At 40.6% G+C, this 68,432-nt stretch overlaps 1 protein-coding gene and 3 long non-coding RNA genes across 4 annotated transcripts in view; 3 read left to right on the forward strand and 1 right to left on the reverse strand.

Moving 5' to 3' along the window:
* LOC139748541 (uncharacterized) overlaps nt 1-19,103 on the forward strand; it is a 40,110-nt gene extending 21,007 nt beyond the window's left edge. Inside the window, exons 12-27 of the long non-coding RNA XR_011712723.1 lie at nt 1,167-1,313; nt 1,531-1,665; nt 2,233-2,392; nt 4,850-4,996; nt 5,214-5,348; nt 5,916-6,075; nt 8,560-8,706; nt 8,924-9,058; nt 9,626-9,785; nt 12,292-12,438; nt 12,656-12,790; nt 13,354-13,513; nt 15,969-16,115; nt 16,301-16,435; nt 17,000-17,159; nt 17,797-19,103. This is a non-coding gene — a long non-coding RNA (uncharacterized lncRNA). The remainder of the gene's footprint in view (nt 1-1,166; nt 1,314-1,530; nt 1,666-2,232; nt 2,393-4,849; nt 4,997-5,213; nt 5,349-5,915; nt 6,076-8,559; nt 8,707-8,923; nt 9,059-9,625; nt 9,786-12,291; nt 12,439-12,655; nt 12,791-13,353; nt 13,514-15,968; nt 16,116-16,300; nt 16,436-16,999; nt 17,160-17,796) is intronic.
* An 11,258-nt stretch (nt 19,104-30,361) lies between these two features.
* On the forward strand, nt 30,362-42,525 carry LOC139748540 (uncharacterized). The gene is made up of 9 exons (XM_071661596.1): nt 30,362-30,367; nt 31,536-31,682; nt 31,868-32,002; nt 32,567-32,726; nt 36,483-36,615; nt 37,907-38,017; nt 39,442-39,600; nt 40,564-41,955; nt 42,206-42,525. The coding sequence occupies exons 1-6, from the start codon at nt 30,362-30,364 to the stop codon at nt 37,977-37,979; spliced, it is 654 nt and encodes a 217-aa protein (XP_071517697.1). The 3' UTR covers nt 37,980-38,017; nt 39,442-39,600; nt 40,564-41,955; nt 42,206-42,525.
* Nucleotides 42,526-44,526: 2,001 nt separating this feature from the next.
* LOC139748542 (uncharacterized) lies at nt 44,527-55,651 on the reverse strand. The gene is made up of 5 exons (XR_011712724.1): nt 55,512-55,651; nt 52,936-54,009; nt 48,630-48,783; nt 45,204-45,549; nt 44,527-44,791 (listed from the first exon to the last, which is right to left on the reverse strand). It is a non-coding gene; the product is annotated as an uncharacterized lncRNA (long non-coding RNA).
* On the forward strand, nt 48,676-55,674 carry LOC139748543 (uncharacterized). Its single transcript, XR_011712725.1, has 3 exons — nt 48,676-48,804; nt 54,597-54,732; nt 55,531-55,674. It is a non-coding gene; the product is annotated as an uncharacterized lncRNA (long non-coding RNA).
* Nucleotides 55,675-68,432: the final 12,758 nt, after the last annotated feature.

The following is a 68,432-nucleotide window of genomic DNA, read 5'->3' on the forward strand; positions in this document are numbered from 1 at the left end:
CTATCCTCAGCAAAAGGGGGTAGAACACTTCTCTTAAACCTGTGCTCTAGTGCGTCTTGATTCTTCCATGCTTTCACATCACTACAATTGTTTCCATAAACTAATTTTTTTTCATTAGACATTTTACCTAATGGGATTGCAAAAGAGCATTGCAAGTCTTTTTCCCAGTACCTTCTGTGGTTGTAAACAACCTTGCCCTTGGATATAATGTCTTGTCCATCCTCTGCATTTTCATTCTTCAAAAAGTCATTTAGACTTGGATAACATATCCTCCCAACTTTCTTTTTTCACTGGCCTGTTATTCATTTAGACTTGGATAACATATCCTCCCAACTTTCTTTTTTCACTGGCCTGTTATTCATTTAGACTTGGATAACATATCCTCCCAACTTTCTTTTTTCACTGGCCTGTTATTCAGTAAAAGTGGAGCTTTGTAAGGCTCTTTCCCATTAGTTCTCATGCTTGTCAGTGACCTCACCTCTATGTGTCTGGGCCATAATCTGCACTTGTCTTGGAGTTGAATTACAATAAACAGCGATTGTCAACACTTGGCAATCTCTTCATATCAGTGTCCTACACTGTTGCATGTTTGAGAGGTAACCACCTAGAGTTGGACCAAACCCTTTCAAGACCTCATTTGATTAAGGCTACACCCAATTGAACAAGGACTCGTGTGTTGTGACTGATGCCATTAGGGCACATAAAAACTTTCATTCTTGTACTACCAGCAATTTAGAGAGTCCTTTAATTCCAACACACCACCACAATATCATTGCTCTCTTCTCTTTCAGTGCCCTCTGCTCCATCATAACATTTCATTTTCTTGCACAACTGACCTCTAGTCTTCACTCTACTTCTTCCATTGTTACCCTCCCTGCCACTCTCGGTACTTGTCCATCACCTGCGATATCAAGACTCCAGTTACTTTGAGTTCTTTTTCACAGTCATCATCCCAGGTCTTATCCCAAGACAACTTCATGCCTCTAGCATATAACTATTTAAACACACTTACAGCCTGCACATCACTGCTGGATCTACAAGTGTCACTTATTCTGTTGCTTGGCTATTACCAAAATGTGTAAATGAGGTTGATTTTTAATGATGCTGACTTGGTAAGGTAGGAGAGGCAGTTGGATATGAAAAAAGTGTGAACTGTCCTTTGAAAGGTATGAAGTGGGCCGGTCATCTTCCCAGAACTAAGAGTGAGTGGAACGACTACCATTGATCAGACTGTTAACATCAGGAACCCCTTAGAAGGGAGCTCAGCCACTCAATCCTTGGAGGAATATGTTGCAGCTGTAAGCGAGCTTCAGGTATTTAAAATGAATGTTCTCTTGGTTATTTCCACAAAAAATGGGATGAGGGAGTGGCAAGTCTGATAATGCTCATAATCAAATAATGGTTATACTTCAAAAAAGTCAAAACCTTACTGATCGTACATGAGGATTCCCTTTTATGACAGGATACTGGTTTTACATTTGCTGTACCATCTAGTAACTTGGTTGATTAACCACTTGGTGATACTTGCAGACAGAGGTACAGCTTCTGAAGGATGCCCTTCCTACAGTGTTGTACCACTCCGGCCAGCAAGCTATCACTGGATTTATAAGTGCTGCATCCCTCACTGTTGATAATGCCCATTTTGATGAACTGACTTTACATAAGGTGAGTGAGTTGCATCATACCACTTGAGATATAAAACACTTCAAAGTTCTGATTCTGGAAAGGGATGTTAAAAAGATTATTAAACCAATGGAAATTTTTTTGAGAATTTGAGGGGATATCACTTTGTAAATGTGGATTCAAGTAGGCATACTTCTTGCATTGCAAACCAGTATGAAACTGGTGTCCTTTATATGGCTAATACTGCTTTATACTGGCTACTAAACATGTTGTGTTATATACATAGGATGTCTATATTCGGTTTCCTGTTTATCGAATGGATCAAGTGCACAGTTGGCTAACTCGTATATTCCTGCACTTTAAGTCGATGTATGTGAGCAAACCAAGGCTGTATGCTCATGATTTAATACATATAACTGGGAACCACAAACTGTCGTGTTGGCCTTCATAATTTTAGACAAAGTAGCAGGCATATCTGTAGATTAGTGGTGTTCAGTGGTAATAATTGTAATAGTAGAGGAAATGGAGTTTAGTGGCTCTGACATATTGGGGTAAAGGAATATAATCAATAGTACGTGGTTGCTTTTGGTTAAGCATTTCACTTTTCAGGGGAATGGTCATTCGCTAGACAGCATAACCCGGGAGTTCCTACTAGATGGTGTAGATCAGAATGTACAGGAAAGTTGGCGTGCAAACTACATGGAAGTGGATGTCTTCACCACCCTTGGCAGTCCCATAACAGGAACGATCTCTGGAGTGCTAACTAGTGGTAGGTTTTCTGCTACATAATGGTCTTGTTTTGATCTAGTTGGGCATAGGAATGGGAAAAGGAACCTAAACTGACCTGACCTGACCTGACCTAACCTAACCTAACCTAACCTAACCTAACCAAACCAAACCAAACCAAACCAAACCTAACCTAACCTAACCTAACCTAACCTAACCTAACCTAACCTAACCTCACCTCACCTCACCTCCAGCCTGATGCTCCTGCCTGCTGTCTGTTGCTCCTACCATTTTGTTCCTGAAAGGGTGGGCTGCAGCATAGCTCTCACCATAGGAAAATCTAGGGTTTGATGAATGAGTAGCATGAGTAAAGTTTTGTGTGTAACAAGGAGAGATTGTATGCTTGTAGACAGAATACCAGCAGTCTACATATGGCTAAGACAGAAAGAAAGACAGCTGTCTGGATCGGAGGAGTGCAGCTTGAAGTGCTGGCTCAGTATGCAGTTATCACTAATCCTCATGATACCTAGGTGGGTAGGATCAGGAGTATCACTTCTTTATCCCATCTTTCACATGGCATACACATCATTTGTCTATGTAAGTATTTAAACATTTCAGTGCCCTGGTTTTATTTAGCTTATGTGTGTGCCATTTTTTAATTTCTCTAGGTATTGCAGCACAACAAGCCACTTTTCTAAACCCTCTTCCTCTTGCTACTTTATTTTAGACTGTTTTTTTTTCATTTGTTCATTACAGACTTTCACACATTACTTCACCAAAAAATGGCATTCCACCTGCCACTCCCTTTAACATACTTGCATATAAGAACCTTTTCTGTGCAAGCCAGTGAATTGCAACAGGCCAATTATGCGTGTTAATGCTCAGTCCCTCACATGTATACTCTTGCCCACGTGCAGCTTATTGAATCCAGTATTCCCAATTACCACTCCTCTTTCAGCAACTGTCAAAGCACTCGCTTGGCCTTTTAAATGTAAAGTGGAACTCCCTTAAATGGGTGTCCATGGCAGTAGTCTCTCCATATCTAGGGAACTCCAGTGCCACTTCATAGCCTCTATTGCTTCATCCTTAACAGGCCACGTAGAGGGCTTCTACCTAATGTTCCTTATTATTACTATTACCTAATGCTCCAGCCTAAATGTTCCTACATACTGCTACCATCTGTTGCTTCTGCCAATTTTCCAAAAGTCAAGGCTATTGAATGGTGCTCCGCAGGAAAATCGGTTACGAATAATGATCTATGCGAGTCAAGTGTTGTATATGACAAGGAGAGATGCATGTTTCTGGACAGAATGCCAGTAGTCTACTTGTAGTTGAGGTTTTTAAAAGCTATTTTTTATATAATGGAGTTTATACTATCCTCAGCAAAAGGGGGTAGAACACTTCTCTTAAACCTGTGCTCTAGTGCGTCTTGATTCTTCCATGCTTTCACATCACTACAATTGTTTCCATAAACTAATTTTTTTTCATTAGACATTTTACCTAATGGGATTGCAAAAGAGCATTGCAAGTCTTTTTCCCAGTACCTTCTGTGGTTGTAAACAACCTTGCCCTTGGATGTAATGTCTTGTCCATCCTCTGCATTTTCATTCTTCAAAAAGTCATTTAGACTTGGATAACATATCCTAGACTTGGATAACATATCCTCCCAACTTTCTTTTTTCACTGGCCTGTTATTCATTTAGACTTGGATAACATATCCTCCCAACTTTCTTTTTTCACTGGCCTGTTATTCAGTAAAAGTGGAGCTTTGTAAGGCTCTTTCCCATTAGTTCCCATGCTTGTCAGTGACCTCACCTCTATGTGTCTGGGCCATAATCTGCACTTGTCTTGGAGTTGAAATTCAATAAACAGCGATTGTCAGCACTTGGCAATCTCTTCATATCAGTGTCCTACACTGTTGCATGTTTGAGAGGTAACCACCTAGAGTTGGACCAAACCCTTTCAAGACCTCATTTGATTAAGGCTACACCCAATTGAACAAGGACTCGTGTGTTGTGACTGATGCCATTAGGGCACATAAAAACTTTCATTCTTGTACTACCAGCAATTTAGAGAGTCCTTTAATTCCAACACACCACCACAATATTGCTCTCTTCTCTTTCAGTGCCCTCTGCTCCATCATAACATTTCATTTTCTTACACAACTGACCTCTAGTCTTCACTCTACTTCTTCCATTGTTACCCTCCCTGCCACTCTCGGTACTTGTCCATCACCTGCGATATCAAGACTCCAGTTACTTTGAGTTCTTTTTCACAGTCATCATCCCAGGTCTTATCCCAAGACAACTTCATGCCTCTAGCATATAACTATTTAAACACACTTACAGCCTGCACATCACTGCTGGATCTACAAGTGTCACTTATTCTGTTGCTTGGCTATTACCAAAATGTGTAAATGAGGTTGATTTTTAATGATGCTGACTTGGTAAGGTAGGAGAGGCAGTTGGATATGAAAAAAGTGTGAACTGTCCTTTGAAAGGTATGAAGTGGGCCGGTCATCTTCCCAGAACTAAGAGTGAGTGGAACGACTACCATTGATCAGACTGTTAACATCAGGAACCCCTTAGAAGGGAGCTCAGCCACTCAATCCTTGGAGGAATATGTTGCAGCTGTAAGCGAGCTTCAGGTATTTAAAATGAATGTTCTCTTGGTTATTTCCACAAAAAATGGGATGAGGGAGTGGCAAGTCTGATAATGCTCATAATCAAATAATGGTTATACTTCAAAAAAGTCAAAACCTTACTGATCGTACATGAGGATTCCCTTTTATGACAGGATACTGGTTTTACATTTGCTGTACCATCTAGTAACTTGGTTGATTAACCACTTGGTGATACTTGCAGACAGAGGTACAGCTTCTGAAGGATGCCCTTCCTACAGTGTTGTACCACTCCGGCCAGCAAGCTATCACTGGATTTATAGGTGCTGCATCCCTCACTGTTGATAATGCCCATTTTGATGAACTGACTTTACATAAGGTGAGTGAGTTGCTTCATACCACTTGAGATATAAAACACTTCAAAGTTCTGATTCTGGAAAGGGATGTTAAAATGATTATTAAACCAATGGAAATTTTTTTGAGAATTTGAGGGGATATCACTTTGTAAATGTGGATTCAAGTAGGCATACTTCTTGAATTGCAAACCAGTATGAAACTGGTGTCCTTTATATGGCTAATACTGCTTTATACTGGCTACTAAACATGTTGTGTTATATACATAGGATGTCTATATTCGATTTCCTGTTTATCGAATGGATCAAGTGCACAGTTGGCTAACTTGTATATTCCTGCACTTTAAGTCGAAGTATGTGAGCAAACCAAGGCTGTATGCTCATGATTTAATACATATAACTGGGAACCACAAACTGTCGTGTTGGCCTTCATAATTTTAGACAAAGTAGCAGGCATATCTGTAGATTAGTGGTGTTCAGTGGTAATAATTGTAATAGTAGAGGAAATGGAGTTTAGTGGCTCTGACATATTGGGGTAAAGGAATATAATCAATAGTACGTGGTTGCTTTTGGTTAAGCATTTCACTTTTCAGGGGAATGGTCATTCGCTAGACAGCATAACCCGGGAGTTCCTACTAGATGGTGTAGATCAGAATGTACAGGAAAGTTGGCGTGCAAACTACATGGAAGTGGATGTCTTCACCACCCTTGGCAGTCCCATAACAGGAACGATCTCTGGAGTGCTAACTAGTGGTAGGTTTTCTGCTACATAATGGTCTTGTTTTGATCTAGTTGGGCATAGGAATGGGAAAAGGAACCTGAAGTGACCTGACCTGACCTAACCTAACCTAACCTAACCTAACCTAACCAAACCAAACCAAACCAAACCTAACCTAACCTAACCTAACCTAACCTAACCTAACCTAACCTAACCTAACCTCACCTCACCTCCAGCCTGATGCTCCTGCCTGCTGTCTGTTGCTCCTACCATTTTGTTCCTGAAAGGGTGGGCTGCAGCATAGCTCTCACCATAGGAAAATCTAGGGTTTGATGAATGAGTAGCATGAGTAAAGTTTTGTGTGTAACAAGGAGAGATTGTATGCTTGTAGACAGAATACCAGCAGTCTACATATGGCTAAGACAGAAAGAAAGACAGCTGTCTGGATCGGAGGAGTGCAGCTTGAAGTGCTGGCTCAGTATGCAGTTATCACTAATCCTCATGATACCTAGGTGTGTAGGATCAGGAGTATCACTTCTTTATCCCATCTTTCACATGGCATACACATCATTTGTCTATGTAAGTATTTAAACATTTCAGTGCCCTGGTTTTATTTAGCTTATGTGTGTGCCATTTTTTAATTTCTCTAGGTATTGCAGCACAACAAGCCACTTTTCTAAACCCTCTTCCTCTTGCTACTTTATTTTAGACTTTTTTTTTCATTTGTTCATTACAGACTTTCACACATTACTTCACCAAAAAATGGCATTCCACCTGCCACTCCCTTTAACATACTTGCATATAAGAACCTTTTCTGTGCAAGCCAGTGAATTGCAACAGGCCAATTATGCGTGTTGATGCTCAGTCCCTCACATGTATACTCTTGCCCACGTGCAGCTTATTGAATCCAGTATTCCCAATTACCACTCCTCTTTCAGCAACTGTCAAAGCACTCGCTTGGCCTTTTAAATGTAAAGTGGAACTCCCTTAAATGGGTGTCCATGGCAGTAGTCTCTCCATATCTAGGGAACTCCAGTGCCACTTCATAGCCTCTATTGCTTCATCCTTAACAGGCCACGTAGAGGGCTTCTACCTAATGTTCCTTATTATTACTATTACCTAATGCTCCAGCCTAAATGTTCCTACATACTGCTACCATCTGTTGCTTCTGCCAATTTTCCAAAAGTCAAGGCTATTGAATGGTGCTCCGCAGGAAAATCGGTTACGAATAATGATCTATGCGAGTCAAGTGTTGTATATGACAAGGAGAGATGCATGTTTCTGGACAGAATGCCAGTAGTCTACTTGTAGTTGAGGTTTTTAAAAGCTATTTTTTATATAATGGAGTTTATACTATCCTCAGCAAAAGGGGGTAGAACACTTCTCTTAAACCTGTGCTCTAGTGCGTCTTGATTCTTCCATGCTTTCACATCACTACAATTGTTTCCATAAACTAATTTTTTTTCATTAGACATTTTACCTAATGGGATTGCAAAAGAGCATTGCAAGTCTTTTTCCCAGTACCTTCTGTGGTTGTAAACAACCTTGCCCTTGGATATAATGTCTTGTCCATCCTCTGCATTTTCATTCTTCAAAAAGTCATTTAGACTTGGATAACATATCCTCCCAACTTTCTTTTTCCACTGGCCTGTTATTCATTTAGACTTGGATAACATATCCTCCCAACTTTCTTTTTTCACTGGCCTGTTATTCATTTAGACTTGGATAACATATCCTCCCAACTTTCTTTTTTCACTGGCCTGTTATTCAGTAAAAGTGGAGCTTTGTAAGGCTCTTTCCCATTAGTTCCCATGCTTGTCAGTGACCTCACCTCTATGTGTCTGGGCCATAATCTGCACTTGTCTTGGAGTTGAATTACAATAAACAGCGATTGTCAGCACTTGGCAATCTCTTCATATCAGTGTCCTACACTGTTGCATGTTTGAGAGGTAACCACCTAGAGTTGGACCAAACCCTTTCAAGACCTCATTTGATTAAGGCTACACCCAATTGATCAAGGACTCGTGTGTTGTGACTGATGCCATTAGGGCACATAAAAACTTTCATTCTTGTACTACCAGCAATTTAGAGAGTCCTTTAATTCCAACACACCACCACAATATCATTGCTCTCTTCTCTTTCAGTGCCCTCTGCTCCATCATAACATTTCATTTTCTTGCACAACTGACCTCTAGTCTTCACTCTACTTCTTCCATTGTTACCCTCCCTGCCACTCTCGGTACTTGTCCATCACCTGCGATATCAAGACTCCAGTTACTTTGAGTTCTTTTTCACAGTCATCATCCCAGGTCTTATCCCAAGGCAACTTCATGCCTCTAGCATATAACTATTTAAACACACTTACAGCCTGCACATCACTGCTGGATCTACAAGTGTCACTTATTCTGTTGCTTGGCTATTACCAAAATGTGTAAATGAGGTTGATTTTTAATGATGCTGACTTGGTAAGGTAGGAGAGGCAGTTGGATATGAAAAAAGTGTGAACTGTCCTTTGAAAGGTATGAAGTGGGCCGGTCATCTTCCCAGAACTAAGGGTGAGTGGAACGACTACCATTGATCAGACTGTTAACATCAGGAACCCCTTAGAAGGGAGCTCAGCCTCTCAATCCTTGGAGGAATATGTTGCACCTGTAAGCGAGCTTCAGGTATTTGAAATGAATGTTCTCTTGGTTATTTCCACAAAAAATGAGATGAGGGAGTGGCAAGTCTGATAATGCTCATAATCAAATAATGGTTATACTTCAAAAAAGTCAAAACCTTACTGATCGTACATGAGGATTCCCTTTTATGACAGGATACTGGTTTTACATTTGCTGTACCATCTAGTAACTTGGTTGATTAACCACTTGGTGATACTTGCAGACAGAGGTACAGCTTCTGAAGGATGCCCTTCCTACAGTGTTGTACCACTCCGGCCAGCAAGCTATCACTGGATTTATAAGTGCTGCATCCCTCACTGTTGATAATGCCCATTTTGATGAACTGACTTTACATAAGGTGAGTGAGTTGCATCATACCACTTGAGATATAAAACACTTCAAAGTTCTGATTCTGGAAAGGGATGTTAAAAAGATTATTAAACCAATGGAAATTTTTTTGAGAATTTGAGGGGATATCACTTTGTAAATGTGGATTCAAGTAGGCATACTTCTTGCATTGCAAACCAGTATGAAACTGGTGTCCTTTATATGGCTAATACTGCTTTATACTGGCTACTAAACATGTTGTGTTATATACATAGGATGTCTATATTCGGTTTCCTGTTTATCGAATGGATCAAGTGCACAGTTGGCTAACTCGTATATTCCTGCACTTTAAGTCGATGTATGTGAGCAAACCAAGGCTGTATGCTCATGATTTAATACATATAACTGGGAACCACAAACTGTCGTGTTGGCCTTCATAATTTTAGACAAAGTAGCAGGCATATCTGTAGATTAGTGGTGTTCAGTGGTAATAATTGTAATAGTAGAGGAAATGGAGTTTAGTGGCTCTGACATATTGGGGTAAAGGAATATAATCAATAGTACGTGGTTGCTTTTGGTTAAGCATTTCACTTTTCAGGGGAATGGCCATTCGCTAGACAGCATAACCCGGGAGTTCCTACTAGATGGTGTAGATCAGAATGTACAGGAAAGTTGGCGTGCAAACTACATGGAAGTGGATGTCTTCACCACCCTTGGCAGTCCCATAACAGGAACGATCTCTGGAGTGCTAACTAGTGGTAGGTTTTCTGCTACATAATGGTCTTGTTTTGATCTAGTTGGGCATAGGAATGGGAAAAGGAACCTAAACTGACCTGACCTGACCTGACCTGACCTAACCTAACCTAACCTAACCTAACCTAACCTAACCTAACCAAACCAAACCAAACCAAACCTAACCTAACCTAACCTAACCTAACCTAACCTAACCTAACCTAACCTCACCTCACCTCACCTCCAGCCTGATGCTCCTGCCTGCTGTCTGTTGCTCCTACCATTTTGTTCCCGAAAGGGTGGGCTACAGCATAGCTCTCACCATAGGAAAATCTAGGGTTTGATGAATGAGTAGCATGAGTAAAGTTTTGTGTGTAACAAGGAGAGATTGTATGCTTGTAGACAGAATACCAGCAGTCTACATATGGCTGAGACAGAAAGAAAGACAGCTGTCTGGATCGGAGGAGTGCAGCTTGAAGTGCTGGCTCAGTATGCAGTTATCACTAATCCTCATGATACCTAGGTGGGTAGGATCAGGAGTATCACTTCTTTATCCCATCTTTCACATGCCATACACATCATTTGTCTATGTAAGTATTTAAACATTTCAGTGCCCTGGTTTTATTTAGCTTATGTGTGTGCCATTTTTTAATTTCTCTAGGTATTGCAGCACAACAAGCCACTTTTCTAAACCCTCTTCCTCTTGCTACTTTATTTTAGACTGTTTTTTTTCATTTGTTCATTACAGACTTTCACACATTACTTCACCAAAAAATGGCATTCCACCTGCCACTCCCTTTAACATACTTGCATATAAGAACCTTTTCTGTGCAAGCCAGTGAATTGCAACAGGCCAATTATGCATGTTAATGCTCAGTCCCTCACATGTATACTCTTGCCCATGTGCAGCTTATTGAATCCAGTATTCCCAATTACCACTCCTCTTTCAGCAACTGTCAAAGCACTCGCTTGGCCTTTTAAATGTAAAGTGGAACTCCCTTAAATGGGTGTCCATGGCAGTAGTCTCTCCATATCTAGGGAACTCCAGTGCCACTTCATAGCCTCTATTGCTTCACCCTTAACAGGCCACGTAGAGGGCTTCTACCTAATGTTCCTTATTATTACTATTACCTAATGCTCCAGCCTAAATGTTCCTACATACTGCTACCATCTGTTGCTTCTGCCAATTTTCCAAAAGTCAAGGCTATTGAATGGTGCTCCGCAGGAAAATCGGTTACGAATAATGATCTATGCGAGTCAAGTGTTGTATATGACAAGGAGAGATGCATGTTTCTGGACAGAATGCCAGTAGTCTACTTGTAGTTGAGGTTTTTAAAAGCTATTTTTTATATAATGGAGTTTATACTATCCTCAGCAAAAGGGGGTAGAACACTTCTCTTAAACCTGTGCTCTAGTGCGTCTTGATTCTTCCATGCTTTCACATCACTACAATTGTTTCCATAAACTAATTTTTTTTCATTAGACATTTTACCTAATGGGATTGCAAAAGAGCATTGCAAGTCTTTTTCCCAGTACCTTCTGTGGTTGTAAACAACCTTGCCCTTGGATATAATGTCTTGTCCATCCTCTGCATTTTCATTCTTCAAAAAGTCATTTAGACTTGGATAACATATCCTCCCAACTTTCTTTTTTCACTGGCCTGTTATTCATTTAGACTTGGATAACATATCCTCCCAACTTTCTTTTTTCACTGGCCTGTTATTCATTTAGACTTGGATAACATATCCTCCCAACTTTCTTTTTTCACTGGCCTGTTATTCAGTAAAAGTGGAGCTTTGTAAGGCTCTTTCCCATTAGTTCTCATGCTTGTCAGTGACCTCACCTCTATGTGTCTGGGCCATAATCTGCACTTGTCTTGGAGTTGAATTACAATAAACAGCGATTGTCAGCACTTGGCAATCTCTTCATATCAGTGTCCTACACTCTTGCATGTTTGAGAGGTAACCACCTAGAGTTGGACCAAACCCTTTCAAGACCTCATTTGATTAAGGCTACACCCAATTGAACAAGGACTCGTGTGTTGTGACTGATGCCATTAGGGCACATAAAAACTTTCATTCTTGTACTACCAGCAATTTAGAGAGTCCTTTAATTCCAACACACCACCACAATATCATTGCTCTCTTCTCTTTCAGTGCCCTCTGCTCCATCATAACATTTCATTTTCTTGCACAACTGACCTCTAGTCTTCACTCTACTTCTTCCATTGTTACCCTCCCTGCCACTCTCGGTACTTGTCCATCACCTGCGATATCAAGACTCCAGTTACTTTGAGTTCTTTTTCACAGTCATCATCCCAGGTCTTATCCCAAGACAACTTCATGCCTCTAGCATATAACTATTTAAACACACTTACAGCCTGCACATCACTGCTGGATCTACAAGTGTTACTTATTCTGTTGCTTGGCTATTACCAAAATGTGTAAATGAGATTGATTTTTAATGATGCTGACTTGGTAAGGTAGGAGAGGCAGTTGGATATGAAAAAAGTGTGAACTGGTCTTTTGAAAGGTATGAATTGGGCCGGTCATCTTCCCAGAACTAAGAGTGAGTGGAACGACTACCATTGATCAGACTGTTAACATCAGGAACCCCTTAGAAGGGAGCTCAGCCACTCAATCCTTGGAGGAATATGTTGCAGCTGTAAGCGAGCTTCAGGTATTTAAAATGAATGTTCTCTTGGTTATTTCCACAAAAAATGGGATGAGGGAGTGGCAAGTCTGATAATGCTCATAATCAAATAATGGTTATACTTCAAAAAAGTCAAAACCTTACTGATCGTACATGAGGATTCCCTTTTATGACAGGATACTGGTTTTACATTTGCTGTACCATCTAGTAACTTGGTTGATTAACCACTTGGTGATACTTGCAGACAGAGGTACAGCTTCTGAAGGATGCCCTTCCTACAGTGTTGTACCACTCCGGCCAGCAAGCTATCACTGGATTTATAAGTGCTGCATCCCTCACTGTTGATAATGCCCATTTTGATGAACTGACTTTACATAAGGTGAGTGAGTTGCATCATACCACTTGAGATATAAAACACTTCAAAGTTCTGATTCTGGAAAGGGATGTTAAAAAGATTATTAAACCAATGGAAATTTTTTTGAGAATTTGAGGGGATATCACTTTGTAAATGTGGATTCAAGTAGGCATACTTCTTGCATTGCAAACCAGTATGAAACTGGTGTCCTTTATATGGCTAATACTGCTTTATACTGGCTACTAAACATGTGTTATATACCTAGGATGTCTATATTCGGTTTCCTGTTTATCGAATGGATCAAGTGCACAGTTGGCTAACTCGTATATTCCTGCACTTTAAGTCGATGTATGTGAGCAAACCAAGGCTGTATGCTCATGATTTAATACATATAACTGGGAACCAAAAACTGTCGTGTTGGCCTTCATAATTTTAGACAAAGTAGCAGGCATATCTGTAGATTAGTGGTGTTCAGTGGTAATAATTGTAATAGTAGAGGAAATGGAGTTTAGTGGCTCTGACATATTGGGATAAAGGAATATAATCAATAGTCGTGGTTGCTTTTGGTTAAGCATTTCACTTTGCAGGTGAATGGTCATTCGCTAGACAGCATAACCCGGGAGTTCCTACTAGATGGTGTAGATCAGAATGTACAGGAAAGTTGGCGTGCAAACTACATGGAAGTGGATGTCTTCACCACCCTTGGCAGTCCCATAACAGGAACGATCTCTGGAGTGCTAACTATTGGTAGGTTTTCTGCTACATAATGGTCTTGTTTTGATCTAGTTGGGCATAGGAATGGGAAAAGGAACCTAAACTGACCTGACCTGACCTGACCTAACCTAACCTAACCTAACCTAACCTAACCTAACCTAACCTAACCTAACCTAACCAAACCAAACCAAACCTAACCTAACCTAACCTAACCTAACCTAACCTAACCTAACCTAACCTCACCTCACCTCACCTCCAGCCTGATGCTCCTGCCTGCTGTCTGTTGCTCCTACCATTTTGTTCCAGAAAGGGTGGGCTACAGCATAGCTCTCACCGTAGGAAAGTCTAGGGTTTGATGAATGAGTAGCATGAGTAAAGTTTTGTGTGTAACAAGGAGAGATTGTATGCTTGTAGATAGAATACCAGCAGTCTACATATGTCTGAGACAGAAAGAAAGACAGCTGTCTGGATCGGAGGAGTGCAGCTTGAAGTGCTGGCTCAGTATGCAGTTATCACTAATCCTCATGATACCTAGGTGGGTAGGATCAGGAGCATCACTTCTTTATCCCATCTTTCACATGCCATACACATCATTTGTCTATGTAAGTATTTAAACATTTCAATGCCCTGGTTTTATTTAGCTTATGTGTGTGCCATTTTTTAATTTCTCTAGGTATTGCAGCACAACAAGCCACTTTTCTAAACCCTCTTCCTCTTGCTACTTTATTTTAGACTGTTTTTTCTTCATTTGTTCATTACAGACTTTCACACATTACTTCACCAAAAAATGGCATTCCACCTGCCACTCCCTTTAACATACTTGCATATAACAACCTTTTCTGTGCAAGCCAGTGAATTGCAACAGGCCAATTATGCATGTTAATGCTCAGTCCCTCACATGTATACTCTTGCCCATGTGCAGCTTATTGAATCCAGTATTCCCAGTTACCACTCCTCTTTCAGCAACTGTCAAAGCACTCGCTTGGCCTTTTAAATGTAAAGTGGAACTCCCTTAAATGGGTGTCCATGGCAGTAGTCTCTCCATATCTAGGGAACTCCAGTGCCTCTTCATAGCCTCTATTGCTTCACCCTTAACAGGCCACGTAGAATGCTTCTACCTAATGTTCCTTATTATTACTATTACTTAATGCTCCAGCCTAAATGTTCCTACATACTGCTACCATCTGTTGCTTCTGCCAGTTTGCCAAAAGTCAAGGTTATTGAATGGTGCTCCGCAGGAAAATCGATTACGAATAATGATCTATGCGAGTCAAGTGTTGTATATGACAAGGAGAGATGCATGTTTCTGGACAGAATGCCAGTAGTTTACTTGTGATTGAGGTTTATAAAAGCTATTTTTTATATAATGGAGTTTATACTATCCTCAGCAAAAGGGGGTAGAACACTTCTCTTAAACCTGTGCTCTAGTGCATCTTGATTCTTCCATGCTTTCACATCACTACAATTGTTTCCATAAACTAATTTTTTTTCATTAGACATTTTACCTAATGGGATTGCAAAAGAGCATTGGAAGTCTTTTTCCCAGTACCTTCTGTGGTTGTAAACAACCTTGCCCTTGGATATAATGTCTTGTCTGTCCTCTGCATTTTCATTCTTCAAAAAGTTATTTAGACTTGGATAACATATCCTCCCAACTTTCTTTTTTCACTGGCCTGTTATTCATTTAGACTTGGATAACATATCCTCCCAACTTTCTTTTTTAACTGGCCTGTTATTCAGTAAAAGTGGAGCTTTGTAAGGCTCTTTCCCATTAGTTCCCATGCTTGTCAGTGACCTCACCTCTATGTGTCTGGGCCATAATCTGCACTTGTCTTGGAGCTGAATTACAATAAACAGCGATTGTCAGCACTTGGCAATCTCTTCATATCAGTGTCCTACACTCTTGCATGTTTGAGAGGTAACCACCTAGAGTTGGACCAAACCCTCTCAAGACCTCATTTGATTAAGGCTACACCCAATTGAACAAGGACTCGTGTGTTCTGACTGATGCCATTAGGGCACATAAAAACTTTCATTCTTGTACTACCAGCAATTTAGAGAGTCCTTTAATTCCAACACCACCACAATATCATTGCTCTCTTCTCTTTCAAGTGCCCTCTGCTCCATCATAACATTTCATTTTCTTGCACAACTGACCTCTAGTCTTCACTCTACTTCTTCCATTGTTACCCTCCCTGCCACTCTCGGTACTTGTCCATCACCTGCGATATCAAGACTCCAGTTACTTTGAGTTCTTTTTCACAGTCATCATCCCAGGTCTTATCCCAAGACAACTTCATGCCTCTAGCATATAAGTATTTAAACACACTTACAGCCTGCACATCACTGCTGGATCTACAAGTGTCACTTATTCTGTTGCTTGGCTATTACCAAAATGTGTAAATGAGGTTGATTTTTAATGATGCTGACTTGGTAAGGTAGGAGAGGCAGTTGGATATGAAAAAAGCGTGAACTGGTCTTTTGAAAGGTATGGAGTGGGCCAGTCATCTTCCCAGAACTAAGAGGGAGTGGAACAACTACCATTGATCAGACTGTTAACATCAGGAACCCCTTAGAAGGGAGCTCAGCCAATCAATCCTTGGAGGAATATGTTGCAGCTGTAAGCGAGCTTCAGGTATTTAAAATGAATGTTCTCTTGGTTATTTCCACAAAAAATGGGATGAGGGAGTGGCAAGTCTGATAATGGTCATAATCAAATAATGGTTATACTTCAAAAAAGTCAAAACCTTACTGATCGTACATGAGAATTCTCTTTTATGACAGGATACTGGTTGATTAACCACTTGGTGATACTTGCAGACAGAGGTACAGCTTCTGAAGGATGCCCTTCCTACAGTGTTGTACCACTCCGGCCAGCAAGCTATCACTGGATTTATAAATGCTGCATCCCTCACTGTTGATAATGCCCATTTTGATGAACTGACTTTACATAAGGTGAGTGAGTTGCATCATACCACTTGAGATATAAAACACTTCAAAGTTCTGATTCTGGAAAGGGATGTTAAAAAGATTATTAAACCAATGGAAATTTTTTTGAGAATTTGAGGGGATATCACTTTGTAAATGTGGATTCAAGTAGGCATACTTCTTGCATTGCAAACCAGTATGAAACTGGTGTCCTTTATATGGCTAATACTGCTTTATACTGGCTACTAAACATGTGTTATATACATAGGATGTCTATATTTGGTTTCCTGTTTATCGAATGGTTCAGGTGCACAGTTGACTAACTCGTATATTCCTGCACTTTAAGTCGATGTATGTGAGCAAACCAAGGCTGTATGCTGATGATTTAATACATATAACTGGGAACGAAAAACTGTCATGTTGGCCTTCATAATTTTAGACAAAGTAGCAGGCATATCTGTAGATTAGTGGTGGTCAGTGGTAATAATTGTAATAGTAGAGGAAATGGAGTTTAGTGGTTCTGACATATTGGGGTAAAGGAATATAATCAATAGTACGTGGTTGCTTTTGGTTAAGCATTTCACTTTGCAGGTGAATGGCCACTCACTAGACAGCATAACCCGGGAGTTCCTACTAGATGCTGTAGATCAGAATGTACAGGAAAGTTGGCGTGCAAACTACATGGAAGTGGATGTCTTCACCACGCGTGGCAGTCCCATAGCAGGAACGATCTCTGGAGTGCTAACTAGTGGTAGGTTTTCTGCTACATAATGGTCTTGTTTTGATCTAGTTGGGCATAGGAATGGGAAAAGGAACCTAAACTGACCTGACCTGACCTAACCTGACCTAACCTGACCTAACCTAACCTAACCTAGCCTAGCCTAGCCTAGCCTAACCTAACCTAACCTAACCTAACCTAACCTAACCTAACCTAACCTAACCTAACCTAACCTAACCTAACCTAACCTAACCTAACCTAACCTAACCTAACCTAACCCAACCTAACCTAACCCAACCTAACCTAACCCAACCTAACCTAACCTAACCTAACCTAACCTAACCTAACCTAACCCAACCCAACCCAACCCAACCCAACCCAACCTAACCTAACCTAACCTAACCTAACCTAACCTAACCTAACCCAACCTAACCTAACCTAACCCAACCTAACCTAACCCAACCTAACCTAACCCAACCTAACCTAACCTAACCTAACCTAACCTAACCTAACCTAACCTAACCTAACCTACTGCCTGATGCTCCTACCATTTTGCCGAAAGGGTGGGCTACAGCATAGCTCTCACCATAGGAAAATCTCGGGTTTGATGATTGAGTAGCATGAGTAAAGTTTTGTGTGTAACAAGGAGAGATTGTATGCTTGTGGACAGAATACCAGCAGTCTACATATGGCTGAGACAGAAAGAAAGACGGCTGTCTGGATCGGAGGAGTGCAGCTTGACAACCACTGAAGTGCTGGCTCAGTATGCAGTTATCACTAATCCTCATGATACCTAGGTGGGTAGGATCAGGAGTATCACTTCTTTATCCCATCTTTCACATGCCATACACATCGTTTGTCTATGTAAGTATTTAAACCTTTCAATGCCCTGGTTTTATTTAGCTTATGTGTGTGCCATTTTTTAATTTCTCTAGGTATTGCAGCACAACAAGCCACTTTTCTAAACCCTTGCTACTTTATTTTAGACTGTTTTTTCTTCATTTGTTCATTACAGACTTTCACACATTACTTCACCAAAAAATGCCACTCCCTTTAACATACTTGCATATAACAACCTTTTCTGTGCAAGCCAGTGAATTGCAACAGGCCAATTATGCATGTTAATGCTCAGTCCCTCACATGTATACTCTTGCCCATGTGCAGCTTATTGAATCCAGTATTCCCAGTTACCACTCCTCTTTCAGCAACTGTCAAAGCACTCCCTCGGCCTTTTAAATGTAAAGTGGAACTCCCTTAAATGGGTGTCCATGGCAGTAGTCTCTCCATATCTAGGGAACTCCAGTGCCTCTTCATAGCCTCTATTGCTTCACCCTTAACAGGCCACGTAGAATGCTTCTACCTAATGTTCCTTATTATTACTATTACTTAATGCTCCAGCCTAAATGTTCCTACATACTGCTACCATCTGTTGCTTCTGCCAGTTTGCCAAAAGTCAAGGTTATTGAATGGTGCTCCGCAGGAAAATCGATTACGAATAATGATCTATGCGAGTCAAGTGTTGTATATGACAAGGAGAGATGCATGTTTCTGGACAGAATGCCAGTAGTTTACTTGTGATTGAGGTTTATAAAAGCTATTTTTTATATAATGGAGTTTATACTATCCTCAGCAAAAGGGGGTAGAACACTTCTCTTAAACCTGTGCTCTAGTGCATCTTGATTCTTCCATGCTTTCACATCACTACAATTGTTTCCATAAACTAATTTTTTTTCATTAGACATTTTACCTAATGGGATTGCAAAAGAGCATTGGAAGTCTTTTTCCCAGTACCTTCTGTGGTTGTAAACAACCTTGCCCTTGGATATAATGTCTTGTCTGTCCTCTGCATTTTCATTCTTCAAAAAGTTATTTAGACTTGGATAACATATCCTCCCAACTTTCTTTTTTCACTGGCCTGTTATTCATTTAGACTTGGATAACATATCCTCCCAACTTTCTTTTTTAACTGGCCTGTTATTCAGTAAAAGTGGAGCTTTGTAAGGCTCTTTCCCATTAGTTCCCATGCTTGTCAGTGACCTCACCTCTATGTGTCTGGGCCATAATCTGCACTTGTCTTGGAGCTGAATTACAATAAACAGCGATTGTCAGCACTTGGCAATCTCTTCATATCAGTGTCCTACACTCTTGCATGTTTGAGAGGTAACCACCTTAGAGTTGGACCAAACCCTCTCAAGACCTCATTTGATTAAGGCTACACCCAATTGAACAAGGACTCGTGTGTTCTGACTGATGCCATTAGGGCACATAAAAACTTTCATTCTTGTACTACCAGCAATTTAGAGAGTCCTTTAATTCCAACACCACCACAATATCATTGCTCTCTTCTCTTTCAAGTGCCCTCTGCTCCATCATAACATTTCATTTTCTTGCACAACTGACCTCTAGTCTTCACTCTACTTCTTCCATTGTTACCCTCCCTGCCACTCTCGGTACTTGTCCATCACCTGCGATATCAAGACTCCAGTTACTTTGAGTTCTTTTTCACAGTCATCATCCCAGGTCTTATCCCAAGACAACTTCATGCCTGTAGCATATAACTATTTAAACACACTTACAGCCTGCACATCACTGCTGGATCTATAAGTGTCACTTATTCTGTTGCTTGGCTATTACCAAAATGTGTAAATGAGGTTGATTTTTAATGATGCTGACTTGGTAAGGTAGGAGAGGCAGTTGGATATGAAAAAAGCGTGAACTGGTCTTTTGAAAGGTATGGAGTGGGCCAGTCATCTTCCCAGAACTAAGAGGGAGTGGAACAACTACCATTGATCAGACTGTTAACATCAGGAACCCCTTAGAAGGGAGCTCAGCCAATCAATCCTTGGAGGAATATGTTGCAGCTGTAAGCGAGCTTCAGGTATTTAAAATGAATGTTCTCTTGGTTATTTCCACAAAAAATGGGATGAGGGAGTGGCAAGTCTGATAATGGTCATAATCAAATAATGGTTATACTTCAAAAAAGTCAAAACCTTACTGATCGTACATGAGAATTCTCTTTTATGACAGGATACTGGTTGATTAACCACTTGGTGATACTTGCAGACAGAGGTACAGCTTCTGAAGGATGCCCTTCCTACAGTGTTGTACCACTCCGGCCAGCAAGCTACTGGATTTATAAGTGCTGCATCCCTCACTGTTGATAATGCCCATTTTGATGAACTGACTTTACATAAGGTGAGTGAGTTGCATCATACCACTTGAGATATAAAACACTTCAAAGTTCTGATTCTGGAAAGGGATGTTAAAAAGATTATTAAACCAATGGAAATTTTTTTGAGAATTTGAGGGGATATCACTTTGTAAATGTGGATTCAAGTAGGCATACTTCTTGCATTGCAAACCAGTATGAAACTGGTGTCCTTTATATGGCTAATACTGCTTTATACTGGCTACTAAACATGTGTTATATACATAGGATGTCTATATTTGGTTTCCTGTTTATCGAATGGTTCAGGTGCACAGTTGACTAACTCGTATATTCCTGCACTTTAAGTCGATGTATGTGAGCAAACCAAGGCTGTATGCTGATGATTTAATACATATAACTGGGAACGAAAAACTGTCATGTTGGCCTTCATAATTTTAGACAAAGTAGCAGGCATATCTGTAGATTAGTGGTGGTCAGTGGTAATAATTGTAATAGTAGAGGAAATGGAGTTTAGTGGTTCTGACATATTGGGGTAAAGGAATATAATCAATAGTACGTGGTTGCTTTTGGTTAAGCATTTCACTTTGCAGGTGAATGGCCACTCACTAGACAGCATAACCCGGGAGTTCCTACTAGATGCTGTAGATCAGAATGTACAGGAAAGTTGGCGTGCAAACTACATGGAAGTGGATGTCTTCACCACGCGTGGCAGTCCCATAGCAGGAACGATCTCTGGAGTGCTAACTAGTGGTAGGTTTTCTGCTACATAATGGTCTTGTTTTGATCTAGTTGGGCATAGGAATGGGAAAAGGAACCTAAACTGACCTGACCTGACCTAACCTGACCTAACCTGACCTAACCTAACCTAACCTAGCCTAGCCTAGCCTAGCCTAACCTAACCTAACCTAACCTAACCTAACCTAACCTAACCTAACCTAACCTAACCTAACCTAACCTAACCTAACCTAACCTAACCTAACCTAACCTAACCTAACCCAACCTAACCTAACCCAACCTAACCTAACCCAACCTAACCTAACCCAACCTAACCTAACCTAACCTAACCTAACCTAACCTAACCTAACCCAACCAACCAACCCAACCCAACCCAACCCAACCCAACCTAACCAACCTAACCTAACCTAACCTAACCTAACCTAACCTAACCCAACCTAACCTAACCTAACCCAACCTAACCTAACCCAACCTAACCTAACCTAACCTAACCTAACCTAACCTAACCTAACCTAACCTACTGCCTGATGCTCCTACCATTTTGCCGAAAGGGTGGGCTACAGCATAGCTCTCACCATAGGAAAATCTCGGGTTTGATGATTGAGTAGCATGAGTAAAGTTTTGTGTGTAACAAGGAGAGATTGTATGCTTGTGGACAGAATACCAGCAGTCTACATATGGCTGAGACAGAAAGAAAGACGGCTGTCTGGATCGGAGGAGTGCAGCTTGACAACCACTGAAGTGCTGGCTCAGTATGCAGTTATCACTAATCCTCATGATACCTAGGTGGGTAGGATCAGGAGTATCACTTCTTTATCCCATCTTTCACATGCCATACACATCGTTTGTCTATGTAAGTATTTAAACCTTTCAATGCCCTGGTTTTATTTAGCTTATGTGTGTGCCATTTTTTAATTTCTCTAGGTATTGCAGCACAACAAGCCACTTTTCTAAACCCTTGCTACTTTATTTTAGACTGTTTTTTCTTCATTTGTTCATTACAGACTTTCACACATTACTTCACCAAAAAATGCCACTCCCTTTAACATACTTGCATATAACAACCTTTTCTGTGCAAGCCAGTGAATTGCAACAGGCCAATTATGCATGTTAATGCTCAGTCCCTCACATGTATACTCTTGCCCATGTGCAGCTTATTGAATCCAGTATTCCCAGTTACCACTCCTCTTTCAGCAACTGTCAAAGCACTCCCTCGGCCTTTTAAATGTAAAGTGGAACTCCCTTAAATGGGTGTCCATGGCAGTAGTCTCTCCATATCTAGGGAACTCCAGTGCCTCTTCATAGCCTCTATTGCTTCACCCTTAACAGGCCACGTAGAATGCTTCTACCTAATGTTCCTTATTATTACTATTACTTAATGCTCCAGCCTAAATGTTCCTACATACTGCTACCATCTGTTGCTTCTGCCAGTTTGCCAAAAGTCAAGGTTATTGAATGGTGCTCCGCAGGAAAATCGATTACGAATAATGATCTATGCGAGTCAAGTGTTGTATATGACAAGGAGAGATGCATGTTTCTGGACAGAATGCCAGTAGTTTACTTGTGATTGAGGTTTATAAAAGCTATTTTTTATATAATGGAGTTTATACTATCCTCAGCAAAAGGGGGTAGAACACTTCTCTTAAACCTGTGCTCTAGTGCATCTTGATTCTTCCATGCTTTCACATCACTACAATTGTTTCCATAAACTAATTTTTTTTCATTAGACATTTTACCTAATGGGATTGCAAAAGAGCATTGGAAGTCTTTTTCCCAGTACCTTCTGTGGTTGTAAACAACCTTGCCCTTGGATATAATGTCTTGTCTGTCCTCTGCATTTTCATTCTTCAAAAAGTTATTTAGACTTGGATAACATATCCTCCCAACTTTCTTTTTTCACTGGCCTGTTATTCATTTAGACTTGGATAACATATCCTCCCAACTTTCTTTTTTAACTGGCCTGTTATTCAGTAAAAGTGGAGCTTTGTAAGGCTCTTTCCCATTAGTTCCCATGCTTGTCAGTGACCTCACCTCTATGTGTCTGGGCCATAATCTGCACTTGTCTTGGAGCTGAATTACAATAAACAGCGATTGTCAGCACTTGGCAATCTCTTCATATCAGTGTCCTACACTCTTGCATGTTTGAGAGGTAACCACCTTAGAGTTGGACCAAACCCTCTCAAGACCTCATTTGATTAAGGCTACACCCAATTGAACAAGGACTCGTGTGTTCTGACTGATGCCATTAGGGCACATAAAAACTTTCATTCTTGTACTACCAGCAATTTAGAGAGTCCTTTAATTCCAACACCACCACAATATCATTGCTCTCTTCTCTTTCAAGTGCCCTCTGCTCCATCATAACATTTCATTTTCTTGCACAACTGACCTCTAGTCTTCACTCTACTTCTTCCATTGTTACCCTCCCTGCCACTCTCGGTACTTGTCCATCACCTGCGATATCAAGACTCCAGTTACTTTGAGTTCTTTTTCACAGTCATCATCCCAGGTCTTATCCCAAGACAACTTCATGCCTGTAGCATATAACTATTTAAACACACTTACAGCCTGCACATCACTGCTGGATCTATAAGTGTCACTTATTCTGTTGCTTGGCTATTACCAAAATGTGTAAATGAGGTTGATTTTTAATGATGCTGACTTGGTAAGGTAGGAGAGGCAGTTGGATATGAAAAAAGCGTGAACTGGTCTTTTGAAAGGTATGGAGTGGGCCAGTCATCTTCCCAGAACTAAGAGGGAGTGGAACAACTACCATTGATCAGACTGTTAACATCAGGAACCCCTTAGAAGGGAGCTCAGCCAATCAATCCTTGGAGGAATATGTTGCAGCTGTAAGCGAGCTTCAGGTATTTAAAATGAATGTTCTCTTGGTTATTTCCACAAAAAATGGGATGAGGGAGTGGCAAGTCTGATAATGGTCATAATCAAATAATGGTTATACTTCAAAAAAGTCAAAACCTTACTGATCGTACATGAGAATTCTCTTTTATGACAGGATACTGGTTGATTAACCACTTGGTGATACTTGCAGACAGAGGTACAGCTTCTGAAGGATGCCCTTCCTACAGTGTTGTACCACTCCGGCCAGCAAGCTACTGGATTTATAAATGCTGCATCCCTCACTGTTGATAATGCCCATTTTGATGAACTGACTTTACATAAGGTGAGTGAGTTGCATCATACCACTTGAGATATAAAACACTTCAAAGTTCTGATTCTGGAAAGGGATGTTAAAAAGATTATTAAACCAATGGAAATTTTTTTGAGAATTTGAGGGGATATCACTTTGTAAATGTGGATTCAAGTAGGCATACTTCTTGCATTGCAAACCAGTATGAAACTGGTGTCCTTTATATGGCTAATACTGCTTTATACTGGCTACTAAACATGTGTTATATACATAGGATGTCTATATTTGGTTTCCTGTTTATCGAATGGTTCAGGTGCACAGTTGACTAACTCGTATATTCCTGCACTTTAAGTCGATGTATGTGAGCAAACCAAGGCTGTATGCTGATGATTTAATACATATAACTGGGAACGAAAAACTGTCATGTTGGCCTTCATAATTTTAGACAAAGTAGCAGGCATATCTGTAGATTAGTGGTGGTCAGTGGTAATAATTGTAATAGTAGAGGAAATGGAGTTTAGTGGTTCTGACATATTGGGGTAAAGGAATATAATCAATAGTACGTGGTTGCTTTTGGTTAAGCATTTCACTTTGCAGGTGAATGGCCACTCACTAGACAGCATAACCCGGGAGTTCCTACTAGATGCTGTAGATCAGAATGTACAGGAAAGTTGGCGTGCAAACTACATGGAAGTGGATGTCTTCACCACGCGTGGCAGTCCCATAGCAGGAACGATCTCTGGAGTGCTAACTAGTGGTAGGTTTTCTGCTACATAATGGTCTTGTTTTGATCTAGTTGGGCATAGGAATGGGAAAAGGAACCTAAACTGACCTGACCTGACCTAACCTGACCTAACCTGACCTAACCTAACCTAACCTAGCCTAGCCTAGCCTAGCCTAACCTAACCTAACCTAACCTAACCTAACCTAACCTAACCTAACCCAACCTAACCTAACCTAACCCAACCTAACCTAACCTAACCTAACCTAACCTAACCTAACCTAACCCAACCTAACCTAACCCAACCTAACCTAACCCAACCTAACCTAACCCAACCTAACCTAACCTAACCTAACCTAACCTAACCTAACCCAACCCAACCCAACCCAACCCAACCCAACCCAACCTAACCTAACCTAACCTAACCTAACCTAACCTAACCCAACCTAACCTAACCTAACCCAACCTAACCTAACCCAACCTAACCTAACCCAACCTAACCTAACCTAACCTAACCTAACCTAACCTAACCTAACCTAACCTAACCTACTGCCTGATGCTCCTACCATTTTGCCGAAAGGGTGGGCTACAGCATAGCTCTCACCATAGGAAAATCTCGGGTTTGATGATTGAGTAGCATGAGTAAAGTTTTGTGTGTAACAAGGAGAGATTGTATGCTTGTGGACAGAATACCAGCAGTCTACATATGGCTGAGACAGAAAGAAAGACGGCTGTCTGGATCGGAGGAGTGCAGCTTGACAACCACTGAAGTGCTGGCTCAGTATGCAGTTATCACTAATCCTCATGATACCTAGGTGGGTAGGATCAGGAGTATCACTTCTTTATCCCATCTTTCACATGCCATACACATCGTTTGTCTATGTAAGTATTTAAACCTTTCAATGCCCTGGTTTTATTTAGCTTATGTGTGTGCCATTTTTTAATTTCTCTAGGTATTGCAGCACAACAAGCCACTTTTCTAAACCCTTGCTACTTTATTTTAGACTGTTTTTTCTTCATTTGTTCATTACAGACTTTCACACATTACTTCACCAAAAAATGCCACTCCCTTTAACATACTTGCATATAACAACCTTTTCTGTGCAAGCCAGTGAATTGCAACAGGCCAATTATGCATGTTAATGCTCAGTCCCTCACATGTATACTCTTGCCCATGTGCAGCTTATTGAATCCAGTATTCCCAGTTACCACTCCTCTTTCAGCAACTGTCAAAGCACTCCCTCGGCCTTTTAAATGTAAAGTGGAACTCCCTTAAATGGGTGTCCATGGCAGTAGTCTCTCCATATCTAGGGAACTCCAGTGCCTCTTCATAGCCTCTATTGCTTCACCCTTAACAGGCCACGTAGAATGCTTCTACCTAATGTTCCTTATTATTACTATTACTTAATGCTCCAGCCTAAATGTTCCTACATACTGCTACCATCTGTTGCTTCTGCCAGTTTGCCAAAAGTCAAGGTTATTGAATGGTGCTCCGCAGGAAAATCGATTACGAATAATGATCTATGCGAGTCAAGTGTTGTATATGACAAGGAGAGATGCATGTTTCTGGACAGAATGCCAGTAGTTTACTTGTGATTGAGGTTTATAAAAGCTATTTTTTATATAATGGAGTTTATACTATCCTCAGCAAAAGGGGGTAGAACACTTCTCTTAAACCTGTGCTCTAGTGCATCTTGATTCTTCCATGCTTTCACATCACTACAATTGTTTCCATAAACTAATTTTTTTTCATTAGACATTTTACCTAATGGGATTGCAAAAGAGCATTGGAAGTCTTTTTCCCAGTACCTTCTGTGGTTGTAAACAACCTTGCCCTTGGATATAATGTCTTGTCTGTCCTCTGCATTTTCATTCTTCAAAAAGTTATTTAGACTTGGATAACATATCCTCCCAACTTTCTTTTTTCACTGGCCTGTTATTCATTTAGACTTGGATAACATATCCTCCCAACTTTCTTTTTTAACTGGCCTGTTATTCAGTAAAAGTGGAGCTTTGTAAGGCTCTTTCCCATTAGTTCCCATGCTTGTCAGTGACCTCACCTCTATGTGTCTGGGCCATAATCTGCACTTGTCTTGGAGCTGAATTACAATAAACAGCGATTGTCAGCACTTGGCAATCTCTTCATATCAGTGTCCTACACTCTTGCATGTTTGAGAGGTAACCACCTTAGAGTTGGACCAAACCCTCTCAAGACCTCATTTGATTAAGGCTACACCCAATTGAACAAGGACTCGTGTGTTCTGACTGATGCCATTAGGGCACATAAAAACTTTCATTCTTGTACTACCAGCAATTTAGAGAGTCCTTTAATTCCAACACCACCACAATATCATTGCTCTCTTCTCTTTCAAGTGCCCTCTGCTCCATCATAACATTTCATTTTCTTGCACAACTGACCTCTAGTCTTCACTCTACTTCTTCCATTGTTACCCTCCCTGCCACTCTCGGTACTTGTCCATCACCTGCGATATCAAGACTCCAGTTACTTTGAGTTCTTTTTCACAGTCATCATCCCAGGTCTTATCCCAAGACAACTTCATGCCTGTAGCATATAACTATTTAAACACACTTACAGCCTGCACATCACTGCTGGATCTATAAGTGTCACTTATTCTGTTGCTTGGCTATTACCAAAATGTGTAAATGAGGTTGATTTTTAATGATGCTGACTTGGTAAGGTAGGAGAGGCAGTTGGATATGAAAAAAGCGTGAACTGGTCTTTTGAAAGGTATGGAGTGGGCCAGTCATCTTCCCAGAACTAAGAGGGAGTGGAACAACTACCATTGATCAGACTGTTAACATCAGGAACCCCTTAGAAGGGAGCTCAGCCAATCAATCCTTGGAGGAATATGTTGCAGCTGTAAGCGAGCTTCAGGTATTTAAAATGAATGTTCTCTTGGTTATTTCCACAAAAAATGGGATGAGGGAGTGGCAAGTCTGATAATGGTCATAATCAAATAATGGTTATACTTCAAAAAAGTCAAAACCTTACTGATCGTACATGAGAATTCTCTTTTATGACAGGATACTGGTTGATTAACCACTTGGTGATACTTGCAGACAGAGGTACAGCTTCTGAAGGATGCCCTTCCTACAGTGTTGTACCACTCCGGTCAGCAAGCTATCACTGGATTTATAAGTGCTGCATCCCTCACTGTTGATAATGCCCATTTTGATGAACTGACTTTACATAAGGTGAGTGAGTTGCATCATACCACTTGAGATATAAAACACTTCAAAGTTCTGATTCTGGAAAGGGATGTTAAAAAGATTATTAAACCAATGGAAATTTTTTTGAGAATTTGAGGGGATATCACTTTGTAAATGTGGATTCAAGTAGGCATACTTCTTGCATTGCAAACCAGTATGAAACTGGTGTCCTTTATATGGCTAATACTGCTTTATACTGGCTACTAAACATGTGTTATATACATAGGATGTCTATATTTGGTTTCCTGTTTATCGAATGGTTCAGGTGCACAGTTGACTAACTCGTATATTCCTGCACTTTAAGTCGATGTATGTGAGCAAACCAAGGCTGTATGCTGATGATTTAATACATATAACTGGGAACGAAAAACTGTCATGTTGGCCTTCATAATTTTAGACAAAGTAGCAGGCATATCTGTAGATTAGTGGTGGTCAGTGGTAATAATTGTAATAGTAGAGGAAATGGAGTTTAGTGGTTCTGACATATTGGGGTAAAGGAATATAATCAATAGTACGTGGTTGCTTTTGGTTAAGCATTTCACTTTGCAGGTGAATGGCCACTCACTAGACAGCATAACCCGGGAGTTCCTACTAGATGCTGTAGATCAGAATGTACAGGAAAGTTGGCGTGCAAACTACATGGAAGTGGATGTCTTCACCACGCGTGGCAGTCCCATAGCAGGAACGATCTCTGGAGTGCTAACTAGTGGTAGGTTTTCTGCTACATAATGGTCTTGTTTTGATCTAGTTGGGCATAGGAATGGGAAAAGGAACCTAAACTGACCTGACCTGACCTAACCTGACCTAACCTGACCTAACCTAACCTAACCTAGCCTAGCCTAGCCTAGCCTAACCTAACCTAACCTAACCTAACCTAACCTAACCTAACCTAACCTAACCTAACCTAACCTAACCTAACCTAACCTAACCTAACCTAACCTAACCTAACCTAACCCAACCTAACCTAACCCAACCTAACCTAACCCAACCTAACCTAACCTAACCTAACCTAACCTAACCTAACCTAACCTAACCCAACCCAACCCAACCCAACCCAACCCAACCTAACCTAACCTAACCTAACCTAACCTAACCTAACCTAACCTAACCTAACCCAACCTAACCTAACCCAACCTAACCTAACCCAACCTAACCTAACCTAACCTAACCTAACCTAACCTAACCTAACCTAACCTAACCTACTGCCTGATGCTCCTACCATTTTGCCGAAAGGGTGGGCTACAGCATAGCTCTCACCATAGGAAAATCTCGGGTTTGATGATTGAGTAGCATGAGTAAAGTTTTGTGTGTAACAAGGAGAGATTGTATGCTTGTGGACAGAATACCAGCAGTCTACATATGGCTGAGACAGAAAGAAAGACGGCTGTCTGGATCGGAGGAGTGCAGCTTGACAACCACTGAAGTGCTGGCTCAGTATGCAGTTATCACTAATCCTCATGATACCTAGGTGGGTAGGATCAGGAGTATCACTTCTTTATCCCATCTTTCACATGCCATACACATCGTTTGTCTATGTAAGTATTTAAACCTTTCAATGCCCTGGTTTTATTTAGCTTATGTGTGTGCCATTTTTTAATTTCTCTAGGTATTGCAGCACAACAAGCCACTTTTCTAAACCCTTGCTACTTTATTTTAGACTGTTTTTTCTTCATTTGTTCATTACAGACTTTCACACATTACTTCACCAAAAAATGCCACTCCCTTTAACATACTTGCATATAACAACCTTTTCTGTGCAAGCCAGTGAATTGCAACAGGCCAATTATGCATGTTAATGCTCAGTCCCTCACATGTATACTCTTGCCCATGTGCAGCTTATTGAATCCAGTATTCCCAGTTACCACTCCTCTTTCAGCAACTGTCAAAGCACTCCCTCGGCCTTTTAAATGTAAAGTGGAACTCCCTTAAATGGGTGTCCATGGCAGTAGTCTCTCCATATCTAGGGAACTCCAGTGCCTCTTCATAGCCTCTATTGCTTCACCCTTAACAGGCCACGTAGAATGCTTCTACCTAATGTTCCTTATTATTACTATTACTTAATGCTCCAGCCTAAATGTTCCTACATACTGCTACCATCTGTTGCTTCTGCCAGTTTGCCAAAAGTCAAGGTTATTGAATGGTGCTCCGCAGGAAAATCGATTACGAATAATGATCTATGCGAGTCAAGTGTTGTATATGACAAGGAGAGATGCATGTTTCTGGACAGAATGCCAGTAGTTTACTTGTGATTGAGGTTTATAAAAGCTATTTTTTATATAATGGAGTTTATACTATCCTCAGCAAAAGGGGGTAGAACACTTCTCTTAAACCTGTGCTCTAGTGCATCTTGATTCTTCCATGCTTTCACATCACTACAATTGTTTCCATAAACTAATTTTTTTTCATTAGACATTTTACCTAATGGGATTGCAAAAGAGCATTGGAAGTCTTTTTCCCAGTACCTTCTGTGGTTGTAAACAACCTTGCCCTTGGATATAATGTCTTGTCTGTCCTCTGCATTTTCATTCTTCAAAAAGTTATTTAGACTTGGATAACATATCCTCCCAACTTTCTTTTTTCACTGGCCTGTTATTCATTTAGACTTGGATAACATATCCTCCCAACTTTCTTTTTTAACTGGCCTGTTATTCAGTAAAAGTGGAGCTTTGTAAGGCTCTTTCCCATTAGTTCCCATGCTTGTCAGTGACCTCACCTCTATGTGTCTGGGCCATAATCTGCACTTGTCTTGGAGCTGAATTACAATAAACAGCGATTGTCAGCACTTGGCAATCTCTTCATATCAGTGTCCTACACTCTTGCATGTTTGAGAGGTAACCACCTTAGAGTTGGACCAAACCCTCTCAAGACCTCATTTGATTAAGGCTACACCCAATTGAACAAGGACTCGTGTGTTCTGACTGATGCCATTAGGGCACATAAAAACTTTCATTCTTGTACTACCAGCAATTTAGAGAGTCCTTTAATTCCAACACCACCACAATATCATTGCTCTCTTCTCTTTCAAGTGCCCTCTGCTCCATCATAACATTTCATTTTCTTGCACAACTGACCTCTAGTCTTCACTCTACTTCTTCCATTGTTACCCTCCCTGCCACTCTCGGTACTTGTCCATCACCTGCGATATCAAGACTCCAGTTACTTTGAGTTCTTTTTCACAGTCATCATCCCAGGTCTTATCCCAAGACAACTTCATGCCTGTAGCATATAACTATTTAAACACACTTACAGCCTGCACATCACTGCTGGATCTATAAGTGTCACTTATTCTGTTGCTTGGCTATTACCAAAATGTGTAAATGAGGTTGATTTTTAATGATGCTGACTTGGTAAGGTAGGAGAGGCAGTTGGATATGAAAAAAGCGTGAACTGGTCTTTTGAAAGGTATGGAGTGGGCCAGTCATCTTCCCAGAACTAAGAGGGAGTGGAACAACTACCATTGATCAGACTGTTAACATCAGGAACCCCTTAGAAGGGAGCTCAGCCAATCAATCCTTGGAGGAATATGTTGCAGCTGTAAGCGAGCTTCAGGTATTTAAAATGAATGTTCTCTTGGTTATTTCCACAAAAAATGGGATGAGGGAGTGGCAAGTCTGATAATGGTCATAATCAAATAATGGTTATACTTCAAAAAAGTCAAAACCTTACTGATCGTACATGAGAATTCTCTTTTATGACAGGATACTGGTTGATTAACCACTTGGTGATACTTGCAGACAGAGGTACAGCTTCTGAAGGATGCCCTTCCTACAGTGTTGTACCACTCCGGTCAGCAAGCTATCACTGGATTTATAAGTGCTGCATCCCTCACTGTTGATAATGCCCATTTTGATGAACTGACTTTACATAAGGTGAGTGAGTTGCATCATACCACTTGAGATATAAAACACTTCAAAGTTCTGATTCTGGAAAGGGATGTTAAAAAGATTATTAAACCAATGGAAATTTTTTTGAGAATTTGAGGGGATATCACTTTGTAAATGTGGATTCAAGTAGGCATACTTCTTGCATTGCAAACCAGTATGAAACTGGTGTCCTTTATATGGCTAATACTGCTTTATACTGGCTACTAAACATGTGTTATATACATAGGATGTCTATATTTGGTTTCCTGTTTATCGAATGGTTCAGGTGCACAGTTGACTAACTCGTATATTCCTGCACTTTAAGTCGATGTATGTGAGCAAACCAAGGCTGTATGCTGATGATTTAATACATATAACTGGGAACGAAAAACTGTCATGTTGGCCTTCATAATTTTAGACAAAGTAGCAGGCATATCTGTAGATTAGTGGTGGTCAGTGGTAATAATTGTAATAGTAGAGGAAATGGAGTTTAGTGGTTCTGACATATTGGGGTAAAGGAATATAATCAATAGTACGTGGTTGCTTTTGGTTAAGCATTTCACTTTGCAGGTGAATGGCCACTCACTAGACAGCATAACCCGGGAGTTCCTACTAGATGCTGTAGATCAGAATGTACAGGAAAGTTGGCGTGCAAACTACATGGAAGTGGATGTCTTCACCACGCGTGGCAGTCCCATAGCAGGAACGATCTCTGGAGTGCTAACTAGTGGTAGGTTTTCTGCTACATAATGGTCTTGTTTTGATCTAGTTGGGCATAGGAATGGGAAAAGGAACCTAAACTGACCTGACCTGACCTAACCTGACCTAACCTGACCTAACCTAACCTAACCTAGCCTAGCCTAGCCTAGCCTAACCTAACCTAACCTAACCTAACCTAACCTAACCTAACCTAACCTAACCAACCTAACCTAACCTAACCTAACCTAACCTAACCTAACCTAACCTAACCTAACCTAACCAACCTAACCTAACCCAACCTAACCTAACCCAACCTAACCTAACCAACCTAACCTAACCCAACCTAACCTAACCTAACCTAACCTAACCTAACCTAACCCAACCCAACCCAACCCAACCCAACCCAACCCAACCCAACCTAACCTAACCTAACCTAACCTAACCTAACCTAACCTAACCTAACCCAACCTAACCTAACCTAACCCAACCTAACCTAACCCAACCTAACCTAACCCAACCTAACCTAACCTAACCTAACCTAACCTAACCTAACCTACTGCCTGATGCTCCTACCATTTTGCCGAAAGGGTGGGCTACAGCATAGCTCTCACCATAGGAAAATCTCGGGTTTGATGATTGAGTAGCATGAGTAAAGTTTTGTGTGTAACAAGGAGAGATTGTATGCTTGTGGACAGAATACCAGCAGTCTACATATGGCTGAGACAGAAAGAAAGACGGCTGTCTGGATCGGAGGAGTGCAGCTTGACAACCACTGAAGTGCTGGCTCAGTATGCAGTTATCACTAATCCTCATGATACCTAGGTGGGTAGGATCAGGAGTATCACTTCTTTATCCCATCTTTCACATGCCATACACATCGTTTGTCTATGTAAGTATTTAAACCTTTCAATGCCCTGGTTTTATTTAGCTTATGTGTGTGCCATTTTTTAATTTCTCTAGGTATTGCAGCACAACAAGCCACTTTTCTAAACCCTTGCTACTTTATTTTAGACTGTTTTTTCTTCATTTGTTCATTACAGACTTTCACACATTACTTCACCAAAAAATGCCACTCCCTTTAACATACTTGCATATAACAACCTTTTCTGTGCAAGCCAGTGAATTGCAACAGGCCAATTATGCATGTTAATGCTCAGTCCCTCACATGTATACTCTTGCCCATGTGCAGCTTATTGAATCCAGTATTCCCAGTTACCACTCCTCTTTCAGCAACTGTCAAAGCACTCCCTCGGCCTTTTAAATGTAAAGTGGAACTCCCTTAAATGGGTGTCCATGGCAGTAGTCTCTCCATATCTAGGGAACTCCAGTGCCTCTTCATAGCCTCTATTGCTTCACCCTTAACAGGCCACGTAGAATGCTTCTACCTAATGTTCCTTATTATTACTATTACTTAATGCTCCAGCCTAAATGTTCCTACATACTGCTACCATCTGTTGCTTCTGCCAGTTTGCCAAAAGTCAAGGTTATTGAATGGTGCTCCGCAGGAAAATCGATTACGAATAATGATCTATGCGAGTCAAGTGTTGTATATGACAAGGAGAGATGCATGTTTCTGGACAGAATGCCAGTAGTTTACTTGTGATTGAGGTTTATAAAAGCTATTTTTTATATAATGGAGTTTATACTATCCTCAGCAAAAGGGGGTAGAACACTTCTCTTAAACCTGTGCTCTAGTGCATCTTGATTCTTCCATGCTTTCACATCACTACAATTGTTTCCATAAACTAATTTTTTTTCATTAGACATTTTACCTAATGGGATTGCAAAAGAGCATTGGAAGTCTTTTTCCCAGTACCTTCTGTGGTTGTAAACAACCTTGCCCTTGGATATAATGTCTTGTCTGTCCTCTGCATTTTCATTCTTCAAAAAGTTATTTAGACTTGGATAACATATCCTCCCAACTTTCTTTTTTCACTGGCCTGTTATTCATTTAGACTTGGATAACATATCCTCCCAACTTTCTTTTTTAACTGGCCTGTTATTCAGTAAAAGTGGAGCTTTGTAAGGCTCTTTCCCATTAGTTCCCATGCTTGTCAGTGACCTCACCTCTATGTGTCTGGGCCATAATCTGCACTTGTCTTGGAGCTGAATTACAATAAACAGCGATTGTCAGCACTTGGCAATCTCTTCATATCAGTGTCCTACACTCTTGCATGTTTGAGAGGTAACCACCTTAGAGTTGGACCAAACCCTCTCAAGACCTCATTTGATTAAGGCTACACCCAATTGAACAAGGACTCGTGTGTTCTGACTGATGCCATTAGGGCACATAAAAACTTTCATTCTTGTACTACCAGCAATTTAGAGAGTCCTTTAATTCCAACACCACCACAATATCATTGCTCTCTTCTCTTTCAAGTGCCCTCTGCTCCATCATAACATTTCATTTTCTTGCACAACTGACCTCTAGTCTTCACTCTACTTCTTCCATTGTTACCCTCCCTGCCACTCTCGGTACTTGTCCATCACCTGCGATATCAAGACTCCAGTTACTTTGAGTTCTTTTTCACAGTCATCATCCCAGGTCTTATCCCAAGACAACTTCATGCCTGTAGCATATAACTATTTAAACACACTTACAGCCTGCACATCACTGCTGGATCTATAAGTGTCACTTATTCTGTTGCTTGGCTATTACCAAAATGTGTAAATGAGGTTGATTTTTAATGATGCTGACTTGGTAAGGTAGGAGAGGCAGTTGGATATGAAAAAAGCGTGAACTGGTCTTTTGAAAGGTATGGAGTGGGCCAGTCATCTTCCCAGAACTAAGAGGGAGTGGAACAACTACCATTGATCAGACTGTTAACATCAGGAACCCCTTAGAAGGGAGCTCAGCCAATCAATCCTTGGAGGAATATGTTGCAGCTGTAAGCGAGCTTCAGGTATTTAAAATGAATGTTCTCTTGGTTATTTCCACAAAAAATGGGATGAGGGAGTGGCAAGTCTGATAATGGTCATAATCAAATAATGGTTATACTTCAAAAAAGTCAAAACCTTACTGATCGTACATGAGAATTCTCTTTTATGACAGGATACTGGTTGATTAACCACTTGGTGATACTTGCAGACAGAGGTACAGCTTCTGAAGGATGCCCTTCCTACAGTGTTGTACCACTCCGGTCAGCAAGCTATCACTGGATTTATAAATGCTGCATCCCTCACTGTTGATAATGCCCATTTTGATGAACTGACTTTACATAAGGTGAGTGAGTTGCATCATACCACTTGAGATATAAAACACTTCAAAGTTCTGATTCTGGAAAGGGATGTTAAAAAGATTATTAAACCAATGGAAATTTTTTTGAGAATTTGAGGGGATATCACTTTGTAAATGTGGATTCAAGTAGGCATACTTCTTGCATTGCAAACCAGTATGAAACTGGTGTCCTTTATATGGCTAATACTGCTTTATACTGGCTACTAAACATGTGTTATATACATAGGATGTCTATATTTGGTTTCCTGTTTATCGAATGGTTCAGGTGCACAGTTGACTAACTCGTATATTCCTGCACTTTAAGTCGATGTATGTGAGCAAACCAAGGCTGTATGCTCATGATTTAATACATATAACTGGGAACGAAAAACTGTCATGTTGGCCTTCATAATTTTAGACAAAGTAGCAGGCATATCTGTAGATTAGTGGTGGTCAGTGGTAATAATTGTAATAGTAGAGGAAATGGAGTTTAGTGGTTCTGACATATTGGGGTAAAGGAATATAATCAATAGTACGTGGTTGCTTTTGGTTAAGCATTTCACTTTGCAGGTGAATGGCCACTCGCTAGACAGCATAACTCGGGAGTTCCTGCTAGATGGTGTAGATCAGAATGTACAGGAAAGTTGGCGTGCAAACTACATGGAAGTGGATGTCTTCACCACCCGTGGCAGTCCCATAGCAGGTACGATCTCTGGAGTGCTAACTAGTGGTAGGTTTTCTGCTACATAATGGTCTTGTTTTGATCTAGTTGGGCATAGGAATGGGATAAGGAACCTCTTAATTTTTCCGGAGGAAAGTTCCACTATTTCCTAATATTTTATTTTCTAACCATAAAAGTGATATCAGTGTTAAATGAAGGTGAGCTTGGGATGGGGGCGAGTTGCCTAGGCAAGGTGGTAGAATAGGGTCAGTGCAAGGATTACCTTACTTGATGCTAGAAGCTTTATTGGTTATAGTTGTACACACATGATGACACTCAATATGTCTAGATGGGATGATAAGGGACGTAAATGCAAGTCTTTGAGAGAGGGGTGAGTATGCAGCTTGTGGGGATGAAAGGGCCTGGGAAGCGAGTGTGTTTAATGATGATACAGTACTGGTGGCAGATTCAAGTGAGAAATTGCAGAAGTTGGTGATGAGTTTGGAAAAGTATGTGAAAGGAGAAAGCTGAGTGAATGTTAATAAAAGTAATCCCTACTAGTATGGCATCATAACATAAACCATACTAGTTTGGTTGGGGTCCTTTATAGGTTAAATGAAATTGTAATGCAAATTTGATATGCAGTGCAGACTAACAGGTCTTCCGACAGCAAAAGTGTATGTGCAACCATAGTTTGGGCCATAAAGCTCATTTCTCCAGGAATTGGTAGGTTAGGTGAGGTCGTGTGCCTTGACCTGCCACCTAGTCAAGGTGCCGATAGAAGGGTGCCCTGCTATACGCCCCACATCATTCAGTGGCTAATTAGCACGTCTTTGGTGCACTAATTATAATATGAAAGTTAAACTGTTAGCATTGAGAATAGTTCTCTCTCAATAATCAATTGGTGGTGACAGAGAAGGGACAAAGAGTTGGCAAAATTCAACAAACTTGATAGGCAAACTTAGTGCACCAAATTTAAGTGTGTGTACAGTAATAAATATAGACTGTTTGCTCATTTTCCTTTTTCTATGTATCTTTTCTTGCCACATTCCTTGGGACCACCCAAAATTTCCATGGCTGGGCTACTTAAGAGATAAAAGTGTATTAAAGGGAAAATATTTTTTAACAGATTTTGGTTGCAATGAATATACTAGGTAAGGGGAAAACAGGATTGAAAATACTGCCAGTGTCTCTCCTGTATCATACAAGGCAACTACTAATTATAAATGAATAGTAAAGATGTAAATTTCAGAATGAACATTTGCTGCTTTCATTGTTTTTCTTGCACAATATCTTTCATTATTACAGTACTACAATTTGATGTAAATTTCAGGTTGATGACACTTGGTTCATGTTGGTGGCTAATGACTATGATCCTGAAGACTTTCTTGACCCACACACTGTAACATCAGAGGTCTTTGCCTGGAACAGTTTCCCAGAATCGGTAAGGTTAAGTGTTTTTGTTAGTATGTATAATTGAAGGTCAGGTACCTGAGGACTGGTGGAATGCTTGTTCAGTGCCATTGTATAAATGCAAGGGGAACAGAAAGTGAATATTTGAACTAGAATAGAGGAAGTTTGTTTAGGATACCTGGAAAGTTGTAAGAGACTTGTGATATAGGGTAGCACGCACAGAGGATCAGATTGTGGAGGAACAAAGTGGCCTCAGAAGTGGGAGACGCTGTTTCGATCAGGTGCTTGCTTTGAAGAATCTTTGATATACTTAAAGAAAACACTTTGTGTGTGGAATTTATAGATCAGGAGAAAATATATGATGTGGTTGACATGCTTTGTGTATGCTCTGAATGTATGGTGTTGGAGGAAAGCTACAAAAACTAGCTTAGATTTTGTATCAAATGAGTAAGGCATGTGTGTTAAGTGACAGAGAAGGAGTGGTGGTGCCAGGTGGAGGTAGCTGTCATATGTAATGCACCGAGACCACCGTATTATATATTGAACCAGGTCATGTGAAGTGTCTGGGGTAAACCATGGAAAGTTTAGTGGGGCTTGGATGTGCAAAGGGAGCTGTAGTTTTGGTGCATTACACATGACAGCTAGCAGACTGAGTGTGAACGAATGTGGCCTTTGTTGTCTTTTCCTAGCGCTACCTCGCACATGTGCATGGGAAGGAGGTGTTGTTTCATGTGTGGTGGGGTGGCAGTGGGAATGGATGAAGGCAGCAAGTATGAATATGTACATGTGTATGTATGTATATGTTTATATACGTTGAAATGTATAGGTATGTATATGTGCGTGTGTGGGCATTTATGTATATGCATGTGTATGTGGGTGGGTTGGGCCATTCTTTTGTCCGTTTCCTTGTGCTACCTCGCTAACGCGGGAGACAGCGATAAAGCTTAATAAATATATAAAATATTTATTTTTTTTAATCATACTTTGTTGCTGTCTCCCGCATTAGCGAGGTAGTGCAAGGAAACAGACGAGGAAGTCCAACCCACCCTCGTACACATGTAATACATGAACGCCCATACACGCACATATACATACATGTACATTTCAACATATACATACACAGACGTACATATATGTACATATTCATATATGTACATATATGGAAATGGAGGGAGGAAGAGCAAGAACAAGGACAAGTTGGAAGGATAGAGCGAGATGTAAGAGATGGACATGCAGTCAACAGGCTGGATCAGGGCATGTGAAGCTGTTAGGAGAAACTGTGAATAAGGACATGTAGTTTCTGTGCATTATGCATGAGAGTTAGTGTATGTGAGCAAATGGGGCCATTTTTCCTCTGCTCCTGATGCTGCCTCAGAGTGTGGAGAAATTGTGTACATAAACGATATATATTTTTTTCATATTGTGTATGTCATGTATGCATACTCTTCTTCACAGTTTACTGTAGTGGCAGAATATGTGGCAAACCACACCACCTCTGGGATGTTCATGACATCCAACCTTCCAGTCAAGGAAAGTTTCTTTACGTTAGCTCAGCTTAAGGTTGCAGACCATCCCCACTTTGAAGATAATATAAAGTACACAGCAGGAGTCTTGGTAAGTTCTTTCTTTATTCCTAGTAGTGTTAGGGCATACAAATGAAATTCTGAAGTCACAGTCACCAATTTATTTTCATGTGGTAATGAATATCTAAAGCATATTTTAACATACTTTATGACAAAGGATATTAAATTCTTTGCACTTGCCTCTTATTTGGACAAGTATGCCTTTATACTAGTTAAATTGTACAATCAGACTGTAAATTACTTTTAATTCTAAGGTGTCAATATGACAAACTGGAGAAAAATCCTGAAGAAAGCCTTTGCAACTAGTCTCGTATTGCTTTCCTCGTATGGGAATCTGTGGAGCCATCAGTGACACTATACCAGTCTCTTGCCATAATGAATGACCACTTAACCCTACTGAGAGGAGAGCAGAGGTTGAATTCAATTTGATATCAACTGCACCCAGGGTAAAAGCAATTTATGCTGTGATTGTACATTGTTTCTTTACTAAAGTTTAGCAAAAACTTGCGTGGATATGTGTGGGAAAACAAGGGTACATCAAGTTGCAATCATGGTGCAAATATAGTATCTTGTGTAGGACTTTGCTCCTGATTAGAAAACCATCCCTTGAGACATGTAGGAATTGCTTAGCCTTTGAGGCCTTAAAAGCTCTCAGCTGGGCAGAGATTAAGTTCATAAAAAAAAAGCTTGTTACAAAAAAATACTTTAGTTTTGTTCAAGAATGTTGGTTCCATTTATAAAATTTAGTTGTGGATATTTACAAAACACATTGTTGCCCACTTAGAACCCTGTTGACAGTATTGTATTGGTTACGGAAGAATTTTGCCTCATTTTTTCCTATGACTTTTATATTAAAAAAGATGGCCAAATTCATCATCCATCCTTACTGACCAGAGGTTTTTTGCATTTTACAAAATGATGTAAGGGAATCTGTATGTGCGCGAAAGTTGAAAACCATTGCAATATGTGAATACTTAAAAATTCCAATTTTCAGGTATACCGATACAATAAAGTGACGAAGAATTTTGAAATGTTCCAACATTTGACTGCTTATGGAGTGGTTGACCAGGCAGTGCTTCAGTGTGGATAACAGCCTTTATGTGCTCCTTGTTTCCAGTGCTGAAGCCAAGTTGTATGTATATGAATATCACCATCCTGAGGTAAGTTGAATGTTCTGGAAAAATAGAAAAATGTCAGTACCAGTAAATTAACCTTAGTCTCTCCTTTAATGAAACTAATTCCTAACTACATGCCCTGGTTCAATCCATTGACAGCACGTTGACCCTGGTATACCAAGTCATTCCACCAATGCCATCCTCCATCAAGCCACCTCACAACACATATTGTCCTCAAACATTTCATTTCCAACACATCCACCCTCCTCCGCACAACTCAACCTATAGCCCACGCCTCGCAACCATATAACATTGTTGGAACCACTTTTCCTTCAAACATACCCATTTTTCCTGAGATGCCATCCTCCAGCACTTCCTCACATTGCCCTCTCCCTCCCTCTCTCATTCCTTCACCAAGGTCTCCACCCTCCACCAATGCCACCCTCCCTCCCTCCTTCACCAAGGTCTCCACCCTCCACCAATGCCACCCTCCCTCCCTCCTTCACCAAGGTGACCACCCTCCACCATCGCTTCACTCCACAAGGGATATGCCTCCAGATTTAGGGCCACACTGGGGTATTTTGACACCAGGATCTTATTGAAGTTTGATACACATAAATCTCCACCATCTTAGGACGGTAGGGTTCAGTGGGTGGAGACTGAACAATGTTGGTGATAGCATTGGAGACACAGTAGGGGTAATGGTGGTAGTGGTGAAGGTCACCAGGGGATTCTCTGATGGGGTTAATTCCAGAACAAAAGTGGAAACATGATCGAGCATTAAACAGCAGATAAATGCAGCTTTCCCCTGCTTTTCAAGAACTGTGGAACAACAGGTTCAGAAGAGGTATCACATTATATCCTCAGGAAAGAATAAGATTGCTACTCATAAGAGGCTCTTCTGTAAAACAGATAAGTAACTTATGAAACTATACCCATTTTGTAAGAGGCTAACAGATAACACTTTCCAGGGTGGAGGACCAGTAGGTCGCTCTTTATGGAGCAAAAATGGAAATAAGACAGTTTCATAGTCTCAATGTGAAGTAGGTTAGGCATAAGCTAAGTTGTATGAAAAAGACTTGCATAGGCTAAGTTATTGCCATACAATGCTTGTGAATTTGTCTTAATTGCTGTATGTATTTTTACAGGTGGTGGTCCACTACATGATAAGCCTCTGCTTGATCCTGTCACATGCAGTAGCAGGTATTCTTGGTGCTGACAGCCCAAGCATCACAGGAATTTCAGCTACGATTCTGTGACTAATGATTCGTGTGAGGATACCACTAGTTTAGCAATTTGTATAATATTTTCTTTGTTCACCAGAAGTAACCATTTGTGGCGCTGAAATTTGTATGTACTTATAATTTCTTCCCATATGACTTGGCTTAAGTCAAGAGGGCTTTTTATAGTATTATAGAAAAGTATTAAAGTTTAGTAAATCAAATGAGGTTATAATTTAGTTCATATTACAGCCAAAGTTTTAAACTTACATTTTACAATTGATTCCTTTCTCTCCCACAGGCTGTGCACCATGATGATACCTCCACCTCAGTCCTCGCATGAATCCCTGCCTTCAGGTTCAATGCTGATGCATAGGCGTACGTCTACAGACTTGGGACAATCTATCAAAAAAAATATACCTAAAAATTAGAGAACTGCAAAACAAAAGTGCAATCTACTTGCAGTTAAAATTCCTAACCAATAATTTGTCTATTATTTCTTTGAAACAACTTTTTAACACATCTCAGATTCACTTATAATTTGCTGATACTCTTATCTCCAAATCATAGTGTGTGGACAAGTTAATGTATTTCTTTACTGGAAAAAAAATGTTTACAGAACTGAGTGTTTGATTTCCCAGGTAGAAATAATTTATAACAATCCACAGATTGTTGTGACAAAGGTATGATATGGTTATGAAACATCTTTGGAGTTTGTGATGTCTTTTGTCAAATAAGGAATGTATACCGTATAATGATTTATTATACTTAGTTGCTGTCTCCCGCGTTAGTGAGGTAGCGCAAGGAAAAAGACAAATGAATGGCCCAACCCACCCACACAGACATACATAAATGTCCACACATGCACACATACATACTTATACATTTCAAAGTCTACATACACAGACATATACACACATTTACATATTCATGCTTGATGCCTTCATCCATTTTCGTCGCCACCCTGCCACACATGAAATAGCACCCCACAATCTCCCCATGCTGTAGCACCAGGAAAAGACAACATATGCCACATTCGTTCACACTTGGTCTCTAGCTGTCATGTGTAATGCACCAAAACCACAGCTCCCTTTTCACATCCAGGCCCCAAAAAACTTTCCATGGTTTACCCCAGACACTTCACATGCCCTGGTTCAATCCATTGACAGCACATCAACCCCAGTATACCACATCATTCCAATTCACTATTGCTTGCACGCCTTTCACCATCCTGTATGATCAGGCCCAAATCCCTCAAAATCTTTTTCACTTCATCCTTCCACCTCCAATTTGGTCTCCCACTTCTTGTTCCCTCCACCAATGACACATATCCTCTTTGCCAATTTTTCCTCGCTCATTCTCTCCATAACTACTAAAGAATTTGACACCTTAAAACCCATCCAAAAAAAAAATGATAGCTAATCACCAATCCCTCAAACCTACTGAATGCAATAACCTTGCTTTTATTCACATTTACTCTGCTTTCTTCTTTCACACACTTTAGGAAGCTCGGTCACCAACTTCAGCAGTTTCTCACCCGAATCAGCAACCAGCCCTGTATCATCAGCAAACGACAACTGACTTGCTTCCCAAGCCCTCTCATCCACAACAGACTGCATAATTGCCTCTCTCCAAAACTCTTCCATTCTCCTCCCTAACAACCCCATCCATAAACAAATTAAACAACCATGGAGACATCACACACCCCTGCCGCAAACCTACATTCACTGGGAACCAATCACTTTCCTCTCTTCCTACTATTACACATGCCTTATATCCTTGATGAAAACTTTTCATTGCTTCTAACAACTTGCCTCCCACACCATATATTCTTAATACCTTCTACAGAGTATCTCTATCAACTCTTATCATATGCCTTCTCCAGATCCATAAATGCTACATACAAATCCATTTGCTTTTCTAAGTATTTCTCATATACATTCTTCAAAGCAAACACCTGATCCACACATCCTCTACCACTTCTGAAATCTGATGCTCCGTACATTCCTTTACCCTCTCAATCAATACCCTCCCATATAATTTCCCAGGAATACTCGACAAACTTATACCTCTGTAACTTGAACACTTGCCTTTACCGCCTTTGTATAATGGCACTATGCATGCATTCTCCCAATCCGCAGGGTTTTCACCATACATACAATGAATATCCTTACCAAACAGTCAACAACACAGTCACCCCCTTTTCAATAAATTCCACTGCAATACCATCCAATCCTGCCGAATTGCTGGCTTTCAACTCCTACAAAGCTTTAACTACCTCTTCTCTATTCACCAAACCATTCTCCCTGACCCTCTCACTTCGCACACCATCTTGCAAAGCACCCTTTATCTGCCACTCTATCATCAAACACATCCAGCAAACCTTCAAAACTCACTCTTATCTCCTCACTTCCACTACTTCTTGTTACCTCCCCATTTAGCCCCCTTCACTGATGTTCCCATTTGTTCTCTTGTACACTTTATGTACCTCCTTCCAAAGCATCTTTTTATCCGCCAACAATGCCCATTCTTCACTAAGTTTTCAGTTTGAAAAAGTGTGTATGATACTGGATCGCTGTTCTGCCATGAAGTGTAAATTAGCAAAGTAGTCTCTGCAACACAAACCTAGAGGTGCATCTCCTGGGTTTAAGTGATTTGAGTGTGCTGCTGCATCCAAATTATATCCAAGAAAAATGTCGAGTTTGCCTTCATCTCAAAGGTGTAAATTCACTTCTTTGCATATATTATGGAGAACAACACACGCCATGATTATATGATAGATTTGTTCTGTCTTGACCCCGAGTCACTTCTCCATGCAAAACGTGCCACCTTCGTTTCAGCTGTCCAATCCCCCTTTCCACAGTACATCTAGTTTTCTTCTTGTGTCCTGTAATACATGAATCTTATTAAGTACAAATCTGAGTTTGGACGTTAGTCCCAGGCTCATCATCTAGCTTGTTTTCTCATAATCTAGAAATCTTTTGCACACTGGGTTAGGTCAATTTTGGATTGTGGAAACACTTAAAAGACATGAAACCTGTTTCTTCTACAGCCTATGTAGATATGTAAATATTATTGACATTTTGTCACAAGTAAACATGCAAGAAAGCATTTAACGTTACCCATTACAAGCTGTCTGAGAACCATCTTCAGGTCTTAGGTAAAGCATCAAAAGCCAACACTTGCAATAGTAATTACTATCACCAATAAGATCTACAGCACCCACACCACCAGGGAAGACCCTAATCTGCATAAATTATGTTTCGTCTACCATCTGTCTGTGCAATAACCCTACTTACAGTAGATTGTGTTGGTCCACAACGTGATCTTTTCCAGTTGCAATATAACGTAAGGTCATCATCATCACTTAGTTCCGGCGTGATACAGAGCCATGTTCCTTGCTGTAGTACTTTCTATTTCCCGCTACATCTCTGATCTATTTCTCAATCTGTGACCACCTGTCTTCCCGCACAGTCAAGCTGGTATCTTCTGACATCCATCCCCTCGTACACACCCCCAGAACAACGGGGCCTAAAAGTTTTCAGCTGAACAAGTGTTCCTTGTCGTCCCAGCCATGTTTGCCTCACTAAGCAAATTCTTAACTGCTTTTGAGGCTTCTCCATCCCTGAGGCATCAACCAGGAATCTGGAAAAAAAAGTAAAATCTTTGATATGTATTATGCAAAATACAAACATGTTTATTATACTTAATCGCCATCTCCTGCGTTAGCAAGGTAGCGTAAGGAAACAGACGAGAAGTCCAACCCACCCACATACACATAAATGCACCACATATACATACATATACATTTCAATGTATATATCTGTATAAGAGTGGATGAGCCTTTCTTCGTCTGTTTCCTGGCACTTCTTCGCTGACAAGGTAAACAGCGATTATAATAATATGAGTGTATATGTAATATAGGTAATGTATACATGTATGTATTCATACTTAAAATAATAAAGTATACGATATAAACAAAGATCGACAATTATTCAAACCTTTGTATCTCCATTGTTTTAGTAACTTGGACTAGTGAGCAAGGTTGCAAACATGTCCTTTTCACCATCTTCCTATGTCACTGATGTAATGTAATGCAATAAATATTTGTTTACGGAAGTGTATGTTTTATTTATAGAAATAAGACTCCCTGATAAAAGCCATTATCTTGTCTATCTGACTAAAATCAACTATCAAAAATCAGGATATAAACTAAAAAAAAACGCTTAAAACTGATTATCTAAAAGATCTAAGATCCACACTTAAATAACTTTAAAAGAGCCATTAAATTTAATGATCTGTAACGATAAATATAAACAAAAAAGCATTTTGTTTTGGTCATTTTATAAGTAGTTTACAAAAGCCTATATAAGGTGAGTGGACAGACAGTTACAACCATCCAACCCCTCTGGTGTCTGACCCCAGACTGAGGCTGACCCAGTTCTAAGGGCCTAGGTCAGCAGCTAGATCATGCACTAAATCAAGGGTCGGCACATAAGGCCCTGAAGTGTACAACCTAAGTTCAACACACTTCACAATACAATTATCAATAAACTCACAAATAACACCAGAGCTACTAAATACATTAATTATCTAAAAGAAAAAAAAAAGATTCCAACCACCACAAATAACTGAGTTAATGATTGAAAGTTAAGTTTTATTTTAGTGATCGTTTTCCTTCTTGGCAAGAAAAAGTGTCTAAGTAAATCATTTTCAAAGCCACTATCTATCTATCTATCTATCTATCTATCTATGACGCCCTATGACTCCCTTCTGCAACCACCTCCCCCAAAATAAAGATATGTCCACGGAAATAGTCTCCATAACTAGTATACATCAGTGCCACTTTTTAACTTTTAGTGGCTCACCCTTATTTCTGGTCATCATTTCTCATAAGGAACTTTCTTAAGGGAGTTTGGACTGATGTACTAACTGCGTTTTGGCTGTGTTTCGAAGCCTCATTGAGTCAGTTGAATCGGAACAGCTTCGTTCAGGCGAGTCCCGTATTTTCCACTGCTGTACTACAAAAGACGTCTTAAAAATAACTATAAAAGCTTCAGAATTGTACTATTGAGTTACCTTCCTCTTTAAAACGTAATTTCTGGTATAAAAATCCAAGTTCTGTACGTTATTTCATACTTTATGAGACAGGTTCGAACTTCACTGCTTCACACAAGTAAGAAGAGAAAGTATGAAACACTGCCATCTATGTTTTGGATATGGTACTAAAACTGCCACCTATGTTTTGGATATGGTACTATCACAACACTTCATTAAATCGTCATCTTGATATCATTTACAGTTATATAACCATCAAAGACATTGAAAACCATCTTAATTCCACGCCTGGCATCTAATTAAGGACTCTCAACACCATCAGGAGGTTAGAAAACAGATAATTCCTGTATTTCCTCGTGATGTTGAGTTACCAGCTAGCAATTTGACGCCGTGGCCAGGTCGTGCCAGAGTTTCCAGGGACGGTATAAATTCCATGAGCCAAGATGGCCATTTGCTGGTAGGAGCCGCTGACGGGGAGGACCTACGCGTGACACACCGTCCATCAAACCCTTATTTTAAGGTTAGTATATGCAAATTGTTCGAGAAATTTGTTGACCAGATGTAATGTTATGCATAAGGGTCAAAGTGGAGTGTCATAAAGTGTTATTTTTACGGTAATTAGCAGAGATATGGCTGGCTTGACCTACGGTCCTTCTGTTAACCCATGCGGGAAGTGGCACACACACACACACGTGTATATATATATATATATATATATATATATATATATATATATATATATATATATATATATATATATAATGTATATATGCATCTGATCCCGGTTATGAGTTCATTTAAATCAAGTTTGAGGACATTGGAGAGGCTCTGGTGTGTATGTGTGAACCATCGTAATGATCGTTTGGTAGTTTCGTTGTGTTGTTCTGCTGCTAAAACGAAGCGCCAAGTTTATTTTCCACTTGATATTCACACTACACCTCATGTTCGGCCATGGCTCAAGACAGATGTTATCCTAACGAGGATAAAATGGGTCATTTCGACCAACTAAAGCTAAGATAAGGCTTGATGGCCGGACGCCATCTTGTTTCCGACAAGGGCCCAAATGTCATTATTTACGTTATTACTATTACAAAATAACACACCCAATCCTTTCCTATCTTCATCTTGCCGTCGATAATGACCTAATGACCAGAATTACCAGCAAAATGCAATGATATAGTGTGCGGTGATGATGAGGGAATAAAGCCAGTAGAGCAATAATTGTACTTATATATATACGTTAACACAGCCATGACGGTTAATGAAGAACAAGTTAATATCTAAGGTTAATGTGTTTAATTACCATGTCATTTTAACGTTAAAATCTAAGGTTAATGCCAAAATAGTAATTTTACCGTCTTACAATAAATAATGGATTCTTATGATGTCGTCTAAGGTCAATTTCGCGTTAAAGATTTAATGTAAATCCTGTGATTATTAGTTTTTCACACTGGGGTCAAGGTTGAGTGTTGCCTTAGTTTGTATATATTGCTACACACAACACAAATGTCAACACATGATCATCATCTCGGGTTCCAGGATGATGATGAGGCGGGCCAGCCACACCAAGGAGTCGACCCCAAGCTGGATCCCAACCTGATCCCTCACACCACTTAACATCCTCGTATATACTCGAGATTATTGACATGACAACACACATCACTTACGTCAATCTGGTTCACGAAGAATTGACACCTCTTTGTTTCCCCGCAGGTCACTGTGACTCCTTGAACCGCCGGCTTCTGGGCTCGAGCACGACTTACACGGAGGAGCACGTCTTGACAGCTTCTCCTCCAGCTCACTAGTGATCAGATCCTGAACCTGTTGACTCGTATAAATAATGTAAGTATAAGAAACAGCATCCGATCCCATGTAACAACATTGGATATCTTTCCTTTGGCTCTTATCCCATTGAATCCGATGCGCTCGTACGTCTTTTGATGGGTGACGTAGAATGCACCATGTATTTTGTTATAATGAGTTCTATTTAACTTTTATCATTGGATTTTATTATTAAATACCTCAAAATGTGTTAATAATAAATTGTTTTTAACAATTTTTTTATATAGTTGGTACACAGCCAACATGGTGCATTTGACCATAGCCTATTGTGATTGATGTCAACACAATAATAAGTTACATATGAAAACCATACAGAGATGACCCTTATGGTGTGATCGGCCCTTACTCTTAGCCTCCATCTATCACATACTCTTCTAAACTCAGTCACAAAATTCTGTACTCGCTCAAATATATCAATGCTGTATCATAACAAACAATAACTGACTGACTTTTCATGTCCCTCTCATCCCCTACAGACTTCATATTCGCCCTTCTCTCTTAGATTCTCACATATTCTTGTCACACCAACTCATATATAAACACCCATGGGGACATCACATCCTTCCCCCTGCATAGCAATACAGTAATTCCTGACCATCTTTCCTAATCACATATGTACACTTGTGTATATCCCTCTTTCTAAACTAGACATTCCCAATAACCAGTCCTTTTTCAGCACACAACTGCACAAGCTGTACACCATTTCCACTGATAAAACATTTCCAGCAATTTGTCGTAGTCAAGTGGATGATTACACCAGTGTTGGCCTTCCACCTGAGCAGCTTCCTGTGCCTCTGGTGACCTGGACTTTCCACCCAACCTCTGGGATCCTGAACTCTGAGCTAGGTCAGTGACGTGGCCACCTTGGTTGTGTCCTGGACCCCTGAGTTGCTATATTCTTGGTCTTGGACCCCCTAGTCTTACCTGATGTATCAGATTAATTTCCTGATGAAGTGCCTGACAACCCTGGTATACACCAACTCTGTATCTAATTTTACAGTAAAATTTCATTCAGTAACATAAAAAAATAAATTTTTACAATTATCATTGTAAAATTTTTTGATGATACTGAATGAAATTTTACTGTAGAATTAGACAGTGTTGGTGTATACCAGGGTTGTCAGGCACTTCATCAGGAAATTAATCTGATACATCAGGTAAGACTAGGGGGTCCAAGACCAAGAATATAGCAACTCAGGGGTCCAGGACACAACCAAGGTGGCCACGTCACTGACCTAGCTCAGAGTCCAGGATCCCAGAGGTTGGGTGGAAAGTCTAGGTCACCTGGAATCCAGGTCACCAGAGGTCCAGGAGGCTGTTCTGGTGTCCATAGGTACAAGGAGCTGCTCGAGTGGAAGGCCACCACTATTCAATATTAGCGCGCGCTTCTTATAGAGGCTTACGACCAATATCACCTTGCTTGGTACATTCTCGAAAAAAGGTCACTTACATTCTTGTGGATATCAACAAAGAAGCTGCTTGTTAATAAAAAAAAAATATGCTATGATACACTGTAATAAGCATAAATACTGTTCCTTCTCATTTTAAAGAATTACTATAGTACTGTATATTTGTACATCAATTTAGAAAATATTCTTTTATCACAAAAATACAATAGCCCTATAATATAAACTGATCTTTTATGGTACAAATATATATGTATTGTTATGTGGTGTGTGAAGTGAGAGGGTCAGGGTGAATAGTTTAGTTAAGAGGGGTGGTGAAAGCCTTGCGGAAGATGAAAACCAGCAAAGTGGCAGGTTTGGAGGGTAATGCAGTTGAATTGATTAAGAAATGGGGTGACTGTGTTGTTGATTGGTACTGTATGAGTGAATCATGGTAAAGTGGCTGAGGGTTGGCAGAATGCATGTACATTGCCATTGTACAAAGGCAAAGGGGATAAAGGTGAGTGTTCAAACTACAGAAAATTGTATGGGAGGGCATTGATTGAGAGGGTGAAGACATGTACATAGCATCAGACTGGGGCTGAGCTGTAAGATTTCAGAAGTGGCAGCAGATGTGTGGATCAGGTGTTTGCTTTGAAGAACATGTGTCAGAAATACTTAGAAAAACAGATGGATCTGTATGTAGCATTTATGGATCTAGAGAAGGCATATGATAGGATTAATAGAGATGCTCTGTGGAAGATCTTAAGAGTATATGGTGTGGGAGATAAGCTGCTAGAAGCAATGAAAAGTTTTTATCAAGGCTGTAAGGCATATGTACAAGTTGGAAAAGAGGAGAGTGATTGGTTCCCAGTGGTCAGTCTGCTGCAGGGGTGTGTGATTTCCCCATGGTCGTTTAATTTGTTTATGGATGGGGTGGTTAGGGAGGTAAATGCAGGAGTTTTGCAAAGATTGGCAAGTATGCAGTCAGTTGGGGATGAGAGGGCCTGGGAAGTGATTTGGTTTCTGTTCACAGATGATACAGCACTGGTGGCAGACTTGATTGAGAGACTGCAGAAGCTGGTAACAGTTTGGAAAAGTGTATGAAAGGAGAAAATTGAGAGTAAATGTGAATAAGAGCAAGGTTATTAGGTTCAGCAGGGTTGAGGGACAAGTTGGATGGGATGTCAGTTTGAATGGAGAAAAACTGAAGGAAGTGAAGTGTTTTAGAAATCTGGAAGTGGACTTAGCAGTGAATAGAACCACAGAAGCAGAAGTGAGTCAAGTGGGGAAGGGGGCAAAGGGTCTGGGACTGATGAAGAATGTGAGGAAAGAGAACATTATCTCTGAGGGCAAAAGTGGATTTAATGTTTGAAGGAATAATAGTTCCAACAGTATCATATGGTTGCGAGGCATAGGGCATTTACTGGGTTGTACAAAGGAGGGTGGATGTCTTGGAAATGTTTGAGGACAGTATGTGGTGTGAGATGGTTTGACTGGGTAAGTAATGAAAGGGTAAGAGATGTGTGGTAATAAAAAGTGTAGTTGAGAGAGAGCAGAAGAAAGTGTGTTGAAATGCTTTGGATACATGGAGAGAATGAGTAGGGATAAGTTGACAATGAGGATATATGTATCAGAGGTGGAGGCAACAAGAAGCAGGAGACCAAATTGGAGGTGGGAGGATGGAGTGAAAAAGATTTTGAGCAATTTGGGCCTGAACATACAGGAGGGTGAGAGGTATGCAAAGAATAGAGTGAACTGGAATGGCATGGTATACCAGGATCGACGTGGTGTCAATGTACTGAACCAGGACAAGTGAAACATCTGGGGTAAACCATGGAATGGTCTGTAGGGCCTGGATGTGGATGGGGAGCTGTGGTTTTGGTGCATCACACATGACAACTAGAGACTGAGTGTGAACAAATGTGGCCTTTTTTGTCTGTTTTCCTGGCACTACCTCGCTGACACGGGGAAGCAATGCTGTTTCCTGTGGGGTGGGGCACCTGGAATGGATGAAGGCAAGCAAGTGTGAAAATGTACTTGTATATGTGTATATGTTGATATGCATGTGTATGTGCATTTATGTATGTAATGTGTATATGAGTGGATGGGTCATTCTTTGCCTTTTTCCTGACGCTACCTTCTAACTGGCAGCACATTTCTATAGTCTTACACTAAGTAAGTCCATCTGCTGCACTAGAAACATCTCTATGACCTATTTCATCCATATCCTAGTTCTACACACTACTTGGCACACACACACACACACACACATTTGTATTCACATTGTCCTCCAAACCTGAGTTTGTATCTAACCCTCTTTCAATTTGTACATCTGTTATACTGTTTTGTGGTCTTTCTTCATTGTCCAAGTCTCATTCACTAGTCTCTTAAAACCTGTTTATTGCATCATATAGTCCCTGAATTTATCATCTCGTATGAATTCGTCCAACCTCTGATTCGCTGTTTCTTTATGACAGGTCTTGTCTCTAAGAGTATTTGCTTTGATCGTTAACATGTTTCCTTCCAATGGGTCAAGATCTTTTAGCTGTCTTACTGTAGCACCATGCACCTTTCAAATTCCTGATTCTTCTATTTTTCTTTTCAAGTGAGACACCTATCTCTATAGAATTCCACATATACAAACTATATTACAGGGCTTTAACTGTCTGTCAGGTATCATTAGTTGAGGAATAACATTCATGCTTGTCCCACAGTCAACCTGAAATTTCACTTTATTGCTTACCTCCATTGATGTCATGATGGCTTCATTGCTGAGTCGTGTTGAAAGCTTCATAAAATACACGACATCGGGGTCGTCCTTCGTGGATGCCATAATGGCCTCATCGTTGCATCATGTCGAAAGCTTGTAACACACAGGAAATTGGGGTTGGCTTTTCTATCAGGATCCTCTTGAATACCACTGACCATACTTCTAAAACCCTTGCCTGGTTTTGATCTGCGTGTAATTGCAAAGTGATTCTTCTCCATGCATATGCTACAGGTCTTGCTATATGCCGGGCATTCTTCTGTCTTCCCAAATATGCTTGTTGCTAAAGAATTTGCATTCCTTCATTGGCGTGTGTGACCAGGCATGGTCCTCATGTTTAATGTTTCATTTCATTTGTCTTCCTTCATGGGTTTCTAGGTCACCTTGTTAACAGCGTCTGGTCATACACCATGATATACTGCCATCTGCTGCTTATGTGCCATACAGATTTTCATCCTCTTTAAAGAATTTCTCACAGAGTAAGTCATCTGAGTGTCCAAGTACTAATCTTTCATCTAACATTCCTTGGATGGATTCCCGAATCTGGTGATAGGTGAATCTTGCAATTCTCCTGTCTGTTCTCCACACTTTCGAAATCTATTTGTCTGCCAGTTCATTCTTCGTTGCTGGTAAAATTTGCCATCAAATTTGGCAAGTACATTTTTTAGCCACTTGTTTAGGCTGGTTATCTATCTACTGGTGCTGGGAACATAATGAATTACACATCTCTTATAAATAGCTCCACCAAAGGTTACAAGTACTGCAGCTTTCTCCTCATCGGGTTTCTTCTTTAAAACCTTCTTCTATAATAGAGGGTAATACATTTTTGTTTATAGGTCTTCAGAGATCTTTCATTGTCAACTGTTAGGTTTATTTTGTTGGGAATGTATGAGTTACTGCCGTTTGCACCACCACTTGATCTTGCTTCAAATCATCACATGAGCTTGTCATTTTTCTCCAGTTGTTTCTAGTCTGTCATGACAAATGGTGCTTTTACAGCTGCCAGTATGTTTTTGTACAGGTTTGTACATCTCCCAGAGGCATAATATTCTGGAAGAGATAGAGAGATGAACTGACATGGGTTGCCATTCTCCATAAACAGAACACTTATATTCTTTTGGATGTGACCAAAACAGCTGATTGATTATAGAAAACATGATAATAGAATGTAATAAACACAATTATACTGTTGTAATTCCTAAGGTAGCATACAGGATAGGAGTAGGTCATTTTAATATATAAATAGGATCACTTCTATTGTAAATTCTAAGGTAACATATAGAAAAGGAGTTGGTCATTTTAATATAAAAACAGGATAATTTCTATGATAGTCTTATTAGTATTGTAAATCCAAACGTAACATATAGGATAAGAGTCGGTTACCTTAATATATAAATAGAATAATTTCTATGATAGCTTATTAGTATTGTAAATCCTAAGGTAACATACAGGATAGGAGTTGGTCATTTTGATAAATAAATAAGATAATCTATGATAGTCTCATTAGTATTGTACATCCTACGTTAACATATAGGGTGCATTTTCATATAAAGTAGTTGTAGTTATTTGCCGAATTTTATCCACTTGCTTCATAAATTTGATAATATATTCAAAATAGAAAAAAATTTGTGTTGCAGGCAATCATTTCTACAAGATGGCAATGAAGATGAGAAGGAAAACGTTCAAGAAGAATGTCTCAGAGTGCTGCAAATTATACAGTCAAGATACTGCAAGGAATGTTGGCCATGATTTCACTATGGACTAAAGAAAATGGTGAGTATGGGAGCTGCTCGTCTAGTTACACTCTTGGTATCAAAGTGTATATTTTGCCATTTCTCAGATGTGGATATGAATTTTCTGGCCCCCTCCACTCCTTTCCTCCATCCTTTCTTGACCTTTCTCCTGGACCACCAACCTTTGGGATCCCTGACTCTAGAAAATTTGGTAAGCTAGGTGAAGAATAGCAGTGAAATTGCTGTGGAGTGGGTCTGGAAAGGCATGGTATAATGGTCAAAAGCCTGATAATTTGACAAGAGCAGTACAGAATAAGATCCTTTGTATAAGGAAAAGGGGATGAAGATTGAATGTAAGAATTATAGGGGAATGTCTAACAGAATAGAAGTTAAGTAATAATGTGAATTCCAAATGCAGTTCTGTTAAAAGTGTACTTGTCTCGGTGGTATTTGTACTCTAAATTGTAATGATATATTACAATTCTACCTCAGGGAACTGGGCGTCCCTGCCCTTTACCAGCCTGCAGGATTAGTAGCAGGAATGCTAGCTCTGTAAATTCAAATCCTTCAAAAGATGTATAACTAAAAGCACTTGATACCCACTTTGTTTAATGAGAATGGAGCAAATGATGATAGATGCTACGCATCAGTATTTAAGGGCAATCGATGAGAACTAGATGCCACCGTAAAACTATGGGCTTAAGTCCATACATTGAACTGATCAGTTAAAATCTAATGCCAAACACAGGTCCTTGTAGCAGTCTTAAATATAATTTTGTATGTATACAGTTTATATACTCTTAAAATGATTATACTAACTGCATTTGGTGCTTGTCAGGTGGATGAGTACGCCGCTGTTGGTAAACCATCTTAGCAGCCTCGTCGTCCCATGGTCAACTGGACTCCAAGCCAACCAGACCCATGGCCATTGGGCCCCTGGCCAACTGGACCCTTGGCCAACTGGACCCTTGGCCAACTGAAACCTTGGCCAACTGGACCCCTGGCCAACTGGACCCCTGGCCTACTGGACTCCTGATCAACTGTACCTCTGCTGTTTATGGTCAAGCTGAAAGGAAAGGTGATAAGTTTTCTCTCTCTCTCTCCCCCAGTGGCTGCTGCTTCTGCAGGGTGGTGGCAGTGTTCATACTGAAAGCAAAGATTATTATTACCCTTTACTCCCACCATAGCCACCAACTACTTCATCCCCCAGTGACCTAAACCTGTTGTTGCTGCTGCAGTTGTTGTTGCAGCTGTGGGGGTAGAGCAAGGGTGTTATTACCCTCCCTCCTGCACCTTTCCCTCTCCCCTGCCCCCATCCACCTTCCCCTGCCCTCTTTCCACCCTCCCCCCTCTCCAAAAGTCCTCTGCCCCTCACCCCTACCCCCCATTCCCTGGGAATAATTGATGTACATGGGGTGTTCAGTGTTGTAAACGGAAATGGTGAAGAGCTTGTAGATGTGAGTGCTGCAAAAAGACTGGTGATTGGGAATACCTGGTTTAAAAAGAGATATAAGTATATGTATGTAAGTAGGAGAGATGGCCAGAGAGTGTTACTGGATTACGTGTTAACTGATAGGCGCACAAAAGAGAGACTTTTGGATGTTAATGTGCTGAGAGGTGCAACTGGAGGGATGTCTGATCATAATCTTGTGGAGGAGAAGGTGAAGATATGTAGAGGTTTTCAGAAGAGAAGAGAGAATGTTCGGGCGAAGAGAGCAAGTGAGCTTGGGAAGGAGACTTGTGTGAGGAAGTACCAGGAGAGAGTGAGTGCAGAATGGAAAAAGGTGAGAGCAAAGGACCTAAGGGGAGTAGGGGAGGAATGGGATATATTTAAGGAAGCAGTGATGGCTTGCGCAAAAGATGCTTGTGGCATGAGAAGTGTGGGAGGTGGGCAGATTAGAAAGGGTAGTGAGTGGTGGGATGAAGTAAGATTATTAGTGAAGGAGAAGAGAGACATTTGGACGAGTTTTGCAGGGAAATAGTGCAAATGACTGGGAGATGTATATAAGAAAGTGGCAGGAGGTCTAGAGAAATGTACAAGAGGAGAAAAAGAGCAAATGAGAGTTGGGGTGAGAGAGTATCATTAAATTTTAGGGAGGATAAAAAGATGTTTGTGAGGCCTGGATGTGGAAATGGAGCTGTGGTTTCGGTGCATCATACGCGATAGCTAGAGACTGAGTGTGAACGAATGTGGCCTCTGTTGTCTTTTCCTAGCACTACCTCGCGCACATGCGGGGAGAGGAGTTGTCATTTTATGTGTGGCAGGGCGGCGACAGGAATGAATAAGGGCAGCAAGTATGAATAATGTACATGTGTATATACGTATATGTCTGTGTATGTATATATGTGTATACGTTAAACTGTATAGGTATGTATATGTGCATGTGTGGACGTGTATGGTTATACGTGTGTATGTGGGTGGGTTGGGCCTTTCTTTCGTCTGTTTCCTTGCGCTACCTCGCTAACGCGGGAGACAGCGACAAAGTATAATAATATAATAATAATATGTTGAGGCATTTGGATGAGTTTTGCAGGGAAATAGTGCAAATGACTGGGAGAAGTATAAAAGAAAGAGGCAGGAGGTCAAGAAAAAGGTGCAAGAAATGAAGAAGAGGGCAAACGAGAGATGGGGTGAGAGAGGATCATTAAATTTTAGGGAGAATAAAAAGATGTTTTAGAAGGAGGAAAATAAAGTGCGTAAGATGAGAGAAGAAATTGGAACATCGTTGAAGGGGGCTAATGGAGAGGTAATAACAAGTAGTGGTGATGTGAGAAGGAGATGGAGTGAGTATTTTGAAGGTTTGTTGAATGTGTTTGATGATAAGAGTGGCAGATATAGGGTGTTTTGGATGAGGTGGTGTGCGAAGTGAGAGGGTTAGGGAGAATGATTTGGTAAACTGAGAAGAGGTAATAAAAGCTTTGTGGAAGATGAAAGCCAGCAAGGCCGCGGGTTTGGATGGTATTGCAGTGGAATTTATTAAAAAAGGACGTGAATTTGTTGTTGACTGGTTGGTAAAGATATTTAAAGTATGTATGACTCATGGTGAGGTGCCTGAGGATTGGCGGAATGCATGCATAGTGCCATTGTACAAAGGCAAAGGGGATAAAGGTGAGTGCTTAAATTACAGAGGATAAGTTTGTTGAGTATTCCTGGGAAATTATACGGGAGGGTATTGATTGAGGGTGAAGGCATGTACAGAGCATCAGATTGGGGAAGAGCAGCATGGTTCCAGAAGTGGTAGAGGATGTGTGGATCAGATGTTCGCTTTGAAGAATGTATGTGAGAAATACTTAGAAAAGCAAATGGCTTTGTATGTAGCATCAATGGATCTGAAGAAGGCATATGATAAGAGTTGATAGAGATGCTCTGTGGAAGGTATTAAGAATATATGGTGTGGGAGGCAAGTTGTTAGCAGTGAAAAGTTTTTATCGAGGATGTAAGGCATGTGTGCGAGTGGGAACAGAGGAAAGTGATTGGTTCTCAGTAAATGTAGGTTTGCGGCAGGGGTGCGTGATGTGTCCATGGCTGTTTAATTTGTTTATGGATGGGGATGTTAGGGAGGTGAATGCAAGAATTTTGGAGAGAGGGGCAAGTATGCAGTCTGTTGTGGATGAGAGAGCTTGGGAAGTGAGTCAGTTGTTGTTTGCTGATGATACAGCGCTGATGGCTGATTCATGTGAGAAACTGAAGAAGCTGGTGACTGAGTTTGGTAAAGTGTGTGAAAGAAAGCAGGGTAAATGTGAATAAGAGCAAGGTTATTAGGTACAGTAGGGTTGAGGGGCAAGTCAATTGGGAGGTAAGTTTGAATGGAGAAAAACCGGAGAAAGTGAAGTGTTTTTGATATCTGGGAGTAGATATCTGGGCATAGATATCTCGGAGTTTATTTTGGCAGTGGATGGAACCATGGAATCAGAAGTGAGTCACAGGGTGGGGGAGGGGGCGAAAGTTCTGGGAGCGTTGAAAAATGTGTGGAAGGCAAGAACATTATCTTGGAAAGCAAAAATGGTATGTTTGAAGAAATAGTGGTTCCAACAATGTTATATGGTAGCGAGGCGTGAGCTATAGATACAGTTGTGCGGAGTAGGGTGGATGTGTTGGAAATGAGATGTTTGAGGACAATACGTGGTGTGAGGTGGTTTGATCGAGTAAGTAATGTAAGGGCAAGAGAGATGTGTGGTAATAAAGAGTGTGGTTGAGAGAGCAGATGAGGGTGTTCTGAAATGGTTTGGTCAAATGGAGAGAATAAGTGAGGAAAGATTGACAAAGAGGATGTAAGTGTCAGAGATGGAGGGAACGAGGAGAAGAGGGAGACCAAATTGGTGGTGGAAAGATGGAGTGAAAAAGATTTTGAGTGATCGGGGCCTGAACATGCAGGAGGGTGAAAGGCGTGCAAGGAATAGAGTGAATTGGAACGATGTGGTATATTGGGGTTGACGTGCTGTCAATGGATTTATCCAGGGCATGTGAAGCGTCTAGGGTAAACCATGGAAAGTTTTGTGGGGCCTGGATGTGGAAAGGGTGCTGTGGTTTTACATGACAGCTAGAGACTTGAGTGTGAACGAATGTGGCCTCTGTTGTCTTTTCCTAGCACTACCTCGTGTGCATGCAGGGGGAGGGGGTTGTCATTTCATGTGTGGCAGGGTGAAGACGGGAATGAATAAAGGCGACAAGTATGAATTATGTACATGTGTATATATGTATATACATGTCTGTGTATGTACATATATGTATACATTGAAATGTATTGGTATGTGTATGTGCGTGTGTGGACATGTATGTATATACATGTGTATGTGGGTGGGTTGGGCCATTCTTTCATCTGTTTCCTTGCGCTACCTCGCTAATGTGGGAGACAGCGACATAGTATAAAAAAAAAATAGATAGTATATTTGAGGAAAGGAACCTTGATGTTTTGGCTCTGAGTGAAACGAAGCTCAAGGGTAAAGGGCAAGAGTGGTTTGGGAATGTCTTGTTTGTAAAATCAGGGGTTGGTGAGAGAACAAGAGTAAAGGAAGGAGTAGCACTACTGAAGCAGGAATTGTGGGAGTATGTGATAAGAGTGTAAGAAAATAAACTAGATTGATATGAGTAAAACTGCAAGTGGTTGGAGAGAGATGGGTGAATATTGGTTCCTCTGCACCTGGTCATGAGAAGAAAGATCATGAGAGGAAAGTGTTTTGGGAGCACCTAAATGAGTATGGTAGCATCTTTGATGCACAAGACTGGGTTATTGTGATTGGTGATTTGAATGCAAAGATGAGTAATGTGGCAGTTGAGGGTATAATTGGTGTACATGGGGTGTTCAGTGTTGTAAATAGAAATGGTAAAGAGCCTGTGGATTTGTGTGCTGAAAAAGGACTGGTGATTGGGGACATTACCTCGGACAGCAAAAATGGGTATGTTTGAAGGAATAGTGGTTCCAACAATGTTATATGGTTGTGAGGCATGGGCTATAGGTAGGGTTGTGCGGAGGAGGGTGGAAGTGCTAGAAATGAAATGTTTGAGGACAATATGTGGTGTGAGGTGGTTTGATTAAGTGATGAAAGGGTAAAAGAGATGTGTGGTAATAAAAAGAGTGTGGTTGAGAGAGCAGAAGAGGGTGTTTTGAAACGGTTTGGTCACAAGGGAGAATGAGTGAGGAAAGATTGACAAAGAGGATATATGTGTCAGAGGTGGAGGGAACAAGAAGTGGGAGACCAAATTGGAGGTGGAAGGATGTAGTGAAAAAGATTTTTAGCGATCAGGGCCTAAACATACAAGAGGGTGAAAGGCATGCAAGGAACAGAGTGAGTTGGAACAATGTGATATACCGGGGTCGACATGCTGTCAATGGATTGAACCAAGGCATGTGAAGCATCTGGGGTAAACCTTGGAAAGTTTTTTTGGACCTGGATGTGGAAAGGGAGCTATAGTTTTGGTGCATTACACATGACAGCTAAAGACTGTGTGAACAAATGTGGCCTTTTGTTCTTTTCCCAGCACTACCTCACACACGCATGGGGGGAGGGGGTGCCACTTCATGTGTGGTGGGGTGGCAACGGAAATGGATGAAGGCAGCAAGTATTGATATGTGCATGTATATATATGTATATGTCTGTGTATGTACATGTATGCATATGGTGAAATGTAGAGGTATGTATATGTTAATGTGCTGAGAGGGGCAACTGGAGGGTGTCTGATCATTATCTTGTGAAGGCGAATGAGAAGATCTGTAAAGGTTTTCAGAAAAGAAGAATGTTGGGGTGAAGAGAATGGTCAGAGTAAGTGAGCTTGGGAAGGAGACTTGTGTGAGGAAGTACCAGGAGAGATTGAGTGCAGAATGGAAAAAAGTGAGAGCAAATGACATAAGGGGAGTGGTGGAGGAATGGGATGTACTTAGGGAAGCAGTGATGGCTTGCGCAAAAGATGCTTATGGCATGAGATAAGTGGGAAGTGGGCAGATTAATAAAGGGTAGTGAGTGGTGGGAGGAAGTAAGACTGTTAGTGAGAGAGAAGAGAGAGGCGTTTGGAAGATTTCTGCAGGCAAGCAGTGCGAATGATTGGAAGATGTATAAAATAAAGTGGCAGGAGGTCAAAAGAAAGGTGCAAGAGAAGAAAAAGAGGGCAAATGAGATTTCGGGTGAGAGAGTATCATTAAATTTTAGGGAGAATAAAAAGATTTTTGGAAGGAGGTAAATGAAGCACATAAGACGAGAGAACAAATGGGAACATCAGTGAAGGGGGCTAATGGGAAGTAATAACAAGTAGTGATGAAGTGAGGAGATGGAGTGATTATTTTGAAGGTTTGTTGAACGTGTCAGATAATAGAGTGGCAGAAATAGGGTGTTCTGGTAGAGGTGGTGTGTGAAGTGAGAGGGTCAGCGAGAATGGTTTGGTAAACAGAGAAGAGGTTGTGAAAGCTTTGTAGAAGATGAAAGCTGACAAGGTGGCGAGTTTGGATGGTACTGCAGAGGAATTTATTAAAAAAGGGGTGACTGTATTGTTGATTGGTTGGTAAGGATATTCAGAGTATGTATGGTTCATGGTCAAGTGCCTGAGGATTTGCGGAATGCATGCATAGTGTCATTGTACAAAGGCAAAGGGGGTAAAGGTAAGTGTTCAAACTACAGAGGTGTAAGTTTGTCAAGTATTCCTGGGAAATTTTATGGGAGGGTATTGACTGAGAGGGTAAAGGCATGTACAGAGTATCAGATTGGGGAAGAGCAGTGTGGTTTCAGAGGTGGTAGAGGAAGTGTCGATCAGGTATTTGCTTTGAAGAATGCATGTGAGAATTACTTAAAAAAAAAAAAGATGGATTTGTATGTAGCATTTATGAATCTGGAGAAGGCATATGATAGGGTTGATAGAGATGCTTTCTGGAAGGTATTGAGAGTATATGGTGTGGGAAGTAAGTTGGTGTGGGAAGTAAGTTGCAAGAAGCAGTGAAAAGTTTTTACCAAGGATTTAAGGCATCTGTATGAGTAGGAAGAGAGGAAAGTGATTGGCTCCCAGTGACTGCCAGTTTGCAGCAGGGGTGAGTGATGTTGCCATGGTTGTTTAATTTGTTTATGGATGGGGTGGTTAGAGAGGTGAATGCAAAACTTTTGGAGAGAGGGGCAAGTATGCAGTCTGTTGTGAATGAGAGAGCTTGGGAAGTGAGTCAGTTGTTGTTCACTGATGATACAGTGCTGGAAGCTGATTTGGGTGAGAAACTGCAGAAGTTGGTGACTGTAAAGTCTGTGAAAGAAGAAAGCTGAGAGTAAATGTGAATAAGAGCAAGGTTATTAGGTTCAGTAGGGTTGAGGGACAAGTCAATTAGGAGGTAAGTTTGAATGGAGAAAAACTGGAGGCAGTGTTTTAGACATCTGGGGGTGGATTTAGCAGCGGACGGAACCGTGGAAGTGTGTCAGAGGGTGGGGGAGGGGGCGAAGGTTCTGGGAGCGTTGAAGAATGTGTGGAAGGCAAGAATGTTATCTCAGAGAGCAAAAATGGGTATGTTTGAAGGAATAGTAGTTCCAACAATGTTATATAGTTGCGAGGCATGGGCTGTAGACAGGGTTGCGCAGAAGAGGGTGGATGTGTTGGAAATTAAATGTTTGAGGACAATATGTGGTGTGAGGTGGTTTGACCGAGTAAGTAATGAAAGGGTAAGAGAGATGTGTGGTAATAAAAAGAGCATGGTTGAGAGAGTAGAAGAGGGTGTGTTGAAATGGTTTGGTCACATGAAGAGAATGAGTGAGGAAAGATTGACAAAGAGGATATATGTGTCAGAGGTAGAAGAAACGAGAAGAGGCGGGAGACCAAACTGAAGGTGGAAGGATGGAATGAAAAAGATTTTGAGCAATCGGGGCCTGAACATACAGGAGGGTGAAAGGTGTGCAAGGAATAGAGTGTATTGGAACTACGTGGTATGCCGGGGTTGACATGCTGTCAATGGATTGAACCAGGGCATGTAAAAGCATCTGGGGTAAACCATGGAAAGGTCTGTGGGGTCTGGATATGGAAAGGAGTTGTGATTATTGTGCATTACACATGACAGCTAGAGACTGAGTGTGAACGAATGTGGCCTTTTTGTCTTTTCCTAGCGCTACCTCGCAGGGGGTTGGGGGTGGATGCTATTTCATGTGTGGCGGGACAGTGAGGGGAATGGATGTAGGCAGCAAGAATGAATATGTAAATATGTATATATGTATATATATATACATATATATATATATATGTATATATATATATACATATACATATACAAAAAAGAAGAGAGAATGTTGGGGTGAAGAGAGTGGTGAGAGTAAGTGAACTTAGGAAGGAGACTTGTGTCAGGAAGTACCAGGAGAGGCTGAGTACAGAATGGAAAAAGGTGAGAACAAAGGACATAAAGGGAGTGGGGGTTGGAATGGAATATATTTAGGGAAGCAGTGATGGCTTACGCAAAAGATGCTTGTGGCATGAGAAACGTGGGAGGTGGGCAGATTAGAAAGGGTAGTGAGTGGTGGGATGAAGAAGTAAGATTATTAGTGAAAGAGAAGAGAGAGGCATTTGGACGATTTTTGCAGGGAAATAATGCAAATGACCGGGAGATGTATAAAAGAAAGAAGCAGGAGGTCAAGAGAAAGGTGCAAGAGGTGAAAAAGAGGGCAAATGAGAGTTGGGGTGAGAGAGTGCATCATTAAATGTTAGGGAGGATAAAAAGATGTTTTGGAAGGAGGTAAATAAAGTGCGTAAGACAAGGGAACAAAGGGAACTTCAGTGAAGGGGGCTAATGGGGAGGTGATAACAAGTAGTAGTAATGTGAGAAGGAGATGGAGTGAGTATTTTGAAGGTTTGTTGAATGTGTTTTATGATAGAGTGGCAGATATAGGGTGTTTTGGTCGAGGTGGTGTGCAAAGTGAGACGGTTAGGGAGAAAGCCAGCAAGGCAGCGGGTTTGGATGGATTGCAGTGGAATTTATTAAGAAAGGGGGTGACTGTATTGTTGACTGGTTGGTAAGGTTATTTAATGTATGTATGACTCATGGTGAGGTGCCTGAGGATAGAGATGCTCTGTGGAAGGTATTAAGAATATATATGGTGTGGGAGGCAAGTTGTTAGAAGCAGTGAAAAGTTTTTATCGAGGATGTAAGGCATGTGTACGTGTAGGAAGAGAGGAAAGTGATTGGTTCTCAGTGAATGTAGGTTTGCGGCAGGGGTGTGTGATGTCTCCATGGTTGTTTAATTTGTTTATGGATGGGGTTGTTAGGGAGGTGAATGCAAGAGTTTTGGAAAGAGGGGCAAGTATGAAGTCTGTTGGGGATGAGAGAGCTTGGGAAGTGAGTCAGTTGTTGTTCTCTGATGATACAGCGCTGGTGGCTGATTCATCTGAGAAACTGCAGAAGCTGGTGACTGAGTTTGGTAAAGTGTGTGAAAGAAGAAAGTTAAGAGTAAATGTGAATAAGAGCAAGGTAATTAGGTACAGTAGGGTTGAGGGTCAAGTCAATTGGGAGGTAAGTTTGAATGGAGAAAAACTGGAGGAAGTAAAGTGTTTTAGATATCTGGGAGTGGATCTGGCAGCGGATGGAACCATGGAAGCGGAAGTGGATCATAGGGTAGGGGAGGGGGCGAAAATCCTGGGAGCCTTGAAGAATGTGTGGAAGTCGAGAACATTATCTCGGAAAGCAAAAATGGGTATGTTTGAAGGAATAGTGGTTCCAACAATGTTGTATGGTTGCGAGGCGTGGGCTATGGATAGAGTTGTGCGCAGGAGGATGGATGTGCTGGAAATGAGATGTTTGAGGACAATGTGTGGTGTGAGGTGGTTTGATCGAGTAAGTAACGTAAGGGTAAGAGAGATGTGTGGAAATAAAAAGAGCGTGGTTGAGAGAGCAGAAGAGGGTGTTTTGAAATGGTTTGGGCACATGGGGAGAATGAGTGAGGAAAGATTTACCAAGAGGATATATGTGTCGCATGTGGAGGGAACGAGGAGAAGTGGGAGACCAAATTGGAGGTGGAAAGATGGAGTGAAAAAGATTTTGTGTGATCGGGGCCTGAACATGCAGGAGGGTGAAAGGAGGGCAAGGAATAGAGTGAATTGGATCGATTTGGTATACCGGGGTTGACGTGCTGTCTGTGGATTGAATCAGGGCATATGAAGCGTCTGGGGTAAACCATTGAAAGCTGTGTAGGTATGTATATTTGCGTGTGTGGACGTATGTATATACATGTGTATGTGGGTGGGTTGGGCCATTTCTTTCGTCTGTTTCCTTGCGCTACCTCGCAAACGCGGGAGACAGCGACAAAGCAAAAAAAAAAAAGAATATATATATATATATATATATATATATATATATATATATATATATATATATATATATATATATATATATTGTTGACCCATTTAAATAGAAGGTTCTAGAACACCTGGATTTAAATGTTTCTTCTCAAAGACATTTAAATGTGTGTGTGTGTGTGTGTGTGTGTGTGTGTGTGACACCTGATACAAGAGGCCGTGACACACCGCGCTGGTGTATCATGTCTTGTCATATGTCATGTCATGCCAGAGACGAGGCATGACATGACACTTGACACTGATGAGCGAGACACGCACTGTCATGTCATGTCATGTCAGGGATGAATGCGGCATGACATGACACCTGACACATATGACCGAGACACGCAGTGATCTGTCATGTCATGTCATATGACATGACATGACACTGGTTGAGCGCGAGACATGCACTAATGTCATGTCATAGACATACACGGCATGTCATGTCATGTCATGACATGACACTGGTTGAGTGCGAGACATGCACTAATGTCATGTCACTTCATAGACGGACACGGCATGTCATGTCATGTCATGCGATATGACATGAGCGAGACAAGCCGGCTGAAGGAGCCCAACGTAAACAAACCACCGAAGCCCCGCCCCCTAGTTTGCCTTATCATTCATATACATTCATACACATTTATCTGATAGATAACATCGTGATAATAGATATCTCCATTGAACGATAGATAGTTAAAAAACACCCCTAGCGTCCGGGGTCTATGATTGGTAGCTCTATGGTTCGAAATTACCTTCGTGGGGGATTAGAAGACTCGCTATGATTGGTGGAGGCGCCGTTCGCCACGCCCCCTACCCTAACCCCCTCCTGGGTAAGGTGGGCACCATGTTCATGCATGCCCAAGAAGGTTCCAGAAGGAGTTGAGGCTGCGTTGGGGAAGGACGGGTATGTGACGCTGTCCGTAGACTTGTGTGTGTGACGCTGTATATTGACTGTGTTGTGTGACGCTGTACGTAGACTTGTGTGACGCTGTATAGAGACTTGTGTGACTTTATAGAGTTGTGCGACGTGTATATAGACTTGTGACGCTGTCCGTAGATATGTGTGTGTGACGCTGTGTATTGACTGTGTTGTGTGACGCTGTACGTAGACTTGGGTGACGCTGTATAGAGACTTGTGTGACTTTATAGAGTTGTGCGACGTGTATATAGACTTGTGACGCTGGACATAGACTGTTGTGTGACGCTGTATATTGACTGTGTTGTGTGACGCTGTACGTAGACTTGTGTGACGCTGTATAGAGACTTGTGTGACTCTATAGAGTTGTGCGACGTGTATATAGACTTGTGTGACGCTGGACATAGACTGTTGTGTGACGCTGTATGTAGACTTGTGACGCTGTATAGAGACTTGTGTGACTTTATAGAGTTGTGCGACGTGTATATAGACGTGTGACGCTGTACATAGACTTGTGTGACGCTTATATAGACTGCTGTGTGACGTTGCATATAGATTATATTGTGTGACGCTGTACATAGACCTGTGTGACGCTGTCTATAGACTGTGGTGTGATGTGTGACGCTACCTCGTGTGATGCTGTCTACATACTGTTGTGATGTGTGACGCTACCTTTCGTGTGACGCTGTCTGTAGACTTTTGTGACGCTACCTCGCATGACGTTGTATATAGACTTGTGATGTGTGACGCTGTATATAGACTTGTGCTGTGTGACGCTACCTTCCGTGTGACGCTGTTATAGACTACGTTGTGATGTGTGACGCTACCCCCTCATGTGACGTTGTGTATAGACTTCATGTGACGCTATCTATAGACAATGTGATATGTGACGCTACCTCATGTGACACTGTATCCAGTCAGACTGTGTTGTGACGTGTGACGCTACAACTCGTGTGACGCTCCCTCTCGTCTTAATGAGACTTAAAAGACATACATCCCTGGGACTAATTAATTTTCATAATGACGTGAAAGGCACATTAATAACCCTAATGTCTTCCATATCACAACCTCACAACAGTGTAATTATTAATTAAGTGTTGTGAAACGCTACAGAAATAATTAATACAAAAAAAAATGCTTTTAACTTTGAGATAGGCATTTAAATTATGACAGTGACTGTAACAGAATACAGAAGGATTTTACAGTGAAGTTAATAGTGTTAGAAACAAGTGTTGAATTCATTTAAGTTGTTAAATTCATTTAAGTGTTGAATTCATTTAAGTGTTGAATTCATTTAAGTGTTAAATTCATTTAAGTGTTGAATTCATTTAAGTGTTGAATTCATTTAAGTGTTAAATTCATTTAAGTGTTGAATTCATTTAAGTGTTGAATTCATTTAAGTGTTAAATTCATTTAAGTGTTGAATTCATTTAAGTGTTAAATTCATTTAAGTGTTAAATTCATTTAAGTGTTGAATTCATTTAAGTGTTGAATTCATTTAAGTGTTAAATTCATTTAAGTGTTGAATTCATTTAAGTGTTGAATTCATTTAAGTGTTGAATTCATTTAAGTGTTGAATTCATTTAAGTGTTAAATTCATTTAAGTGTTAAATTCATTTAAGTATTAAATTCATTTAAGTGTTTCCCCGTGAATGCTGATGTGTTCCAATTACATTTGTGTTGCGGTATCTTAAGAAATTGTATGGAGCAAGTAATTCATTTCTCAAAACAATACTTCGATTATATTGAATATAAGACTATAATTGGGTATATCTATAGTGATACAGTGATTACAATGATTATAATGATTACAGTGATAACGATTACAATGATTATAGTTATTACATTGATACAGTGATTACAATGATCATAGTGATTACAGTGATTACAATGATTATAGTGATACAGTGATTACAATGATTATAGTGATTACAGTGATACAGATTAGTATGATTATAATGATTACATTTATACAGTGATAACAATGATTATAGCGATTACAGTGATTAGAATTATTATAGTGATTACAATGATTATAGTG

The sequence above is a fragment of the Panulirus ornatus genome, unplaced genomic scaffold, assembly GCF_036320965.1.
Source record: "Panulirus ornatus isolate Po-2019 unplaced genomic scaffold, ASM3632096v1 CTG_7070_pilon, whole genome shotgun sequence".
NCBI classification, from domain to species: Eukaryota; Metazoa; Arthropoda; class Malacostraca; order Decapoda; family Palinuridae; genus Panulirus; species Panulirus ornatus.

Coding starts and splice junctions, on each gene's coding strand:
- LOC139748540 (XM_071661596.1), top strand. Junction 32,003..32,566: donor ATGAACTGACTTTACATAAG/GTGAGTGAGTTG, acceptor TTCACTTTGCAG/GTGAATGGCCACTCACTAGA. Junction 32,727..36,482: donor CTCTGGAGTGCTAACTAGTG/GTAGGTTTTCTG, acceptor TTCACTTTGCAG/GTGAATGGCCACTCGCTAGA.